This window comes from Miscanthus floridulus, chromosome 4 (genome assembly GCF_019320115.1).
Source record: "Miscanthus floridulus cultivar M001 chromosome 4, ASM1932011v1, whole genome shotgun sequence".
Lineage (NCBI taxonomy): Eukaryota > Viridiplantae > Streptophyta > Magnoliopsida > Poales > Poaceae > Miscanthus > Miscanthus floridulus.
Window position 1 is genome coordinate 7,887,172 of NC_089583.1, and position 52,143 is coordinate 7,939,314.

General features: G+C 44.1%; 1 protein-coding gene and 3 pseudogenes across 1 annotated transcript; 3 read left to right on the forward strand and 1 right to left on the reverse strand.

Annotated features, from left to right (window-relative positions):
• Positions 1-15,018: 15,018 nt before the first annotated feature.
• LOC136550884 (probable serine/threonine-protein kinase PBL23) lies at positions 15,019-17,017 on the forward strand (annotated as a pseudogene).
• Positions 17,018-19,260: 2,243 nt separating this feature from the next.
• Positions 19,261-21,902, forward strand: LOC136548012 (uncharacterized). The gene is made up of 4 exons (XM_066539674.1): positions 19,261-19,419; positions 19,522-20,308; positions 20,732-20,784; positions 21,126-21,902. The coding sequence occupies exons 1-4, from the start codon at positions 19,261-19,263 to the stop codon at positions 21,900-21,902; spliced, it is 1,776 nt and encodes a 591-aa protein (XP_066395771.1).
• Positions 21,903-22,174: 272 nt separating this feature from the next.
• LOC136550886 (glyoxylate/hydroxypyruvate reductase HPR3-like) lies at positions 22,175-40,250 on the reverse strand (annotated as a pseudogene).
• A 2,442-nt stretch (positions 40,251-42,692) lies between these two features.
• Positions 42,693-48,682, forward strand: LOC136550887 (GDSL esterase/lipase At3g14820-like; annotated as a pseudogene).
• Positions 48,683-52,143: the final 3,461 nt, after the last annotated feature.

Below are 52,143 nucleotides of genomic sequence, written 5' to 3' on the forward strand. Positions count from 1 at the left end.
GGTCAACTGAGGAACGGGAGTTCGAACAAGGTAATGACCACCCGGCCCCACGTGGCAGTGGAAAGGAGAGAGGGAGGGTTGCGGTTGGTTTGCTGGGCCGGGTAGTGGGCTGTGGCCCAGAACGAAAATAGAGGGGAGCCGCGTTGACCGTAGAACGTCGAATTTCTATTTTGGGTTGTGAATAGTTTTCATTAAAAAAATAATTGATCTTATGAATTTACTAAACTTTTCCAATATTTAGTTAGAGGTTTAGTATTTCAAAATGTGCAAAATGGGAACTTTAAATAAATTTAAAAATTTTAAATTGAGGGATGTTGCATTCATGCCTTTGCATAAATTTTTATTGTTGTGAAAATTGAATTTATAAAATTCAACGTAACTTCGAATCAAATTTTTGATGTATTTATAAAATAAATAGAGTTTTTAAAAGTTTATTTCAAAATCAAGTTCAAAGCTCTATTTCAAAACTCAAAAATGTTAGGAATATTTCAAAACCTGATTCATCAGAAGCCCTTTCCCTCGCTTGGGCCGAAGCCCAGCAGGCAGCAGCCCATCAGCAATAACGGGCCCAGCACCCTGTGCCCGCGCCCCTGTCGCTGACATGCGGGGCCCACATGTTAGCGGGTCCACACACAATGTCGCCTCCTTCGCTGGAGACGGACACAGAGCGGTTCTCCCCTACTCCCCTCTATTTTTCCTCTTGGCCAAAGCCCACTACCCCTCCCCTCCTTCGAACGTGCCCCGCCACGCCGCATCAACCGGGCGTAGCCACCGCCGCCCGATCCCCTCGAACGTGCCCCCCCCCAAGTTTCCCCGCCCCTGCCCCTTATAAAGAGTAGGCTCAGAGCTCCGCGCCGCCACTTTTCATCCCTAAAGGGACCGCCAGGAGACCTAGCCCTAGCCCACGCGCCGCCATAGCCGCTGCCAGGAGGTCGACCCGTCGCCGCCGCCGCTGATCTCCGCCTTCACCGCGTCGCCGGCCACGAGAACCCTTCCACGACCTTCATTGCGAGGTGAACAATCTGTTGATTGACATTCTTTCAATTTCATGTAATAGGATTGTCCAGAACATTGTGTTACATGTCCACTCACTTACTTGTGTTCATAGCGATTTTGATCCTGTGGTTTATTCAATCAATATGTCCAATTGTCCAGCAGTCCCATTTGGTTGTTCCTTATTTTGCTAAATTCACATATCAAATGGATCTCCCGTAGAAGATCCACTACAGCTATAAATGAATTTATTTGAATTTTTTAATAAATGTTTGCATAGTATATTGTACTATTGCAAGATTGGTTGCTCTCTGCAATTTGGTTTGCAGGTGTTGTATAAAGTTTGCCTAAAGCTGAAATGTTTATAATATCTCTATGGTGGAGCTTGTTTCTGTCACACCTTGGCTGGTTCCTAGTTCCTAAATGCATACAAACATAAGGTTGATGTTTTAGAACATGTGCTGATGTCCAGGTTAGCTAATAGGTAGGCTAGCCTATGCAGAACAGTAGAGCAATTGTGAGTCTGGGCTCACTAGCAAGCTTCCTTATGATTACTTGATCCCTCAAGCATCATTTGTCCTTTGATGTGGTTTTTTGCTTAACAAATACTGGTACCTTTTTTGCTTCCTAATGTCTGTTGAACAATCCATGAAATGTTTTGTTGAAATTTCCAGAAACATTTGATTTTGTTCAAATTTCAAACAAGCTACTAATGGGCAAACATGTTACACATCTCAGGAATTAATTTGGTAATTAAACTATTATTAGTTCATCATATATATTTTTGTTGCCCACTACCTTGTTCCGTAAAAACCTTAGGCACTGCCACAACAGTTTCAGGTCAGCTCATCTCCTTCAGTTCAGTCTTAGTGTAAATGTTGCTTGCTAATTGATGATCCCTATATGGTAGAGACACTTATGAACAGCTGCTTTTAGCTGTATATGCTACACACTGCAATTGATCTATTAATCAGCATGTCACTGTTCTACTTCTCAGGACATGCAGGAAAAGCGAAAAGATAAACTTTGGGAATTAAATCATATATGTTGTGCTTTTATGTTTCAAGTTTGCACCGAATACAATACTGATAAATATCTTCAATGATCTGTGGCTATAGCCAAAACTGTTAGAAGTAGCAGGTTGCAGGAAAAAAATAGTTGGACTATAAGGTGAAAGCTGCTGAAAGGATATGGTGGTGACAGTTAAGGTTGTCCGGCAGTACAGTATGAGAGTTAAACGGGAATGTACACAGGCTTTTGATTGCCAACATTCTTTTTCTCATTGTCGTTGACTGCTTGTAGAGTTAACAGTAAGAACTTCACCTGTACCTGTAGTATGTAGTGTGTCAAGGAAGGGCAGATATAGTCCAACTAGACTACTGTCTCCTTTACTACCTCTCATATATGGGATAATTTTATGAATTGCATTCTTGAGTGCTGTATTTTTCATGTGAAAATGATTTGATTGACTGGTTGCTCAGAACTTACTGCATTGTAAATGTGCAAGTGCAAAGATTGCTTGGATATCTGAAATTGTAAGATTCTAATTATATTTTATTCTCCAACTTACGGCATTTTGACTGGGTGTTACTTTATAAATTCGTAGGTGTCATGGAACAAGTTCGGAGGTCCCTGCAAGAGTTCGAGGAGAAGGCTACCGAACTTAAGAAGGTCCACAACAATGAGTATTTGAAGATCAAGCTTGACCGTACCAAAGCTGACATCAAGAAGATGAAACAGCAACATCAAACTAACACGGACATATCATTTGATCGTGACCAGCTAGACAAAGCGGAAGAGGAAGAGCTTGCTGCCTTTGCCAAAAGAATTGAAAAAGAACAGGTTGTCCAGCTGAAGAAAGCGCTAAATGATCAGCGTGATCTCTTTGCCCACATGATATCAAAAGAACGTGCTATTGCAGATGAAGTCTTACAAAAGACCCGTCAAGAATATGATGAGAACATGAAGACACAACAACAAACAATTGATTCCTTGAGTAATCAGGCAAGGTCACAATTGGAAGGGTTGCAGAATGACTACTCAAAGTTGAAGGTCTGACTGACAACTTGAATGTCGAGGTAACCACGGTACTCTTTTAATTTAAAATTTTTACTATATAGACAGTGATCTTAAACTCTCTATTGTTAGGACTTTAAGGTACTAGATGATATGATTTGTATGCCACGTTGGTACTTTCGACATGGCAGTGGACAACTACTGTGCACCGGTATATATAATTTTTGTACATTTTTTTGTGTAAGAACTCGTTGTGCTCAAATGATTCTTATTCGTGTAATCCCTACATGCAGTATTTGGCTATGAGATTTAAGGTTTTCAAATTGGAGGAGCTTTATTCTGATCTAGAGAAGTACGACATTCGAGGCAGATTTGAGAGGCTTTGCAATTAAAGGCAGATCTGTTAAGTTCCACAAATTCATGAGGGCTTTGACCTATAATGGGCACATATTCGACTCAGAGGTATACTACCTCAATCCTGCTCCTTGGAGTAAGCCATCAACTGACCTTGTAAAGATAGTCGGAGAAGATGACGTGAACCAAATGGTGCGTGCTCATGCTGAACAGGGGACTAAGATTTGTCTTTTGTACCTAGTGAGCAGATATGAAGACCAAGACCCTGGATGTGAGTATTGGTTCCTCTTGACAAATACTGCTCCTTGGAGTAAGCCATCAACTGACCTTGTAAAGTACTGATGCTCTAACATCTAATGGACTATAATGTAGGATGTGCCAATGGAATCAGTCTGATGAGTCCGATGATGAAGCTGACGGAACGTCTAATACGAACGTGGTACTAAATAGTACTAAGGGCATAAGGTGAGATATTCGATCTATTTTCAAAGATATACTAGTTAAAACTTTAGAATCAGTCGTGTCCATATAGCAGTATGCAAAGTACAGTAACCTTCCATGCAAGTTTTGACATAGCTATGTCCTATGTGTTGCCGCTCTGGTGCTGACATTTAAGAAAGCGATCTCTTAGCATAATCGGAAGACATTTAGTTACTTGTCATGTCGGATACTTGTCATTTATGTAAAGATTGCTTGAAACCAATGAATTAAGAATCCATTGATGATTCATCTTTAAGCTGCACTCAATGTGTGACAAGAAGCTGAAATTTTAATTTATGCAGACAATCTGGAGATGATGGACAGCTACCTGGAGCTGGAGACAACCCTTGAGGCAGACCTGAAGGTGAGCGCGACCTTCGTGAACGAGAGCACACTGCAGCCGGAGAGTCTCAGCAGCTGTATCTCTAGACAAAGAAAAGGATGCTGCTCCAGCTGCAGCTGACCAACAAGATGTTGCAGCTGAGGAAAAGGAAGCTCCTTTAGCAGCCTAACACGCAGACATGTACACACTCCGTAGGTGTCTTAGTTCTTGTGGTGACTGACGATCTTTTCTCTCCTGTTTACCAGTTTGGTTTGTTTAGTATTTTGCCCTCAATATTTGTTTGGTGCAATGTCTATTTTTTGTTCATCTTCTCTGCCGATTACCAGCTTCCTTGGCCGTGCAAATGATTTGATGTAGGTGGCCCTACATTTTGGATGTAACGATGTAGGCTACGGCAACTACCAGATGAATACTGCCTAGCCCCCACTATTTTTTCAGTGTGGTTTGTTCTTGAAAGGTGTTGTATTCAGCATGGGATATGTGATTGATTTTGTCTTGCTCCAGTCTAAACTATGGCCACCAAATGTATTTTGACCGCTTGTAACCTGGAATGCAATTGCAGCCATTTAATTTTGACCGCTTGTAACCTGGAATGCAATTGCAGCCATTTAATGTGGTAGTGTCATCTTGACTTCTGTAATTTTTCTTTTGCTATCAGGTCGGGGGTTTTTATGCTTGTGTCTGGACATGCCTGAAATCACAAAATTTACCAGGCACAAGTTTTCGGGCCCATGTTGTAAGCTCATTTCGTTTGTGACATTGCCTTGCCTGTACACCAAAACTATCCTTCATTATGTTCTTACATGGCAGTATGCAACCGGCAAGCCACTTAACTCGAGCAACTTCCTAGCTGTGCTCCACAGAAATGTAATTTACACCCAGGCATATGATCACCTCACCAAACAAATGTGAGATTGAGGGTGAGTTGGGATTGGATCTACCCATCTAGTAGTATACAACATCAGGATATACACTACTACTCAAAGTCGTCATATCACCATGGTACCCCACCGATTACAGTACAAAATTGAGTTGTTCTTCAGGCTTCACTTCTGGATACCAAACAACACCCATCCCATCTACAGGATGCATGACCTGGTTTCCACAATAGCGACACTTCAGGTCTTCTCATCGTACAAGCACATCTTGGGACTGTTGCTTCCATACATCACAAAGTTCCACCTCAACCTGCACAAGGCCACACATGTTATTAGATGCTTGACTTTTGCATGATTGTAATTCTAGTAACAACTAATCCACTCAACAGATATAAGACAACTGTGCTATCCTCTTTAGGGATTTTTTAAACACCATGCATAAGCAAGTCATGATTTTTGTGTTTTGAAGCATAGGAAAAATACTGAAAGTACAAAAAACAGCATTGCATTTAGATCTGGCTAGAACCACAACTTTTCTGAAGGCAAATTATGTAGTGTTCTCAAGTAGCAAATCGGGCAAGACACCTATCACTACTGGAGACGGCCTTTTTGCCGAGGGCCTAAGGCCCTCAGGCAAAGGCCCATTAACCCTCAGCAAAGGCTTTGCCGAGGGCGGCCCTCGGTAAAGAGCTCTCGGGGAATTTTGAGTCGGCGAAGAGGGTCTTTGCCGAGGGCCCTTTATCGGGCACTCGACAAAGCCTTTGCCGAGGGCTGGACCGGCACTCGGCAAAGAAAAGCAGCCATCACGGCGCCGGCGCCTGGGACGGAGTCTTTGCCGAGGGCCGTCTCCGAGGGCCCTCGGCAAAGAATTATTCTTTTTTTTTTGAAAAATCTTTGCCGAGGGCCTCCAACCATGGCCCTCGGCAAAGAAATGTTGCAGAATTTTCCTAAAAATCTTTGCTGAGGGCAATGGGGATGGCCCTCGGCAAAGAATTATTCTTTTTTTGAAAAATCTTTGCCGAGGGCTTCCCCGCAGGCCCTCGGCAACGAAATTTTAATTTTTTTTTACAAAAGTCTTTGCCGAGGGCCTCCAACCATGGCCCTCGGCAAAGAAATGTTCCAGAATTTTCCAATGAATCTTTGCCGAGGGCAATGGGACGGCCCTCGGCAAAGGACCCTTCTTTGCCGAGGGCCTTGGTCATTGCCCTCGGCAAAGAGGCAGAAATTTAAATTTCATTTTTTGTTTTTTGCATTCCATTGATACAAGCATTTCATATATATACATATATATATCAACCATCACATATATATATCACAGAGAACCCATTTTCTCACAATATATCACAACCATAATTGTGAACCACAAATCACAATATATTACAACGACAAGTCACATGTTCATCATCATTCACATGTTTATTACGACAAGTTCATGAAATCCAAGCACAAGTCAGAACCATAAACCACAAATATTACAATAAAGTCCAACCACATCACCTAGCACTAGTCCTCATCAAGGTAGCCTATGAGACGGTGGTGAAGGAAAGGCAGGATCACCCGGTGATGCACTACCAGGATGATTGGAACCCGTGGACGGAGGCTGCACAAAGTAGCAGAGATTGCATGTGTGAGTAATCTAGGGAAAACTAGTTTTGGAACTTAGAGATTGCATCTAGTAATCTAGGAATACAAAAAGATTAGACTCAATTGAAAATTTCGGCAGCACCTCCCATGCACGGGGAGGTTTCCAAAACCTGCAAGAAACAACGGCACGGACGCCGACATCCACAATGCACGAACGCCGACATCCACAACTGGCACAAAGGCCGACATACATGCAAAGCATAAGCGGAAAGTGAACTTTCATACTTATAGGAGTAGCTGCAGGAGTAGGAGGTGGAGGAGCTGAAAACTGCACAGGTACACCCGATGCTTGCCCAAGACTTTGCATGATCACCATCATCTCCGCTATCTGCTTCTGCGCGGCCTCGAACGCGACCTGCTGGGCCTACAGCTGTGCGGTCAGTTCCGCGTTCTGCTCTTGACTTTGCCTTTTTGTTTCTTGCAGCTCGACCTGCAATATTTCACTCCAATATATCAGTAATGCAATATTTCACTCCAATGCATCTGCGGGCTGTCCAAAAAACGTGGACAATCCGAAATAGATACGGTCGCAGATATGCAAAGATCTACATACCTACGACCGTATCTCTTTCGGATGGGAGACGCCTAACTGGGTTACGCGCGGGCTACGATAGACATGTGGAAAAAGAGGTTATTTATACCTAGGGTGTCGGTGAAGTCAGGCTAGCGAGGCAGTGGCGAGTCAACGCAGTGGCGAGGCAACGCAGTGCAGGCAGAACCGCGATGCCGACGAAGACGATCGGGGTCCTCCGGGTCCCCTCCGACGTGCTCTTCTCCTGCATAAAAAGGCAATAGGTTATTGTTTGTTCAAAATTTCGGTAGCACCTCCCCTGCACGGGGAGGTTTCCAAAACCTGCAAAAAAATGACAGGATGGCCGACATTCACAACGGCATGAAGGCCGACAACCACAACGGCATGAAGGCCCTCATATCAATTTATGGCACGAAGGCCCACACAACCACATATGACACGAAGGCCGACAACGAGAGTTTTACCTAGGGTTGCGGTGGAGTCGGGCGTCACGGTGCGGGGGTCACTTTCTTCTCCGGCGAGGTCGAGCGGTGTCGGAGTACTCCTCTCCCCCTCCTCCCTTCTCTCTTCTCCGCTTCTCCTCTTCCCTTCTTCTCTTTTCCTCCTCCTCTCTCTTCCTTCTTCTCCTTCTTCCTCCTTCTCTTCCCTTCCTCCTTCTCCTCTTCTCTCCTTCTATTCCCCTTCTCCTTCTCTCTTCTCCTTCTCTTCTCCTCCTACTTCACCCTCTGCCTCCTCCCCTCCAAAAGCAGTCGGCGACGGGGTGGCTTGGGGCTGGTGTCGGGGCGGGAGGCCAGCGCGGGGGGGGGCGGGAAGGCCGACACGGGGGGCCGCCAGAGGCCGGTCGGCGGCGGAAGGCCGGCGTGAGGAGGCTGGTGCGGGGGGCCGCCAGAGGGCCAGCCGGTGCGGGGGGGGGGGGCGGGAAGGCCGGCGCGGGGGCCGCCAGAGGGCCGGCCGGGGCGGCCGAGCTCCCCTTGCTCGATCGAGATGGGGAGGGGAGGCAGGGTGCGCCCCCGGGTGGCTCTGGGGCGGGGGGGCGGCATCGGCGGGGCCGCGCAGGGGCGGCACGGTGGTGGTGGCGGGGCCGCAGCGGTGGCGGGCGCGCGGGGCGGCGGCGGGGCGAGCAGCGGCGGCGGCGCGCAGCAGCGGCGTATGAAATATGGGCGGGGATTTTGGGCCAGGCCGCTGGCCGATTTAGGGTTGGGCCCTTTGCCGAGGGCCCTAATCCAGGGCCCTCAGCAAAGATTTTTTATTTTTTTTAAATTTTCTTTGCCGAAGGCCATTGGCCAGGCCCTCGGCAAAGATCCCCGTTGCCGAGGGCCAGGCTAGGCCCTCGGCAAAGATTTTTTTTGGGTTTTTTGAACCCAGTTTTTTGTGGTGCTATAATACATTATTGGAAACTCAATTGTAAAAGTTGGGCCAATTTTGACTTTTTTTGATATATTTCCCTAATTTATTTCTTTTCGTTGATTTTTTTCGAATATTTCAAATTTGAACTGCAGGTGGATGGAATAATGCAATTTAGTGATTCAAAAAATATTATTCATGGTATTTGGTGTATGTTGAGTCCCTATCCACGAACTCGCATCAAATTTCAGGGCATCTTCTTCATGTAACATGATAAGGAACTTGTCAGAAAAGTGTTTTTAAATTATATAAAATCCATATGAAGTCCGAAAATCACGAAACTTGTCGAGGTGTCATGTTATCGTATGTGTAGGATGTGGTAAAAAATTGAGAAGGTTTCGAGCTAGTTGTGACATCGGATGCCTAAAACCCAGACATCTCCACATGTATTTTCGGACTTCGTATGGATTTTATATAATTTAAAAACTGCTTTTCCGACAAGTTCCTCGTCATGTTACGTGAAGAAGATGCCCGAAATTTAATGCGAGTTTGTGGATAGGGACTCAACATACACCAAATACCATGAATAACATTTTTCGAATCACTAAATTTATTATTCCATCCACCTGCAGTTCAAATTTGAAATATTAAAAAAAATCAACGAAAAGAAATAAATTAGGGAAATATATCAAAAAAGTCAAAATTGGCCCAAATTTTAAAATTAAGTTTTAAATAATGTATTATAGCACCACAAAAAAACTGGGTTCAAAAAACCAAAAAAAATCTTTGCCGAGGGCCTAGCCTGGCCCTCGGCAAAGGGGATCTTTGCTGAGGGCCTGGCCAATGGCCCTCGGCAAAGAAAATTTAAAAAAAAATAAAAAATCTTTGCCGAGGGCCTAGCCTGACCCTCGGCAAAGGGGATCTTTGCCGAGGGCTTGGCCAGTGGCTCTCGGCAAAGAAAATTTTTTTAAAAAAAATAAAAAATATTTGCCGAGTGCCTGACGGCGGCCACTCGGCAAAGACTGACGCAGTGGCCGCCGTGACCCATCCGACCATATTTGCCGAGGGCTAGGCCCTCGGCAAAGATTTATTTTGCCGAGGGCCGTTTCTTTGCCGAGGGTCAGGCCCTCGGCAAAGGCTAGGGCTGGCCCTCGGCAAATAGAGGCTTTGCCGAGTGCCCGAGATCTAGTCCTCGGCAAACCCAGAAGCCCTCAGCAAAGGATGGGTTTCCAGTAGTGTATACGACTTGGTCGCAAGGGTTTAACACTGTGTAAAGTAACCAGGGGAGCAATACAATACCTTAAATGGTTTATCGATCCACTGGAAAACACACCCTCGTGCCTCGACATTTTTTATCATATGAGGCGTCATCATGGATTTGAATGCTTCATGAAGCTTCACTTTCGTCAAACAACCACAAACCATAAGAGTAGCTGTCACGCCATTCGGCGTTATACCCGCTAAATGGACGATGGTCATGTTCTGCAAGCCGGATATGCTAGAAAGGGACAGAAGTCCGATATCGGTGACTGAACAATACGACAAGTTTATCTGTGATGAGACATAGATGGTATTAGCACAATTGAGAACATACATGGTACCATCAAATTCTCGTTACAGTTACAGGAGAAAATGATAATACCTGACTGGAGGCTATGAGAGAACTTGGAAAGGTAAAGCATTCCCACATCATTAATCTCAAAGCATTTCTTAATATCAAGGTTGGAAAGTAGCCTGCACCCCATCGCTATTTCTGAGAGCCCAGTGGATGTAATCATGGGGCAGCCACTGAATCTCCAGAGTATTCAGCTTTGCGCATTTTGAAAGTGATATCAGTGAATCTGTCTGTTATTTCTGTACAGTAGGATAGATTGATACACTCTAGCATTAGACAACCCTGTGCAATTTGAACAATTCCATCATCACTAAGGCCTCCAAACCTGAAACAGAAAATATAAGTTAGTTTACTGACAAAGAACCAAATAAAGAAAACCATAAGGCATGTCTAATAATTACCTGTACAGATCAATGTCGTGGAGTTTTGGGCAAGACCTTCCAATGTGGGTAAGACCTTCATTCGCTAATCTTCAAGCAAATTCCAATTTTTAGACTTGAAAGTTTGCTGCATCTGGCAAGAGCTTTCAATCCTACACAATATATCTAGGGTCAACTTTATGTTCATCTGGCAAAGAATAATTCAGTAACCAGTTCAGTAAGTACATTCACCATCCAAATCACTGTTAGTAAGGTCCAACTCTTCCAAGTGAGAACAGTGCTTCCCGATCAGTTGGAGTGCTCCACTGGAAACACGGCTACAAGACTCCATCCTCAGAGAGACGAGGGAAGTGCATGAACTAGTTATGGCCGCTAGTGAAACATCAGTGATATTGCAGGCAACAAGTAATGTCCAGCTTTAGCAGGTTCTTTAGTCTTGACACCGCAAAAGAGAGTTCTGTATCCGTCACTCCAGAGCACTTGCTCAAGCTTAACTCCCTTAAAGAAACACAAGAGGTTCCAATAGCTTTTAGTCCATCAGCTATGAATTTGCAGCCTTCCAGCTTCAGGGTCCACAGTTTAGGAATCTTCTGTAAGCTTCTCACCATAGAGGAGTAACCTGATACACAAAGGATGTAAGTTAAGCTATGAGGGCTCAAGTTATGCCCTAGGTGATAGAATAATACGACTAGATGGTTGGCTACTTACAGGACAGTAGTATGAAAGATCTAGTTCCAATAGATTGGGTACCGACTTCAGTATGGCTGAAACTCCCACATCAGTGATATTCTGACACTGAGACAGATCAAGCACCTGCAACAGTGCAAGCATGCGAGTTCAGTCATAAGCGGAGCTACTATCAAACAATTTCTTTTGTGAATTATGAAAAATACATATTTTAGTCTATTGACTAGTTCATACAAGGTATCAGCAGAATTCAGAACCTAATAGTGACCAAGCAGATCAAAATACTACCAGTGTTTCAAATGAAGGTGATGTGTGTTTGCTAGTAACAAGTATAAATCAACAAAAACAGCAAGGGTATGGGTTTCACATGACAAGGAAAGCAAATGTGCTAAACAGTGTAGTGTTTACACAAGACTAGGCCATTTTAGTTACCTTTGGCAAATCATATATCCGGCACATCCTCAGGGAGCACTGTTTCCTACAAATGAAGAGGGAACATTACCCATAAGTACACATGCCTCACAGACAGCCAGTTTTCAGCTTTGATGAACATTACACTTAGCTTACCTCTTCTCTCTTGGAGCATGTTCACCGATTGTGACCCTCACCCTTACACAGGGTACATTTCTTCTTAGATTTGTCTGAAACTGACTTCAACTTTTTCTTCGGGGCCTCTCTGCCAGGCACATGTATGGGATCAAAGACATCTGCAGAATCAACATCCAGGGCTTACGGCAGCACAGGACCAAACCTCTTGCCTCCGTTCCCTCCTCCATTTGGAGGGATCATAGCAGCTTCCTCATGAAAAATGCGTTTCAGCCGCCCATATGCTTCAAGTGATTGAGATGCTATGAAGGATGCCGTTTGACTGATATTGTGTAGCTCATGGTACCTCTGTAGGCTATCGGAATAGTCATACATGGCGCTCTTCCTTATAGGAGGAAATCCACGCTTGGCCCCCCTCGTCCACCTTTCCAAAACATAGCAGTCTGGAAGCTTGTGTTCTCCTCGACGACCCAATACAAAGAAGATGTGTGAGCATGGGGTTCCAAGGGACTGTAACTTTAGACAAGAACAAGAAATTTCCTTCAGCTTGCGTTCAACAACGCATATCTCACATTTCACATAGTATTGCTTGTCTCCTTTATCAACCCTTCCAACAATATACTCAACAATATCATAGCCATCTACAGTCTCAATCCAATAACACTTGTCGGCTGCTTTTACGCTTGTACTGCACATCAGCAAAATAAACACTTGGCGTGAACAAATTCGCAGCCTCTTTCTCAATAGTTGAAGCATCTGGTTGTAAGCATGGCTTAGAACTTGCTTGAAAGTCCAGATACGCTTCATTACTGTGCAACTTTGAAAGACAGTGGTCAACGTGCTGTATCAGCTCTAACAGTGTCATTTTCCGATCTAGATTAAACTGAATCCTAGAGTGTAGGCTCTCACTACGCTGGTTGCTCCTCAGTCCTAAGTAGCACTTACCAGCATGATACGCCGCACACCAGATTTCCCTCATCTCATACATCTGGTACAGCCACGAGTCCTTATCTGTAACTTTCTCCTTTGCCAAGAATGCTATCCATTTCCTCTCAATCTTTTCTATGGAGCAACTGATCATAAAGAAAAACCCTAACCTTATCCTTCAGATCCTGGGTGTGAAGATTACGCGTAATGCACACCTCAATATGCCATACGCATAGCCTATGCGATGAATTCGGCCACACAATACTGATTGCTTTCTGCATAGCACGGTCTCCATCGGTGATCACAGAAACCGGATGCTTCTGAATCATGGCATCACAGAATGACCTAAGCAGCCACACATACGACTCAGTATCCTCATGAGAAAGAATTCCACAGGCAAAAAGAACAGTGCTTTTATGGTGATTCACCCCAACAAAAGGAACAAGGGTCAGTTGTATCGATTCAGTTTTGTACGTGCCATCAAACACGACGACATCACCAAACGCTCTATAATCCATCTGACATTGAAAGTCACACCAGAGCAGTCTCGTCAGGTGCCCTCTCCCATCAGTCTTGTACTGGAAAAAGAAATCAGGATCTCTATGTTTCGATTCTGTCATGTAACTGATGATTGTTCGAGCATCACCATCGAAAAGTGTCTCCGCCTTGTTGCGATGGTAGAAATTGTAAAGGTCCCTTGATGTAAATCCAACCTTATCATACCCACCGTACCGCCTAACCATAATATCCATTATCTGGTGTTTGCGGATCCCAGAAATCTGCAACTGCACAATCTCTGCTTTCTGATCATCGCTGATTCTTCTATGTGAACGCAGAAAGCAAGCAAGGTCTGGTTCCGTCATCGGATGGTTGTGCTCGTCGATGAAATCCTTCACATACCACTGCTCTGTGTTTGGATCCTAGTGCAATCACAAGTTGAGCACGGCATCCACAACGAGTGATATTCCGCGGCCTCCGCTTCTTGATCTCCCTCCTCACCTCCTTCTCTGCGCGGAAACCTTCACAGCTGCAAACAAACTTCCAAAGGGTCCTCTCATTGTGGCCGTTGTCCCACTCGCAGTATTCCTTTCTCACACTAAATCCTTTCTCATAAGCGTAGTTGTTATAAAACTCAAATCCGTCGTCCTCACTGTCAAACATCTTCATAACAATTTCACTGTACTCCAGCAAAGAATCATCATCCGACATTTCCTCCTGAAAAATGAAGCTTTCATTAGGATGCACAGGTTTTCATTATTGAAATTCACTATGCACTTGAAGTTTCAAATTTCAGCAGCCTGCCATGTTCTAAAACAGCAGCCTATGTTTATATGCATTTAGAAACTTGGAACCAGCCAAGGTGTAACAGAAACAAGCTCCACCAAGGTGTAACAAAAACCAGCCAAGGTGCATGAGCAGTGACCTATTATATCCAAAAATAATACAAGTCAACCCCGACAAGAGGGAAAGATAATCACATAACTAAAACATCGCAGCCAGACCCCAGAGTAGCGATCCCTATAGTAGGCAGCATAAGCCACGGAAGGGGTGCATCGGCTTTCCCCCTCTTGCTAGCTCCAAGTACCAGACAGCTCACGAGAGATCAAGGCACGGCAGCACATATCTGCAGTTGTGCACAAGCTGCCGGCAATGTGCTCGATCAAACCCCAGGCCTTCAGCATCTTCACCGCCAGGCTCTGGTCATTACTAGGCGCAATCAACTAGAAATTGAGTAGAGTAATAGTACTAGAGTGCATGGGCATGCATGCTGGTCTATGCAAGCCCTGGATAATAGAAGTGATATGCGACATTTACATGCAACTGAATTTCTAGAAATAATGAACCATGAAATGTTGTCACAGACAATAGCGATATCTACATGTTGCGTACTCCGAACGAATTTTCTATCCAACCATAGTTGAGAATGGTTTCATCCAACTCTTCTTCCTAACTGAAGCATAACGCCGATATGCACCTGTGCATGATTATAACCCTGAGCAGCTGAGCAAATCTCCAGCCAATGGGTGAAAACAGACTCCTATTTTGTCATGCGAAAGAACAGGGTGTGGTAAGGCAATTACTAAAACTAATAACGATTAACAAGAGGAAAAACGAGTGGACTAAAAATAGCTTCTTGGCCAGACAGCGTTCATCCAAGGAAAAAGAGAAGTTGTCTCATTCCCAAATTTTTACCATCCACAGAGAAAGGAGCGCGTGGCAAGAAACCAAGTGCGAGAAAAATTAAAGAGAGAAACGAGAAAGGGAATATTACCTTTGAGGCCTCTTGCTGTTCTTCGTTTGCATGCAGGGATCGGCACGAGGGTGCTCGCCCACTCTCGCGTCGATCCGGCAATTCCATGGGGCTGTTGAGCTCCGCTAACAGATGTTGTTGCAAGAACATCCTGAGCTGCAACCTACTCAGATGTGCGTGCTACTGCTCGTGGATCCGCTCTGTCTGCGGCAGGAGAACGAGCAAGGCCACGCAAGAGGCATCGGACACAAATAGGAAAACGAAGAGAAAGTGGGTCCGCGGCTTTAGTGGTGGGGCGGTGCGAGAAGCAGAGGAACCGTTAACAACAGAGGCAAAGAAGAGGAAGAATACGACGACTGATCCCCGAGCAAGAGAAGTGCAAGTGGACAAAGAAGATATAGAGGAAAAAGAAGAGGAAGAATGAACAAAACGGATTGGCAACCCTAGTCAAGGAAATTTCGCTCTCAAGTAAGAATCCAGCCTTTCTTTTTTTTTTCTCCCCTTGGAATTTCTGCTCTGCATGTCATATATAAAAGGTATAAGATGATAGTAAGCTGATAACTATAGTCTTTTAAACCATTTCTTGAAAACAGCAAAGTTGCAAAAAGACAAATCAATATTTTCCACCAATTATTGAAACACAAAAGTTGCAGAAGAAAAATCAATGCATGGTAACAACACTTAAGCATTGGGTTGGAAATTTTTGAGGAGTTACCGATATCATACAACAAAAGTTCCATCATGCATGTCACAATCATTGCTTAAAAGATTGGAAAATTTGTTCAGAAAAATATATAGATACCAATTAGCATGTCCATGAAAGTCTGTTTGCTCATTGCCTTATTCTTGAACTTAATTTCACCCTAAAATTTGTTATTATTCCCAGGATAAAAAATTGTGATTAGTATGATGAAAACAGATCAATAAGGCTATATTCGATGACAAAGGACATATTTCAGACTCTCAACAGCTTTTTTTACATGCAGACAGTCCCAAGCACAGGGCAGCAGCAGGGGAGATACTACGGATCGGCAACCATAACATTCCTAGTAGGGTGTTTACATTCCGTGAACTGGTCGATGCCACCGATTCTTTGAGCCCAGAAAACTTGCTGGGTGAAGGCGGCTTTGGAAGGGTGTACAAAGGATGCATTCCAGACACTACGAAAGTAAATAAGCATTTCTTATCCAAATTCACCGTTCTACATTCCATTAAACTAAGACATGAAGAAACACTTGTGAATATTACCATAACTTGTTTATGTTAAATATGCCCATGTCTAGGTCATAGCAGTTAAGCAGCTTGACAAAGAAGGGTTGCAAGGAAACCGTGAGTTCCTTGTCGAGGTACTGATGCTTAGCCTACTGCATCATCCAAACCTAGTTACCTTGGTTGGGTACAGCACCGATTGTGACCAGAGGATCCTAGTGTATGAGTACATGCCACTCGGTTCATTGCAAGATCATCTCCTCGGTAATACAAACTCTCAATCATATATTTTTATATAATATAAATGCATGTTCATGAATTGTAATTTGTACCTGTTTGTTCATTGAATTGTATAGATCTCACTCCAAATTCTCAGCCACTATCCTGGCACACACGGATGAAGATTGCAGTTGGTGCAGCTAGAGGCATTGAGTACTTGCATGAGGTAGCCAACCCGCCAGTGATCTACCGTGATCTCAAGGCATCCAACATTCTCTTGGATCGAAACTTCAATGCAAAGTTATCGGACTTTGGTCTGGCGAAGCTTGGTCCAAGCGGTGACAAAAGCCATGTCAGCACAAGGGTGATGGGCACATATGGCTATTGTGCTCCTGAGTATGCCATGACCGGCAAGCTAACAAAGACATCTGACATCTATAGCTTTGGCGTAGTTCTCTTAGAGCTCATCACTGGGAGGCGAGCAATCGACACCACAAAACCAACTCGCGAGCAGTGTTGATAGTAACTATTGAAGTCATGAAAAAGAAAGCAAAGAAAGAAGTAGCTAGGCTGAACAATTAATGAAGTAGGCTGGTGCACTGTATTACTGAACAAAGAATGCTCTAGCAGTACCAATTTTGAAGTAAATCATGAAAACTGCTAGAGCATTCTGTGCCTTCCAAACAGGACTGAAAACTGCTGAGTTTTAATTAGGCCAATGTGCCAAACCAACAGTTTGATCCATGACAAATTTGATCAGGTTAATAAAAAAATTATATAGATTGATCAACCAATCATTATTATTGGCACAAAAATGATGTGTAATATTTGAACAACATAGGCTCATGGGACTGACCATGAGACACAATTATCAGAGAAACAGGCCCATGGGACGACCAAGAAGTGTGGTAACCGAAATTCAGTGGACAAATGAAGATATGCAGCACATGACATTTCTTTTGTTTTCATCTCAAGCAATATATTATATTAAAATCATTAATGGAGAAACTCTTGATGCATACAAGAACGAACTACATATATAGCAAATCAGTTATGTACAATGATTATTATTTTAAAAAAACAAATATTTGACCTATTCATCCAATCCAATCACATACACCTAACAGTGAACTAGAAAAAGTAAGCCATTTCAGTTTTATTTTGTTTCAATTACATCTTGCTAGTTCTCACAACAGAGCTGGCCTGGCTAAAGAAGCAGTAGAAGCATTCTCTGCACATGCTTTGCCATAATCAAGCTAAATAAACAAGTGCTATTCTCTTGTTGCAGAATTGAACATACAACTCCATTCTGCATTAGCCTATACACAAAGGAAATATGCTCGATTTCTCCATATGAAAGAGTAGTGAATGGAATCAGAATGAACACAAACCAAATTGATTCGAGGTTTCATCATGTGATCGGATTATAGGGGTGTTGGTACCTCGAGGCTGGCCTCGGACTGGAGGGCGGCGAGGGCGCGCGGGAATCCGGCGGACTCGACGAAGGAGGCGACGGAGGCAACCACCGCGGCCCTCGCGCTGGGGGCGGGGCAGCGGCGCGGCTGGGCCGCCGTCGCGATGAGGCTCCAGCGGCGGCTAGAGGGAGGGAGAGAGTAGGGCAGCGGTCGCTAGGGTAAGAGCAGGGCAGTGCGGGCGATGGCAGGCCGGCGCAGCGCCGTGCGAGGGCGGCGGCGGCGGTGGCGGCTTTGGTGAACGCGACAGCGCGTGCAGGGTCGGGGCGTCGGGCGATGCCGAGTGCGAGGGTGAGTCGGGACGACGGCATCGGGCGCGGATCGGGGAGGGGGCGCGGCGAGTAGTGACAGGCATGTGAAATGACCAACATACCCTTTATGATGATAATTAATATTTTATGGAGGTAATGGGAGGCAACGCGAGGAAATTTCAAGTACCGTAAAAGGGCTATTATATATATATATATATATATATATATATATATATATATATATATATATATATATATATATATATATATATATATTGAATTACTGTATCTAGTAATATAAGTGGGGATGGGCCCCATGAAACAACAACGGGCATATTCACATGTCGGTACGTATGCATCCAATGCATAGAACTATTGCTTAAATTTAAATTTTAAAAGTAATAACAAAAGAAAAACTATAACTCTTTTCTATGCTGGATGCGTGCGTATGGACACACGTGTCATAAATCTTCACCATCTACAGCTGTTACGTGAGGACCGTCCCCATTGGAATCTTTTTCCCATGATTATTATATCCATCCAGTGGCGGACCTAGTGGGTGGTCAGGGTGGTCCACCGACCACCCTGTGGGCCACCCGTCGATCGAGACGCAATGAAGCTTCTTTTAATTTCAGCTGGTGCAAGTTGCAGTAGATATCGTGCAGCGTGTCGTCGTGCAATGCCAGTGTGTGAGCTGACTGCTGACGAGTGGTTGGTTGCATGGCGAGTGTGTGTCTGTGTGAGCTGACGAGTGCCAGTGTGTTGCCAGTGTTCCAGTGTGTGAGCTGACGAGTGCCAAGGTGCATGCACTGATGCACGGCGCGGAAGTAACCCGGTGACAGGCCGACAGGGTGGTCGGTAAACGTCGTCTCACGCCAGTCGCCATCAAACAACAACGCTCGGTCGTGGACTCGTGGCTCGCGGGGCAACCATACATCATGACGTCTGCTCGGTCACGGGGCCCATGGACTACGGCTCGGGCCACATCCGGCCCAAGCACGCGCTAGACCAGGCCTCGTCTACAACGTGACGGACGTGTCGTACTCGTACCAGGACTTCCAGGTTTCTTCGCGTGCGCTAGCGACGGCTCCCAGCTCGACCGCTCGGTGCCGTGCGCCCATGCCCAGAGCGCCCGCCGCCGCCCTACCAGCAGAGCAGATCATCGCCCGTTGCTTTGCCTGGCCTGGCCGCCCTGGACTGCCGCCATCGCCTGCAAGACTGATCACCAGTCCTTCCTCAGTTTCTCAGGTGATACTCCCCATTCTTCCTCAGTTCCAGGTTTCTTCCGATCGTTAGTTTTGATAATTGACGAGTGTTTTTTTCAGAACTCTTGAGTCTTGAATTATGAAAAGAAACGGAGACATTCGATCCCTTTTTCAGAAAGCAGCAAAGAAGGCGGCTGCTATTGACCCACCTCCGGATGAAAATATTGTGGAAGAGCAGAATCAAGAAGAAGATAGAGTACAAGTTGAAGAAATTGCAGATCATTTGCCCTCGCCCCCGCTAGCATCACCGCCACCGCTCGCATCAAAGCCGCCGGCGTATGACATCAATCGCCTACCATATGATCCAGGTGAAAGGCTGCCTATTGAAGATTATCCTGTTAATGATCAAGATGCAATCCGTAGAGCATATATTACTAAAGGTGCTTGCAAACCTTATATACATGATTTTCCATACCGAAACATTGGAGGCGTACCTCGTCGATTCAGTATACAATGGTTGTATAATTATGAGTGGCTTGAATATAGTGTCAAGAAGGATTCTGCATTTTGCTTCATATGCTACTTGTTCAAGAAGGGCAGTGGGTCAAAAACTTTTATTGTTGATGGATGGAATAATTGGAATATAGGAAACACAGCACTTCTCAAACATTCTGGTTCTAGGGCACATAAAGCAGCTCAAGAGAGGTACATTGGTTTTATGAATCCCAAGGTAGCAATTGATTATAACATTGACAAGTGGAGTGAGGAGGAGCTTCGTCTTTACAAGAAAAGATTGACATATTCACCTAGATGTATCAAGTTTCTTTTGCATCAAGGATTGGCATTCCGTGGACATGATGAAAGTGAAGAGTCTAGCAACAGAGGCAACTTCATTGAACTTTTAAAGTTTCTTGCAGGAAATAGTGAAGAAGTGAACAAGTATGTCTTGAACAATGCACCAGGTAATTGCACTTTGACTAGCCCAAAGATACAAAAGCAAATTATTCACTGTTGTGCCATAGAAACTAGAAAGAAAATAATTGAGGAACTTGGTGATGAGCCCTATGCAATTTTAGCTGATGAGTCTAGTGATATATCACATAAAGAACAACTAGCTCTTTGCTTGCGTTATGTTGATAAACTTGGAAGGCCATGTGAGCACTTTATTGGAGTTGTTCATGTAGATGATACTACCTTTTTGTCACTTAAGAAAGCAATTGAAGTTTTACTTGTTAGTAATGGATTGAGTATGCAGCAGATTAGAGGTCAAGGTTATGATGGGGCTAGCAATATGAAAGGAGATATTAAAGGGCTCAAAACTTTAATCATGCAAGAATCACCTTCCGCTTATTATATTCATTGCTTTGCACATCAACTCCAACTAGTTCTTGTTGCTGTTACCAAAGGAAATACTGACTGTAAGACTTTTTTTGATCAAGTATCTATCTTGTTGAACATTGTTGGGGTTTCTTGCAAGCGTCATGATATGCTTCGAAATGCTAGGCTTGAGAATGTCAAGAAAGCACTAGAGTGTGGTGACCTTGAATCAGGGAGTCGATTAAATCAAGAGATGGGTTTGCCTAGGCCTGGTGACACTCGGTGGGGCTCTCCTCAATTCATGACGTGCTCATTGAACTTGGTGCTGATAATGCATATAAGGAAGATTGGACAAAGATACATTTTGTGCTTGGAGCATTTGAAACCTTTGAGTTTGTTTTCTTTGTGCACTTAATGTATGTTATTCTTGGATATACAAATGAGTTATCCGAGTGCTTGCAGGGAAGGGATCAAGATATTCTTAATGCAATCTCACTTGTTAATGTGGCAAAGAGCAGAATGCAGGAGTTGAGGTCTAATGGTTGGGATAATTTTCTTCAGAAGGTCACTTCTTTTTGTGTGAAACATGGTGTTGAAGTTCCTGCTATGGATGGTGCTTATGTGCCTTATGGAAAATCAGCACGGTATGCTCGTGCCCGAAACCAAACAAATGATGACCATTTCCGAAGAGAAGTATACATTGGTGTCATTGATCAAATTAGTCAAGAGCTTGATAATCGGTTTGATGAGATCAATATGGAGCTACTCTCTTGTATGTCAGCCTTCAGTCCTTCCAACTCCTTTGCTTCTTTTGATGCACGGAAGGTACGTAGATTGGCTGAATTTTATCCTAAGGACTTCTCCAACAATGATTTGTTAAAACTGAAATTGCAACTTGATAATTATATTAATGACATGCGACAAGATGCTATCTTCCAAGGGCTAGACAACATTGTTGATCTCTTAGTTAAGCTTGTTGAAACAAAGAGGCACAAAGTGTATGATATGGTGTACTTGCTTCTCAAATTGATATTGCTTTTACCAGTGGCAACTGCGAGTGTTGAAAGGGTATTTTCTGCATTGGTTATAGTGAAAACAAAGTCAAGGAATAAGATAGGTGATACTGTTTTGGATGATTGTCTAGTCACATTTATTGAGCGGGATATTTTCTTCCAAGTTAATGAAGATGATATAATGGAGACATTCATGTCATTGAGAAAGCGGCGGATAAACAAGTAATATTGTAAGTCTCCTATTGTTATATTTCGAAGTATTTGAATTTCATTTGAACAATTTATATTAAGATTTGACATCGTTTTACCGAATTATAATATGGTTTTACCGAATTATAAATAGTTTACCGAATTGTATAAAATTTTTTTTTGCGGCGCATATCCTATGCAAAAATCCTGGGTCCGCCACTGTATCCATCCCACTCGGGTTGATGTTTGATCGATGGCACTCGGCAGTCGCGACGAGCTGAGGTATCCTCCATGCATGTGGTCCAGAGTTCACAGCGTCACGGGGCTGAACAGCGGCCTGCCGGCGAAGAAGGCCTCCAGGTTTCCCGCGACGACCTCCGCCACCCCGCGCATGGACTCCGCACAGTGAGCACGGCCCTGTGGCCCGACAGCACGACGTTGTCCATGGCGAGCAGCTCCGGCGGCAGTCCGGCTCGTCCTCGTACACGTCCAGCCCGGCGGCGCCACCGATGACGCCCTCACGCAGGCACCGCACCAGCTCCGGCTCGTCGACCAGGCCGCCGCGGCCGACGTTGACGAGCACGCCGCCCGCGCCCAGCGCCTCCATCACGCCCCAGTCCACCACGCGCCGCGTCTCCTCCGTCAGCGCGCACGACAGCACCAGCACGTCGCTGGCCGCGACGAGGGCGCGCGCCGTGGGGAAGAACTCGTAGGGGCACGACGGCTTCGGCGCGTGGGAGGTGTAGGCGATGCGGCACCCGAAGGCGGCGAGACGCCGCGCCACCGGCGTGCCGATGCTGCCCAGCCCCAGGATCCCCACGCGCTTGCCGCTCACCTGCAAATTAAATGAGTCGTATCAAATTTTGTTCTGTTACATTTTTTCTACACTTCTATCCGGTAAGCAACAATTGAGTGATTCAAGGACAACTATCTGATTTTTTGACCATAGATCTAAAATAAAAAAAAAACTCATATCAAATTTCCGTCTCTTCTTTTCCATCTTATTCCTCCACCCCGACACTGTCACACTACACGCCCCACACCCAGTGGTGGAGCCAGAATTTATAGAGCCGTTCAAGCCAATAACAATCACACATGATGAAATACATACACAGCCAAAGTATACATAACAACCAAATAAATGCTTTGTGTTATAAAAGAAAACCAAAAACTACAAAAAGAACACAAAATATTTTAGAAAAAAAGGAACAAAATTAATTACCCCTTGTGCTAGAAAAAAGAATCACCGAAAGACTAATCCCACATAACATAGGTGTTAATGGAGGTCAATTTAGAAGGAGAGTAAACAAGAAAGCACTAATTATATTTAACTAGCCAATTAGAGGGTTATTGTGTGAACAAAAGAGATGGAAAAAATAAAAGAAAGACTTATATAAAATGCTACAAATTAACATTATTAACTAGTTAATTAAAGTATCACATAGCGAATAAATATATATGGTAAGAATTTATATTATATATTTCTTAATATAAATATTGAGTAAAAAATATGTTTGTGTTGTTATTGGGGGGGGGGGGGGGGCATGGCCGTTGCCAGCCCCCTGGCTTCGCTCTTGTGCTGACCCTCGTTGTTTGTGCCTTCCTACCCGGCTCGATGCTGTCCACCATGGCTTGGCTCTAAAATCTATCGATGTGCATCCTTCCACTCAATCATCTCCATCTCCAGCCGAGCTCCCCAACCGCCACCACCTGTCGCCCGCCTTAGGCGGCATCTTGCCAGGTCCATCGCCTCCTACTATTGCCGTCATATTAATCTGGGGAGGTCACCGGGCTATCACTGTCACACACCGTCGTAGCCCAGGATTTTTTTTAATTTTAACACTTTTTGAAAACTAATTTTAAATCTAACACTGTCTGTTTTTTTTCAAAACTAACACTTTTGGCCGCGCCTATTTCCATGGCGCGGCCAAATGCCTGTGCCGCGCCATGCATGGTGGCGCGACAGGGGGCTGACGTGGCGACGACCGGAAAGGTTGACGGTTGACATGGCAGGACCTGCCGTGCCACCCATCTTGGCGCGACAGTGCCGCGCCACGGAGCATGTCGCGGCAGGGCCAGATAAATATCGCGAGCGAGCCCGCCCTCCCACTCGCCCACCGCTGCGCAGCGCCCCGCCGCCACAACACCCGCACGTGCCCCGCCGCCAGCGCGCCCAGACGGACCGCCCGCCCACGCCGCGCCGCGCCTGCCCACTCCCATCGCGCAGCGCCCGCGCCGGCCGCTCTCCGAACGCCGGAGCGTCGAGGCCGCCCGCTCCTACCAAGGTACCTCCCTCTCGATTTCATGCTATTTTGATTGTTATTGATTTAGGATAATTAGTGATTTAGGATAGTTAGTGATTTAGGATAGTTAGGGTTTTAGGATTGTTATTGATTTATGATAGTTAGTGATTTAGGATAGTTAGGTTACTGAATTTGTTTGTGATTTAGAGAGGTAGTTTTTAGGTTTGAGGTTGTGTGTTGTAGTATAGTTTGGATAGTTAGGTATTTATTATTTAGTTTATAGTTAGTTATTTAGTTTTTAGGTTTGAGGTTGTGTGTTGTAGTATGAAGTTTCATCAAATGCTTATATTCCTAGTGAAGTTGTTTAATATGTCTGTTAATGTTACTTTGAATATATACATGTGCTTTCATATTGTGTTCGTATTGCATAACAAGTAGTTCAAATTTTGTAATGCTATACAATGTTAATTTGAATTTTATTAATTTATATACTATAACCCTTTGTTTATCAATTTGTAACAGATGGCCCCTCCCACACAGCACCCGTTGTACCCCATTCTTGAGGTGGAGTACGACGACCAGCACTGAGCACACATCTTGAGTGACAACAATACAGTGGTGGCCGTGCCTCCTTTGAGGCCCCGCACGCACACTAGGGCGTACCAATGGAACGAGCGTTACGCGTCGTACATATGGCATGCCGGTTTCCTCGAGCTTGTCCGTGTTGACAACTACGATCTTCCGCTCCCTTGACCCAGCACTACTTACTGCAGCTGTAGACAGGAGCGAGTGCCTTATTTGTACATAAACATTCTTGTAACAAATCTGAGGCAACTAACAGTCGTTCTATTCTTATAACAGGTGGAGGCCTGAGACCCACTGTTTACACCAAAATTTGGAAAGTCACGGGGACCCAAAAAGCTCCCAGGATCATATCATGAAGGGATCAGTTATGGGCAGATCAGAAACAGCTGATTGCAGAAGTAAAAAACTGGGATCGGCTTTCTTCGAATAGTGCCAGCAGATGACGACAGAGGTTACATTCGATGCCAGGACGAAAACATGTTGGACTCTACAAAAAGGAAAAGATTAGAGTCCAAGTTATCTTAAATTAGGAATGTTTTCTTTTATACCTAAAGTTTGTAATGAATCATGATCAAGTAGGATTCATGTTTAGGCTCCAGGTATAAATACCAAACCCCGGCTATTATAAAGAACAATCAATCAAATACAAGTCAATTTACTTTTTTCAGCTCCGGCCACCCCTTAGGAGTAGGAGTAGAGTAGATCTCGATGAGTTCTTCAGCGAGTACGGCTGCATAGATCCGATCGACCTCCACTGCTTGTCTGTAAGTACCATCATGGTTTATACCTCTGTTCGTATGGCTGCATCGATCCGGTCGACCCCCACTACGACTCTAGTATAGGCTAGTTATTGACTCTTGCCTAGTTCAAGTATGGCCTGTGTGATTCTGTCTCACACCCCATTGCTTGAACTAGATCGAGGTCAAGTTATTGGCTCTACCTCTGAATGGCAGTCTTTGGTAGATTCATTAAGTTACCGATATTGCTTATTACTTTCATTGTTTATTTAATTACAGCAATATCACTCTGCCCGATTGATCTGGATCTGGATCAGCCTTATATCTTATTTAACCCATTGTTTATTAATCTAAAACTGATCTAATCTACATCTTAAACGATAAGTTATGTCTTTATCGGCTGTTTTATATCAATCTTAATCGTGCATAGTGTGCGGTTAAGGCATGTTCGATCCTGAGTAGATCTATTGGTTAGTGAGAACCGTTCCATGGCCCGTTGTCATGGCCTGTGGGATTCTGCCTCTCACCCCACTGTTAGCACCGTAGAGTGGGGATCGTTAGTTAGTAGATCTATTCTTGAGGAGGCATGACCTTAACTATGCGCTATGCCTGAATCGGCTGTTTAGCCGATATCGAGCGCTTTCACGAACAGTTCACATCACGAGACCATTGAAGTAGAGGTAAGTTGAAAGATATGTTAGCCCCATGATCTTATTATTGTATTACTGGCCTGCATAATTCTGCCTCATGCCCCATTGATATTAGTAATGAGTTAGGGTCATCGAGTCTATTATTGTTTCTACGGCGTGCATGATTCTGCCTCATGCCCCACTGGTCATGGTGATAGATGAGATCTAACATGTTCATTAGATTTATCTTTATTAAATGGTTAAGTGATGTTGAATTATTTCTTTATATAAAAGGAGTTCGGTTACTCATAATCATTGGCTTAGTATGAACTGATCATCATTGATATCTTATTACCATTGATTAATATTTGTTTAAATGATATTTATCATGAATGATAACCGATTCTTCTTATGCACCCCCATGAGCTCTAACTGACTCATTCTCATGAATATACTGGAATCGGCTATTTAGCCGATTTCCTTTCATATCGGCTCTTATAGTCGTACATTCGGGACTGTCTGATAACACCGGCAAGTTCCACCCTTAATTACTGATGAACTTTCTCTCCTTGTCAATTACAGGGTCAAATTGACTGGCACGCCTTGGGAGGATTGCCTAGGATCGACCACCCCTGTGCTGAAGCTAGGCGGATCTACTCCATCGAGCGGACCCTTCCGGCTTGTTGCATGTGTCCTCGGCACGGGACAAAATTCTATGTCGACACACGTTTCTGGCACGCCCTGGTGGGACCCCACAATCATCATGGCGGTTCACAACAACGACAACATCCTTATGCTACATTATGAAGATCTACCTATTGAAGATAAAGATGTCATCAGCAAAGCTATAGAAGAATTTCAGAACAAATGTTTGTTGTCCTACACCAAAACACGAACAACACCATTGTTCAGAAATTTCCACTACCAAGAGTTCTATTACACGGACAGACAGATATAGTTAAAGCTGAAGACAGACGTTTCTTTGCGGAAGCCATAGACAAATCTGTTCGTGATGCCTTATCAAGTCGCAATGAAGCTTTCGTTGACGCATTCCACAACGCCATGAAAGAGGCGATTCATGGAATTCCAGTTAGTCAGGTTGGATCGACTTGTTACAATATTCTAGATCCATTGACCCAAGGGACTAATCAAGTCAGCACCAGCCATTAAGAAGCAGCACCAGCTAGTAATGGTGAAGTCCAAGCACTTTAAGGTTCATCTAAACAAACTCCAAGTACTACTGTGAATCAGACACAGTACAATCTAGCACCGTCAATACAGCATGTGCAACAGCCGATGGGGAAAAGTCAGAACCAGATGATTAATTTTGGCACATCAGGCCACATACCATCATTGGCTCAGAAGATAGCACCATCTGTTCAGATGATCCGTAGAGATATAGATCCTTATGTCTTTAATCAGAGACTTCAAGCAGCAAGCCAACAAAGGACCCAACAGATTGAGATTCGATAAGGCTATCATTATGGCACAGGATTATAACACCCTCCATATGATACCAAATCTAGGATATCAAGGCACGCAGGATTTCAATCCATAGATGGTCAGCAAGTACCGAGAAATCCAAATCCGCAGGCTGACGAGTTGCTGCTGAAGGTGACCGAGATGATGAAGAATCAATTCGGTCTGAAGCCAAAAGGGCTGACCTTTTCGTACAAACGTCCATATCCAGAGTGGTATGATTTGGTCGCTCTTCCTACAAATTACAAGCTCCCAAAATTCGCCAAGTTCACTAGTCAAGACGGTACAAGCATAATAGAACATATCAGTCGGTATCTTATACAATTGGGCGAAGCATCAGTTGAGGATGCCCATCGAGTTCGTTTCTTCTCCTTATCCCTGTCAGGGCCGGCCTTCACTTGGTTCTCGTCACTACTAGTCAACTCCATTGCCAATTGGGCTGACCTGGAGAAGAAGTTTCATACATATTTCTACACTAGGACTAGAGAGAAGAAAATAACCAATTTGACAACCATGAGACAGAGGACTAATGAATCGGGCACTGAGTTTCTTTAGAGATTCCGAGAGGCTAAGAATCTATGTTTCTCATTAAGCTTGGCCGATGATCAGTTAGCTGCTTTAGCCGTCCAAGGAATGCTGTTGATGTGGAAAGAGAAACTACTGGGACAGGAATTTGACAACTTGGGTTAATTGGCTCAACGAGTGGCCGCACTTAATAGCCTAATTCCAGAGCATACGCAGGGATATCCGATTCCAGAACAGTACCTTAGTGGCCAAAGTTTATGATCCATATTCAGTCGATGACGGCGATGAAGATGAAGAAGAAGAGGTTGCTACAGCTAAATGGAATTAGGGCAAGAAGATAGTGATGGTACCAAATCCTTGGGGAAGAGGAGTTGAGGAGAGTTATGACTTTGATGTTACCAAATCGAACAAGCTCTTCAATTTCTTGCTTGAGAAGGGGCAGATCAAGTTGCCCGATGGTCATGTCATGTTGCCCCCTGATCAGTTGAAGAACAAGAAATTCTGCAAATTCCATAACGCTACTTCTCATTCCACTAATGAATGCATAATCTTCAGGCAACATATACAGAGAGCTATTCAGCAAGGGAGGCTCAAATTCGATACACCTCGAAAGATGAAAATCGATGATAATCCTTTCCTAGGAGATCAGAACATGGTTGATGCTGGGATGTTCAAAGGAAAAACTAAGGTTCTAACATCGGCAAAATCAAGAGAAGCTGAAACAGTTGATCCCAAGATACAAATATCGGCCGATGAGTATAGAGAGATTAGAAAAATGTCGTGCCGAACAAAAGAGCCGAACGAGCAGGGGAAGACGTCGAAAGCAGAGACGACAAAGCCGCTGGTCACATCTTGGATTTTGTTGAATAAATGGCAGCGGCAGAAGGAAAAGGATTATCAGCGTTGGTTAAAGGATCAAGCATACTAGCATCAATTAGAAGAAGAGAGGTATGAAAGGGAACAAGCTGAATTACATTGGAATTGTCTCTTCTTTAGACATTGCTGGAATGAAGGTTTGAAGATGCCTACCAGACACGACTGCCCAGAATGCAGCAATCAATATCGGGAGTATAGGCAATCTCGAACCAACCGCCGGTCTATCCATGCCCAGGATGTATATCATCATAATAACATGGATCGGCGCTTAAAAAATAAAAGTATTCATGATCGGCTAAGAAAAAGAATTATTGACCAAGACTGAGTTGATCATGAAGAAGGAAGCAACCAAAGGGAGCATGCCTGGCAGGAAGACCAATGGTGCCCCGGAGGATTAACAAGAAGCCAAAAGAGAAGGGTGCAGTGCCTAAGGAACAAAGAGACAGAACATGCTCAAGCACCTAGTAAAAATCGAGTGTGGCATACCAAGCAAATAGCCGATAGAGAGCAACCATTGGCTAATATCCAAATGGTTTTTCTGTTGCCATCAGAGTTTAGAGCTCCAGCAAATCAAGAAGTTTATTTGGATTTCGATGAATCGAAGTATGAAGAAATGGTTGCCAAGTTAACGGTTGTGCAGCAAGCAATATTTCATAAGCCAATCAAGCATTGGCACTTAAAGGCTTTATACATGAAAGGTTTTGTTGATGGGAAGCCGATGAACAAGATGTTGGTGGACGGAGGTGCTTCTGTCAATCTTATGCCAAACACCACTTTCCGTAAGCTTGGTAAGAGACCAGGAGATTTGCTTGAGACCGACATGATGCTTAGAGACTTCGGAGGAAATACATCCAAGACCCCGGGGGCAATAAATGTCGAACTGACAATTGGGAGTAAAGCTCTGCTCACCATGTTCTTTGTCATTGATGGGATAGGATCATACAGTTTACTCCTAGGTCATGACTGGATTCATGCAAACTGTTGCGTGCCATCAACCATGCACCAGTGTGTGATTTAATGGCATGGAGATGACGTCGAGGTGGTTCGCGCTGATGAATTTGTGAGTATTGCAACAGCCAATCTAGTGTTTTGGGAGCTAGGAGACTTCGAATGCCTTCTGGCAAAACATCAAAACATGGGAAGGAGGCTTCATCAGGATCAATAATGAAGGCCAACAGCCGGTTCAAGTAATCAGCTCTGAGAGTTTGTTTTAATCAATAGTCATGGCGTTGCGTCAGTCATTGAGTAAAAGAAAAATAAGCATTGAAGTCTTGGAGATGGATTTAGACCGATGTATGTGAATGTTGAGTTAAAATATAAGTGCGATTCAGAATTAATAGATTTCTTAAGAGAAGTTATGTTTTGCTTAATAGGATGCTTGATTTGGATTGATTGATAGTTTGATCTTTGGAATGAAAAATGCATGAAGAGATGTTATCCTAACGTCTGGATCTGATCAACACTTGGTAGCCGATTCATTCTCAGCTCTAATAGCCGGATACCAGGAAGGTATCGCCTCTAGTTCAAAAAGTGAACATCTTTAAAGACAGTAATAGCCAATACGATATGTATCGCCTATAGAGCAAAAAACAAAAAGCAAAAACAATTATACACAAGAGCATCGCACTAAGGCATGTTCATAAAAGAGAGGTCTTTGTTCATTGGTTCCCCTAAGTACTATCTAGTCAAAGACTTTATTCACCACATCTTGAGAGGATGTGACATCTACGATGGCCTCCGCAGCTGCGGTGAAGTCTTCTATCAAATCTTCATGTCCCTCAGGGCCATCGTCAATCGAGAAGCCAACCTCCATGGCGTGGAAATCATGCCCGGTTTGGACCTATGCCACAGTTAGCGCCACCGACGCGCCGTGACAAACGCCGTGAAGAGCAATCTCCTAGACATGGGTCGAGATGTCTTGGAGACGAGCATCAATAAGGGAACCCCTTGCATTGACGACGTCCACGGCTGCGTTCGCCGCCAATTGAAGAGACTCCAATTGCACCGTTTGGGCTGGCGATTGCAGAAGAATATCAAGACAAAGGCGATGGAGACCAGAATAGAAATGTTCATGGACCTTGTCTTACCTGCTACCACGGCGTCAGACTCAGCCAGTCGCACCCGAACGGCGCTAGCCTCCTCCTCGGCTGCATTAAGGGTGGCCTGAGCAACCCCAAGGCGAATCTCCAATTGGCTGTTCTCCCAAGTCGCCTCGAAATAACGATTCTAGGGCATCCTCCACTCATGAAGGTAGCACCGGGCGTCGTCTCCATTATAAGAGTCGGAAGAATCCGACGACAAGGTCGGGACGGAAGATGCGGCGTCAGAAGGCCCACCGGACCTCGGGAGGGGATGAAGGCTATCATTCACAACAAACCTACAGGCGAGTCAGAACTATTCATCATCATGAACAAGAAATATCGATCTCACCTCATGCGTCGGAGATGCTGGTTCATCGGCATATTCTCCTCCAGGATTTCCTCCGCTGCGCGCTTACCTCGGTTATCTTCACCGGCCATGGAGGACAATTGGGTTTACGAAAAGGAGAAAGAGAACCGCTATAGGATTTCGACAGGTGGAGAAGAGCGGAGAAATAGTTGTGAGTAAAGATGTATTCGAAGCCGAAACCACCAGCCGGTATTTGAAGACCTGAAGCGAAAAGACGGATGCCTCGGGACATGTAAAAGGCAGTAGCAATTAATGGGAGGCGACGCGTCACTTCACTAATGCCAATGGGAATACGGCGCTGAGCAACTGAAAGGCAAGAAATCGAAGGGTTCTCTTAATAAAAGCCGTGTTTTCAGACTTGATTAAACTAAGGGCCTGGATCGGCTGTATCAAATCGGCTCTTTAGCCGAAGAAGGAAGCATGAGTAAACAACAGAGAATATGATCGGTTCTACACAAGATCCGCGATAACATGCAGATTTCAAGTCTGGGACATCATGGGTCGCCCTCGGTATTTCTAGTATCAGATCCCACAGGCTATTAACTTCTCCAGCTGATCTAGAAATGCTCTCGAAGATACACTTATGACGAACAAAAGGCAAGACAGCCAATATGGTCGCCTAATCAGGGGAAACCTTATCGGCTCAGGTATTACGCGCTTGGTACATTTTGGAGACGATGAGAAGAGAAGAAGGATTCGGCAGAGCAATCGAATGAGGAATATTTAAAGGAATATTACCCAAATGTTTGGATTTGTACTTGGAAACCAATTTGCTCGGCTAGCCGATACCAGAAGGATATCGCTTCTGGTGCAAAAATAAACCCAGAAGAGTAAAAGCCAGGACAGTGCGTATCGCCCGTAGGGGCAGAGCAAGCATAGACAAAGTGATGCGCATAGTGCCGAGACAGAAAGATTATCTGCTAAATGTCACCTATTACAAACTACAGGCCGAGGAAAACCTTGCTTACTATATCATCGGCCAGGGTATTGAAGGCTATAGAATTGGCGACACTCATAAAATCCTCAACCAAGCGCTCCTGCTCCCCAGGGTATGCTACATCTAGAAAACCATGAGGGAGGAATCGAAGATCATGGCCCAAACAGGCTTGGGCGGCAGCTAACGCCGTGGCAGCGCCATGACAAATGCCATGAAGGGCGACCTCCCTAACACGACTAGGGATGTCATGCAAGCGAACCACCAGAACGGCGCCCTCTGGCATTGACAAATCCCGCCACATGATCCGCAGCTGATCGAAGGCTCTCCAGTTGGGCGGATAAATCTAAAAGATTCAAAGGGAAAGTGATCAGAGTCTTGAAGACAAAAATTGAAAAGAAGCAAAGGTTATGATGTCTCACCTGCGATTCTGGCCTCAGCTTTAGCCAATTTATCCTCCACAGAATCAGCCGTAGGAGGTGATCGGCATCGAACCATGGCTAGGGCTGATTCTACGAGGGAGAGACACTCAGCGAGACTCTGACCATGTCGATCAATGGAGGCAAGCAGATCATCATTATCAGTCTGCCTCCTTTGATGATAAGGGGGCTGGCGGCAAGCCGTCGACGAGGAAGGCCCTAAAGGCCGAACGGAGTCAGCCCTATTCCCCAAGGCAGCAGAGGCATCACAAGATATACCCTCCTGACGATGAAGGTGCTGACGTGGTGGTGCAGATCTAATGAAGACCTCCTTAGCAGACCTCTTGCTGTTCTCCATGATCTCTGACCTATGGAAAAGCAGGGACTATGCTAAGGGCGCAGAGGGTTTGAGGCAAAGCGAGTTATCGTTGAATCCACTACCGAGGCCTGTTTATATAGCCTAGGAAGGCGAAAAGGATAGATTTCGCCAGGGGTGTGAGTTTGGAATTAGAAACAGAAGCGGAACGGCACTCTGGAAGTTCAGGAGGCGGGTAACGAAAAGATAACAGATTCGGATTTATTGCTTCCTAAAATTACAAAATATCTAAACAGATTTGAAGATTTTACCAAAGACCAGCCTATCTAGATTATTTGGATTGAAGGGAGTCCGAGCCCCTACAAGGCCAAAGTCCATCGCGAGACGAGTTGACATTGGCCCATTGCTAACATTGTGCCCAAGAAGAGAAAAAGTCGCCTGCCTAAACATAAATCCAGCCGATTTCTCAATAATTTGGAAAACTATGGGGAAGAAGCCTGTGGCTTTCCCAGTGGGCATTCAGTGGAGCAAACAAGGGGAAGGTGTCCACACATTTTAGCCCTTGCAAACACCAGGACAGCTTTGCGAGCATGGAGAGAAGACTCAGGTGATATCACAAGAATTCTTCTAACCGCAATAGCTGATCCTCTTGCTCGGCAAGGCGCTAGAATGAGCGATACAATCACCCTATGCACAAGAGTTCTTCTAACCGCTCAAGATCTGCATAACAAAAGGATAAACCATGGAGGATCCAGCGGGGTCAGGAACACCCGAGGTGGCAGATAGAAGTGAGGCATGGCTGAATTATTGAAGTTTGCTCTCACCGGGGTCGGGCAGCCATTTTTATAGTCGGCCTGGAAAGATGAATCCAAACGCCCGTGAAGCAATAATGCTCTGAAAAAGTTTTGAAGCATGGGTTCATAAGTTGATATGGATGATGACAAATAGTAGACCCCAGATCAAGATTCCTTACCCATGACTACAGACCTATCGGGAGCGCAGGCATGGTAATTTTGGAATAAAATTTCTTTTATCCCAAAATTGGGGGGCATGTGTTTACACCAAAATTTGGAAGGAAAGTCACAGGGACCCAAAAAGCTCCTAGGATCGTATCATCAAGGGATCAGTTGCGGGCAGATTAGAAACAGCTGATTCAGACACAAAAAACTGGGATCGGCTTTCTTCGGACAGCGCCAACAGATGACGACAGAGGTTACGTTCGACGCCAGGATGGAAACATGTTGGACTCTACAAAAAGGGAAAGATTAGAGTCCAAGTTATCTTAAATTAGGAATGTTTTCTTTTATACCTAAAGTTTGTAATGAATCGTGATCAAGTAGGATTCATGTTTAGGCTTTGGGTATAAATACCAAACCCTGGCTATTGTAAAGAACAATCAATCAAATACAAGTCAATTTACTTTTTTCGGCTCTGGCCACCCCTTAGGAGTAGGAGTAGAGTAGATCTCGGTGAGTTCTTCAGCGAGTACGGCTGCATCGATCCGGTCAACCTCCACTGCTTGTCTATAAGTACCGTCATGGTTTATACCTCTGTTCATATGGCTGCATCGATCCGGTCGACCCCCACTGCGACTCTGGTATAGGCTAGTTATCGACTCTTGCCTAGTTCAAGTATGACCTATGTGATTCTGCCTCACACCCCACTGCTTGAACTAGATGGAGGTCAAGTTATCGGCTCTACCTTTGAATGACAGTCTTTGGTAGATTCATTAAGTTACCGATATTGCTTATTGCTTTCATTGTTTATTTAATTACAGCAATATCACTCTGCCCGATTAGAGTTGATCTGGATCGGTCTTCTATCTTATTTAACCCATCATTTACTAATCTAAAACTGATCTAATCTACATCTTAAACGATGAGTTATGTCTTTATCGATTGTTTTATATCAATCTTAATCATGCATAATGTGCGGTTAAGGCATGTTCGATCCTGAGTAGATCTATTTTTTAGCGAGAACCGTTCCATGGCCTGTTATCATGGCCTGTGGGATTCTTCCTCTCACCCCACTGTTAGCACCGTGGAGTGGGGATCGTTAGTTAGTAGATCTATTCTTGAGAAGGCATGACCTTAACTGTGCGCTATGCCTGAATCGGCTGTTTAGCAGATATCGAGCGCTTTCATGAACAGTTCACATCACGAGACCATTGAAGTAGAGGTAAGTTGAAAGATATGTTAGCCCTATGATCTTATTATTGTATTATGGCCTACAAAATTCTGCCTCATGCCCCATTGATATTAGTAATGAGTTAGGGTTATTGAGTATATTGTTGTTTCTACGGCCTGTATGATTCTGCCTCATGCTCCACTGGTCATGGTGATAGATGAGATCTAACATGTTCATTAGATTTATCTTTATTAAATGGTTAAGTGGTGTTGAATTGTTTCTTTATATAAAAGGAGTTCGGTTACTCATAATCATTGGCTTAGTATGAACTGATCATCATTGATATCTTATTGCCATTGATTAATATTTGTTTAAATGATATTTATTATGAATGATAACCGATTCTTCTTATGCACCCCCATGAGCTCTAACTGACTCATTCTCATGAATATACTGGAATCGGCTATTTAGCCGATTTCCTTACATATCGGCTCTCATAGCCGTACATTCGGGACTGTCTGATAACACCTGCAAGTCCCACCCTTAATTACTGATGAACTTTCTCTCCTTGTCAATTATAGGATCAAATTGACTGGCATGCCTTGGGAGGATTGCGCAGGATCAACCACCCATGCGCTGAAGCTAGGCGGATCTGCTCCATCGAGCGGACCCTTCTGGCTTGCTGCGTGTGTCCTCGGCACAGGACAAAATTCTATGTCGACACCCACATGTTCCACCTACCTTGCGGCGAGATGACCTTGACCATGCAGGACGTCAAGGCTATTTTTGGCCTTCGGTTGGGGGGACTTCCAGTGACAGTGATAGTTGACAACAATCACTGAGGGAGTTGGTGGCTCAGTTTACTGGCTTTCTTCCATTGGACGACGAGGCTTCCAAAAAAATAAGTGAGAAATTTAAGGCTATTTAATACTTGCATTGCTTTCCTACAGCCATCATGTCTCATTTTATTTGGTCAATTCCAGGGAAAGTTCCAGGTGTTTCGTCGTCCTAGATCACAGAGCGCTTTGATTACTTAGACCCACAGGCTGAGGATGCTCAGATCGATAGGTTCGCTCGAGTGTGGCTCTGACACTTTCTTAGTGCTTTCGTCTTCCTAGACGCCTCGGGCAACACCATCAGCTAGATCTTCCTTGACATACTACGCCAACCATGGGAGAACATAGCGACGTACAGCTAGGGCAGCGTAGTCCTTGGCATGGACATATCGATAGCTATGCGTTGCCTGCCGTCGCACCTCAGGGTATGCGAACCTTGGGGGTTGCTCGTACCTACTCTAGGTTTGGTGTTGGGAACGATGGCCCGTTGGGAGGCCCTTTAATACTGGTTTACCGGTAAGTACTTTCGGTTCATTATATTCTTCGATATGGTTACATATGATGAGTTTATTAATGACTAATTCATTATTGTGTTCAATACAGCAATGGAACAGGCAGGATACACTCCCTACAGCTCTGTATATTTGGACGGAATCAGAGTTAGTTAGAGGGAATACGAGGCACAAGTACAGGGAGTACATGGACGATCTCGACGTCCTGACACAGCACCAGGTTACGCTCTCTTTACTATCATACATATGTTTTGTTCGATGTACACTATATCACAGCCTAACTCAATTACGAAATGTTCAGGTGCATTGGTGTCCTTGGGATGCTCCGGATCTCCAGTACTATCTTAGTCCTGTCACTAGAGATGAGTCAGAGGAGTATCGCTGTAATGTCCCTCTTATTTTCTTCCACGTGGTCGAGATTCACTTGCCCATCTGGGTCTGCAGATAGTTTGGATGAATGACAGGCTGCCCACCACCGCTTTACTCCACCAACCAAGGATTGCACGGGTGCGTTATCGATTAATAACAAAGCTATAATTCAGAGGTGTGTGTGGTACAACTAACATCGTTTTGTTGCAGGTATGATCGCAGGAAGAGGTACAAGACCAAGGATTAGCGCGTGACACACAATGCGCACATCCACTTGTGGGAGACCAGGGAACGGCAGCCGACCCATGCGGGTCCTCCACACGACCAGCACACCTTCGACGAGTACCTGCGGTGGCTTCACAGGTCTACGAGGACACATATCAAGCCCCCTTACACTGAGGAGGCGATTGACAAGGACTCAGAGGAAGATGTGATCGAAGATGTGTATGACGTTGCCACTAGAGAGGACACACAGCTACTGAGAGCCCCGCTACAAAGATACGTGGTAAGATACTAATGGTATAATTTGTTATCCATTTGGTAATATGTATGTATACTAAAACTGTTCAAATGTGTTTCTGTATCCAGGCGACACAATTGTCGAGGCTGTCCAACGAAGCAGCGTTTTGGCTTCATGAGTCTAGAGGGCAGGGGCCAGGCATTCTCGAGGTTTTTGTGGAGGTAAACATAAACTTGTCCGTTCTAAAAATGTTTCTTTAGTGTATATGCGTTTGGGAAATGCACTAACTTCAACGTCTATTTATGCAGAAGGTGAAGAAGAGCTGCAGGAAGCTAGCTCAAAAGCTGAGCTACATGGACACTCCTTATGAGGAACCGTCACTCCTAGCGTGATCAGGTGGCACGTCTTCAGCCTCTTTAAGGACACCAACCGGCTCTTCTCAGCCGGTGACAGGTGCCACTTCCGCGGTGCGTACACCACCACATCATAGCGCTGGGAAGGACCCTGCAACCAAGGACGACGAGGACGACGATGACGACGACGATGACCCCTCGGGCTTCCGTAGACAGCACGACCAGTGGGACGATTGGCCGCAGGACGAGATCGACATGTCTTAGCTAGGTGGTGCCTCGCTTGGTACCCAAGGAGCCTCACAGGTACTAACAAAGGTAGTTTCTTTAAATACGTAGGTTACATGAACTAACGATCAAAAAGAATTCTAAGCAATCGTGCATATCATATACTTGCAGGGTACGAGCCGTATGCACCGGCGACGCGACCACGCCGACGTTAGCTACACTTCCAATGTGTTGCCAACAAATCCAAAGTGACAGAGGCGTCCGATGGATCCTTACACTCCTAGGTCTTAGTTTGTTAGGTCGAATCAATATTGGTGTTCGAAACTTACAGGCTTAGTTGGTTATGTTATGTCAGACTTATGTCAAACCAATGAATATGTTATGTGGCAGCCTGTCAACTTGCGCACGGACTTCATTTATTTGCTTTATATTCGTTTCAATGCGTCACGGCAGCACTGCCGGCAAGATTAAGTAGCAACTAGTTCGGGAAGCGGCAGTTCTGGGGTATCTCGACGCCGAGGTCCATGGTCGCGTTGCTGCCGATCCTACAATATGGGGCCAAAAAACCAAAAAATAAGTTCCCTTAAAAATATTCGTTTTAATCCAATCCAATTTTTCATAATCGATTAGTTAACATGGTGGTTAACCGTATTATGAAAGACGGAAAAAAAATCATTGGCTTATCAAATTCTCTATTCGGACGTGAAAAAGATTCAACAAAAGACAGAAACAAATCTACTATTGGTTTTACGTCAAGCAATACCTAGACTAACTCCCACTATCGGCGCGGAAAGTTTCGATTAATACCATGCTCCGTGGCGCGGCATTGCCGCGCCAAGATGGGTGGCGCGGCAGGCCCAGCCACGTCAACCGTCAACCTTTCCGGTCGTCGCCACATCAGTTCCCTGCCGCGCCACCATGCATGGCGCGGCACAGGCTTTTGGCCACGCCATGGCAATAGGCGCAGCCAAAAGTGTTAGTTTAAAAAAACAGACAATGCTAGATTTAAAATTAGTTTTCAAAAAGTGTTAAAATTAAAAAAAAATCTAGCCCAGCCCCCAACCACCTTCCCCCACTGCCCTACCGACTATGCCACCGCCACCTCACCCCACACCCGCCACCATTATCGGGCTGGCCTTCTCCCACGACGATCCTTCTAAAATTGCCATCATATTAACCTCGAATCCTAACCCTAGCCTTGCCAAAGTTGCAAAAGAAGACTACGTGGCATCTTTAGAGTGAGCAGAAAAATTCAAGTGAGTGAAGGCCTTGAATCATTTGAGTAAAATTTAGCTTTAATGTTATTTTCAGGCCCTTATTTTGGTTTGAGAGTCAGACCGGCTAAATACGTGTACAACTATATCAAATCTGAGAAGGTGTACTTGTTATTATAACAAATAAAATAGTGTTTATCGTGTGTGACTTAACTAAATATATAATGAAATATTTTTTTGAGGTAAATATAATGAAATATTTGTTAGACAAACTATGAACAATAAGGTTTTTTTGAGGGGAACTATCAACAATAAGGTGAAACATACGTTAGTGCACTATTGGGCCTTTTAGATGATGGAGCTATGACAAAGTACTTCTTAAGCCTTAGTTGGGCCGACAATAGTGGACATAAGTGTAGGCAAGTTCAAAAAAAAATGAATTAAACCTGAAAAGACCAATATTGCGCACTTGAACTTTAAGTTTACGACATGTTTTTAATTTTAGGTTAACGTATGAATTTTATATCCATCAAGAAAGCAGCACTCATGCAGAGTGGGCATGGTTTGACAAGTCAAACTAACCTTGGTGGCGAGCGGGTACCTGCCCTCCGACGCGGCGACGCCCACGCGCCGCGCCGGACGTGCGCCTCGGAGGCGGCGACCCTGCGCAGCACGGCGACGACGAGGCCGACTGCGTAGTCGGCGGTGTCGACGGAAAGGCGGCGCCGGCGCTGGTGACGGCGAGCCCGCGGCGGCGGCAGGCGCCGAGGTCCACGTGATCCAGCCCCACGGAGGTCGCCGCGACGAGCTCCAGCGCCGGGAACCTGTCGACCAGCTCGGCGGGCACGGCCACGAGCCCCGGCAAGAGCAGGGCTCGCGCCTCCGCCACCGTGTCCTCGTCGGCGTCCGCCGCCAGGACGAGGCGGTACCGGCCCTCCAGCGCCGCCGCCAAGTTCGGGAACAGCGGCTGCGCCAGCAGCACTAGCGGCTTGTCGGCGTCCGCGCCGTGCGCCGGCGGCGGCGGCATCCTCTTCGATCCGGTAGGAGGACCGAGGACGGCACGGCAGGATTTGGTGGGCAGAGGGGAGGAGCGACAATGAGAATCAGCAAAACAAAAACAGTTGTTTCGGTGAGGTGGGTGGGCTGTTGATGATTCACTGATAACCAATGCAGATTATTTATTTGTTTATTTGGGGGACTTGTTCTTGGTAACTTTGTTAATTAGAATATCGCAGGAATCAGATCAGTAACAATCACACAAAGAATTCAAATATGGAAGAAGCATCATTCAAGTACTGCAAATCATGTCATGTCATGTTGATTGATCAGCTCAGCTGCAAGATCTTCTTCTCCTGGACCGCTGGACGCCGTTACTAACGTCCGGGCCTCTTCCATAGCTAACTGGTCAAACAGATGCACCACGACTCCACGAGTCAGCTCTATCTTGCTGCAACAGGTCGCTACCAGTGGCGAACTTCAGTGCAGACTGCAGAGCAGTGCAGTACCGTCCTGCTTGCTGTCTTAATTCCATAACGCCACCCATTTATTAGGACTAAATAAATTTAAAGGTTTACCTTAGATTATGTTTTTATGATGCTATATAGATAGTAATTTAGGTGAAAAATTTGCGAGTTAATTCATGTTATTTTTCATAATATAATGATAAAGATCGACATGGATTCTTTGACGTCCTGAAGCAAAGCCACACAGCCTTCCGGATGCTACCCATTTCTTATCCAACACGTTCTACCTCTCAAGGCATAGTTCGAGAGTGAAATGAGCCCAACTTGAGGACGTGGGTGAGCAAAACACAGAAACAGACGCTTTTGATTTAGTACATAAACAAATACAAACACTATCTAAGCACAGATTTAAAACCATTTTACGTACGTCAGCATTTTGGATAGTTTTCTGCTCCAAACAGACAAAATAATCTCCAGCAAAATCCAGTACAACATATATCAATACATACGAGTTTAACCAAAATAATTTCCACAAGTGTTCACCACATTCATCCCAAAAGAAGAAAATAGCCTTTCCACGTGGCAGCACCTACCAAAAATTTGGGCTTTAAAAGGAAATCTTAAACATGCGTATCATCGATTTCACTAGGACTCTCTAAAAACTAGTCCTACAAAGTTGAAAAAGAGCAATATTAAAACTACCACCAAGAAATTGGTGAAACTAGTGAAGACATTGCTACTCTTGTATGAGCATTATCTATTGATGCTTAATGTTTCTACACCACCTCCACTCTGTTCATACCACATAAACCATGCAACTTGTTATTTAGCGTATAGTACGTAGTGAGTATGAACACTATGATGCAAGAGTTTTTTTTTAGCAACGCACATTAGATTTATTTGTCACTTTGTTTTGAACTTTCATGTCTTGTCTAAGTCGACTTCTATGTTGCTTTACATTTTTTGGTTGACCCTCCATTTTCATTAGGCGTGCAACACTAATTAAGGGTCTGAATGGTTACTCGCCCAGGACTTGCATTGCATTAAGATTTATACAGCAGCATATAGGCTACGCCTGCACAAGTTAATGCAATTTGCTGTTGTTTGGTTAGTCTGTATTGTCTTATTTTATTTTTTGTGTCTCGATCCGTTTGGTTGGATGCGACGTGATTTTATTTTATCAGCATTCAACACAGTGCTCCTGCTGCGCCTGATCTGTTTGGTTCGGTGCTTATTAATGTGGGCCTCCCGGTATATAGTTACACTCGTACAGCAATAATCTAACACACTTTAGGTGACCACAACCCATCATTATATTCTTCATTATACACACGATATATATTCCTGCATGCATGCAGCTAGGTCTACGACTACATTTTGTTGCCTGATGGTGGGTTCCCGCCAGACGCCTCCATTTTGGTGGCAATTCATTGTTAACAGAGGCCGCGCACTAGCTAATAGTAGCCGGTTATTAAGACTAATTAAACCATATACTAGATAAACCTAAGAAACAGGCGACGTGATCGATTTATTTGCATGCATGTGTAGCTGCTAATTATAGTAGTACCAGCGGATGGACAATTCGGGTGCAACAGCCGTCCAGGGCTACTACATGCCGGACGTACTTACCAAAGATTTACTACACATAATGCTATATATCTCTATCTCCTTTACTACATTCCCACCGTGTGATTAGTTGGTAGTATTCCCTTTGTACCAGGACACATAAGGCACGATTTGACTTGGTGCGTTTTTTTAAGAATATATTTGGATCTATAGCTTCTCTTATAATTTATAGGAACAAAAATTTGATCCATAGCTTCTCTTTTTGTTAGCGGCCTGCCCTTTTCATAGTCACAGTGCTCTGCTCCCACATGCAGTATTAATAGCTGCGGCGTGGCAGATGCAACGCGCAACCACCGAATCATCATGCAGAGATAGCAGCCGCCCGTCGATCGCGATCGCGTCGTCACAGCACAGTCGGTGCACGCGCGCCCACCTGATCTGATCGAGTTCCCTGGCTGGCTGGCTCCACGTACGTCTACTCTCTACATACTCTCCCTCATGCGCGCTATAAATGGAACTCGTGGGGCGCCAGGCGAGAGAGAGTGTCCCGGCCCGGCCAGCAGCAGCTGGAGAAGCGACGACGACGACGACGACTTGGCATTTGGCAATAATGGCGTCGTCTCAGTCTCTGTACGACGCCCTGTCTCAGGGGGCGTGCCCATGCGCCGTGCTGCCGATTCGTCCGCCGGGCACTGCTCGTGGCGGCGGCGGCGCTGGTCGTCGTCGTCGTCGCCCATGGAGACGGAGCTACCGCTACGACGACGGCGGCGGCAGCTGGTGGCGCCGGCGCCGGCGCCGCTACCGCGGACGACCGGCAGCCGAAGTTCCCGGCCATCTTCATGTTCGGCGACTCCATCGTCGACCCCGGCAACAACAACAACCGGTTCACGGAGGCGAAGGCCAACTTCCCGCCGTACGGGCAGGACTTCCCCGGCGGCGTCGCCACCGGGAGGTTCTCCAATGGCTTGGTCCCTGGGGACCTCTTAGGTACGTGCGTGGAGTACTCCTATAATGTTGCCGACATGCTACCCTGTTTAGATACTACTATATATAAATATATACTCCTAATAATAAGAAAGTATAGTAAAGATCTGGAGGTGGGTTCAATGCTAGTGTGTGGAGGAGAGAAAGAGGAGTACGTGAGTTCATAGCTCACTTAGATAGAATTTTTTTTGACAGACAAGTGGGTCGTATATGTCAGCCAATTATTATTCCGGTGAGCTGATGGATAAGCTGTAAACGTCTATAAAATCAGTAGAGGTCTATATTATCAACTTTTTTTTCTCTCCTCTCACATAGCCGGTGAAGCTAGTTTTTTTTTTAGCTACACTGGTTCCGGCTCCTCTGACGCTATAGTAGCTGAACAGTGATATAACTGAGCCGGTCCAAACCATACCAAAGGGGCACACACACACACACACACACACACACACACACACACACACATATATATATATATATATATATATATATGTATGTATGTATGTATGTATGTATGTATGTATGTATGTATGTATGTATGTATATGTATAGGGAGAGTATATTGAGTAGCTAGCTACAAAATAAGTTATTCTGTAGCCACCTCTATTTACGATAAATTTATATACTAATTTACGATAATGTTAATACATATTTACGATAGTTGGGTTACTATAACACATGAAGATCTTTATCATAACGTTATAGTAAACTACTTAGCAATGAGTTACTATAATATCGTAAATTAACATAGTAATTATCATAACTACTATCCTGTTAATTTACGAGATTATAGTAACTCCTAGGTGGTTTACTATAACGTTATGGTAAATATCCACATGTGTTATAGTAACTCAACTATCGTAAATATGTATTAACATTATCGTAAATTAGTATATAAAATTATCGTAAATAAAGATGGCTATAGGATAGCTTATTTTATAGCTGGCTACTGAATATACTCTCCATATATATACACACACAACACGCGAATGAAACTGTGCTGCATTCACGTACATTTATTTATGGCACAAGCACGCACGTCGGTACATTCAAATTAATTTGTGTACTTGTACTACTCCCTCTCTCTTCATTTTTATGATACATAGTTTTCTTACTTTGTCTCAGTTCCAGTTTTGAAAAATAATTAGTTCCATAACACTCGAGATATTCCATTCCTTTCAAATTATAGTCGTCGTTCACTATGAATTTAATCTGTTCTAGCTTAAAATACTTCCTTTTACTATGTTTTTTGAAAAATATATATCAACGTACGCCTACATGCATATTCAAAGAAAAGCTCTATAAAAGGTTATTTTATAAAGAATAACGAACTAATCTAATATTCTAGATGTTTGTGCATATTTATATAAACCTAGGTAAAGTTACAAAGATTTGACTTAGAAGTTAGAACAAAGTCAAAGTAAACTATAACTTGAAACAGGGAGTACAATTAGGGATTTAGAAACATGTTTACAAAGTTCGTGTGCCAAAATACCACCTTAACAAGTTTAGAAACAGCAATCAATTTATTTAAAACTAAAGTACATGAGTGACATATAAGGAAAATTGGATAAAGATCCTTGTTCTTTAATAGTGCTATACTCATCACCAGTAGTAGTACTGCAACGTTGGGCGAAACATCTAATGCATGCAATTGTTTCTGAACAGCTTCCAAGTTGGGTATTAAGGAGCTGCTGCCTCCTTTCCTTAGGTTCTGATCTAGAACTGAAGGACCTACTCACTGGTGTGGTGTTTGCCTGTGGTGGCAGTGGCTATGATCCGCTCACATCCAAGCTCGCGGTAATTTATTTATATATATGTTTATATTTTTGTTTTTATTTCCGAATCAAGAAGCTATATCAATATTGAAGTTGTTATATATCTTTATTGTTTCTAAGAATAAAATTAATTGTTACGTAAGCTGAGACCTGCAAATTAATGCAGACAACCTTGTCGAGTGACGATCAACTCGAACTATTTCAAGACTACAAGCAGAAGCTAACGACTTTGGTTGGAGAGAAGGAAATGACACGAGTTATCTCACAAGGCGTCTTCTTTACAGTCATGGGGTCAAATGACATTGTAAATAATTATTTCACTCTACCTATAAGACGCCACGAATATGATCTTCCTTCGTACGTGGACTTTCTTGTCTCCTTCGGCGATTAACTTCACAAAGGTAATTATTGCTAATTCTAACCTTTCTGATCATTTCTCTATATTTTCTATCACCTTTTTTATATTCACAAAAGTCTTGCTCTCATTCCTAAATTCTCTACAATAATTTAAATACATTTTGTTGCTCCCTAAATTATGCAAATATATTTTCTATCTTTTGTTAAGATGTTGAGACAGATTCAACTAAAGCAAACAAGATGTATTTTTTCTTCTAGAGTTAAATGCGCTAGAAATTTATTACTTATGTGGTGGTTTCAGTTAGGTCTGTCAACTAATTTTTGGGTCCATCAATAAACCTTTTAAGTTGTGTCACCTAGGTTCATACTAATGTTGAAGTGGCATACTAGTCCTGATGAATTGGGGCCATCGCTACCCTGGTGATGTTCAGACCTTGATATGATGTCAATGTCACACTCGTCCATCGCGCCGCCTTTCACATTGTGCCACCACTGTGAGATCTTGGATGCAACGAGCACCATGCTAGCATCACATGGGCGTGGTCCTCACCCTCCTTGACATCTTCTCCCTCTTGACGGCATCAAGCATGGCGACACCCTTGTGACATGCTACTCACATCTTCTCTCTCTTCATCCTTTTCTCCATAATCTTGTTTCTAGTTGTAATGGAGACAAGTCAGTAGGGGGGGCTGGAGCACGCACGACCCCCTGGATCCACCACTACATCATCATTGTTTAGGATCCTCCCGAAGTCTGTTGACCGCTCATCTTTGTGATCACAAAGGTTCTTGAGCGGCAGCCGGTGGCTTCGATGGGTCAGCCCACAACCTACTTTGATGAAATGCCACATCATCATGAGAAGCCCATATAGTGGAGGTATGGATATGTACCTAGGTCACACAAGTTCAAAAGATTATTGACCCAAAAATCAATTTTAAGAGTTGATGGTCTAATTGGAACCCTCACACAAATTAATAGAGCTTCGGGGGATTTAACACTTCTCGATGATAGTTTTATGGTAATAGATGTGACATCGTATTGTTTTCTCCTTGTGGGGTGAAACTTTCCTTGTGTGTAGCAAAGGGTTGTTATGGTTACTAATTTAGCTAGTTTGCTTGGGCCGGGCAGCACCATCTATCGCCAAGGTCTCTATAGAAATCATAAGTCCCATGACATTGCCTACTTGACCTAGGCAACCTTGCACGCTATCATCAACCAAATAGGCCTTGTATAAAGAGTATTGGAAAGGCATCATGTTTAATTGCTCTCTTCTTTTGTATAGACTCTGAATGATATGGGAGCTAAGAACATTGCATTTCTTGGTGTCCCACCATTGGGATGTTGTCCTTCACAAATAACACTTGGAGGAAGCCCATCACGCCAATGCGAACCATCAAGGAATCAAGCGTCACAGTTATATAATTCTAGAGTTTCAAAGGAAATAGAGCGATTGAATGCAGAACGAAGTGCTTCTGGATCAAAGATTGTTTATTTTGACATATACTACAACTTACTTGATCTTATTCAGAATCCAGCTTCATACGGTAAGTCTTATATTTTCTTTGCTACTACAACCCAATAATATTGATGCGTTGATATTGTAAGCTTACTAAACCAACCTTCATATCAGCATAGGCCACATCTACTTGCAAGATATGAAAACTAATTTAATTCTATGTAGTATTCGGTATTCTATACATCTTCTTTCTCAAGAGGTTTTAGTTATTGTTGGGATAACCACACTAACATAGCTTGTTAGTTAGCAGAAGCACTAATTTCACCACAATATGAAATCAGCCTAAGATCAACACCTATTCACTAAATAAAATATGTGCATCACACGTATAAATGGGGGAAATGGAAGTAGTCACAACAGATTCCAACTAGTTATTATTACATCAACCTCAGTTGCAATTGGTTGCAAGTGGTCACAATCAGCACCAACAGCAATCAAAACTAGTTGCACCAGGTCACTCCAACAGCAATTGCAACTAGTTGCAGCCACACCTCATCTCAATAGCGAGATTTAACATAGAAAACCTCCAAATCGGGATAAAAAACATGGGACCAAGCCAGCCAAATTTTCTTCCACTATCTGCTTGTGGGATTACAACAAATTCATCTCTAGATAGCACTAGAGGCAACCATATATACATCAAGATTTACATATATTGACAACAATAATAAGATTTGAGGCTGCTGTTAAGGTGAAGAAAGAGCTCACAAAATAATGGCGGAATGCAGACTAGAGGTACCAAGGATGTGGATCTTCAGCTTCACAACCTTGAAGACGAACCCTTCTTGGTCTATTGCTAGATCTCTCTAATCTCCCTCTTTTTCTTCTTTCTTGGAGGCTCTCTAGTGCTTGAAGGAGCTGAACTGAACAACTGTTTTCTCATCCCTTCTATTGCAAGCCAAGTTACAAATACTAGATGCACGTAAGATTGGTTCACTTTCTTGCACTACACCGATGATGTGTGACCCTGCTCAATAGAAGCAATTACTCCCCTCAATGCCCACTCATGACGAGGATTTTCCAACATTTAGTTGGCATGTTGTTGTCAGATCAAGTACAATAATAGTCTTATAGCCAAGTTAGTCAACATTTTTACATATGTGAAGGAGAGAAGAAAGGAGAGAGAAGAGAGCTCGGCTCTCATGCAAGCAGCAAGATAAGCACACGAGCCTATACAGTGGTAGGCCTAGATATCAAGTGAATGTGAAGAGGATTATGAAAGAGAAGATGTGACATTGATAAAAGCAACAATAAAAAAAGTTTTTATAGACAAATAGAGAAAACTATTGTATAGCTTGACTGTTATAACTTGACTTACACTCAAATACTTGGCTCTATTTCTGAGCTTGCTCTTACTATCATTTCTACACTACTAAAGAATGAGCCACATTTTTACAGGTTTCAAGGATGTCAGCGAAGGTTGCTGTGGTAGCACAGTGTTAAATGCCGCCATATTCATTGCATATCACAGTGCATGTCCAAATGCAGTCGATTATGTTTTCTGGGACGGCTTCCATCCTACTGAGAAGGCCTACAACATTGTAGTGGATAAGCTCATTCAGCAAGGTTCGAAGTACCTGATGATGTGAAGAAATTGTTGTTGCACACTCTATAATAGTTTTAATGCTCCCATACAACAACCTGACCAGTGACCATGGATTCCACATTGCAATGTAATTTGCCAAATGTACGAAACATATATATACTGTGTGTTAATTTGTATTTTTAGCTCAAAATCCTTAATTACAACGGTGATGTACAGTAATCACCACATATCTGTAACTAGATGTCAATTATAATAAGAACGCCTTTATATTTATAGAACCGTCCGTGGGGGAGTACCTAATATAAAAAGTTGTACCATTACCATTTGTGTGCCAGCAGAAATTTCATTGTTGATCGAACACCGCGATAATTTAATGTACTAAATCCGTTCCAAATTATAGTTCATTTAACTTTTCTACCCCTAGTTTAACCACTCGTCTTATTAAAAAAATTGTGCTAAATATGACTTCTTTTATTGTGGCTTGCTTTATTAACAAAAGCTCTTCAAAAATTACTTAAATTTGACTATGTTTGCACAAATTTTTTGAATTAGACGAGCGGTCAAACTTATGGTATAAAAAGTCAAACGAATTATAATTTGGAACGGAGGGAGTACATCCTTTGCTACCCTGTTGGTAAAAACGTGAGAAATCAACCTTCGTTGGGCCCTGTTTGGAAATCATCCTTCGTTAGACCCTGTTTGGATTCATCTTATCTTACACCTAATAAGTTCCCAAGGTAATCGTCCACCTCCCTCCCTACGGCAGAATGACACTTCGGACTGCAGACCAGATCGAAAAAAAAACTAACACCATCCGGACATATATAATATGGCATTGACATAGTTGTGTTAATAAAATAGACCATCCGGACATATATACACTTCGTTGGGCCGGCCCTCCTGACAACGCTCGTTCCAGTTCCATGCTCTGCGTTACTTTGTAGGTTGAAGGAGGAAAAGGAATTAGAAACTTTTGCCAGGGTTCCTGATGCAAAATTCCGGCAGAACTTCCAAAATGCATAGAAAATCACCGAAAAATCATAAAATAGAAAATCAAGTTGTGTTGAACTCCTCTTGAGTATTTATATGCAGTTCATATATAATATGGCATTGACATAGTTTAATATGGCATTGACATAGTTCAATTGATTTAATTTAGATTTCCAGTGTATTTAAATCTATGATTTTCAGTGTTTAATTCATAATTGCAGTTTGTGCAGTCCAAATGCTACAAATTTTTGGTGGAAAGCTACCCACTGCATGGTTGATTCTGTAGTAAAAATTTCAAGTTCTTTGGATGCAGTATGACTAAGTTCTTCATTAAACTTAGTTTATCATTGAGTTGTAAGACATTGAAGGTCTCTATAAATTATTTTTTACAAATGGTTACTGGTGATGGGAGTCTGCGGAGTGCGCGTGCCATGCGTTTGCCGGGATGAAGAAAGTGGCTGCCGCAACTGCAAGGACTACTCAACTGCTGATGCTTGTCGTGGTCAAATCTGTCGCCCTAAGCATGTACAAATAACACATGACCCCATTGCAAGGACTTTGTCGTAATCAAATCTGTCGCCGTAGACGTGTAAAAAAATAATGACCCCGGTGCAACGCACGTGCATTTATCTAGTATTGGAAATAGATAGCAACTATATATAAAAATTAGAAAGATTGACTTCAAACAGGCTTTTTACTAAGTCCCTCTTTAAAACATATAGGACTATTAAAATTCAAAAATAGGAAAAACATAGGATTGAAATGCCTATACAATTGGAATTCTATAAGAATCAAGTTTAACATTTCATCATCTGGTAAGAGCCGCTCGATAATGAATGGTACGCCTCGTACAGAGCCGCCGCCACCACGTAGGTAGAGCCGTCGCCACCCCTCCTCGCTCCGCCGTCGCCGTACATAGGGGCCCCTCTCCTTCCTCTCCGGTGCGTCTGCCAGGGACAAGAAGGAGAGGGGACCCATCCTTTTTCCCGCAATTTTTCTATCTAGTTGATTAGGGTTTAGTCCAATAAATCTTTCAGCGAAATCAGATGATTTTTGGTCGGGATCGTATGTCCTACGATGACTTCAGTGATTGTGATGACAAGATCACCATTGCAGGCATTGATTTCATTTGCAAGCGGTCAATTTGTGGCCTTTATTTGTAAGGGGAGGGGTGCTTCTGGGAGCCCCCTATGAGGACAACGACTCCAGGTCATCGATCTCATCGTCGATGGTCACGGAGAGGAATTCAAGGTCTCCAGGTGATGATTCTATAGCCTATGTCGTAACCGACGATACAACTGTCGATATTCTTTCAACAATTTAGATGTGTCGGTGCAGAAAGTGACCAACACGTAAATATTTGTAGTCTTGCCGTATGTTGTGATCGGAGGTGGCCTAGCACTCAATGACACAGGGTTTATACTGGTTCAGGCAACGTGCCCTATGTCTAGTTTGAGTCGGTCGGTGACTTTATTCCTGAGCCTAGGTGCTTAAAGTTTGCAGTGGGGTTACAAACGAGAAGGAGAAAGATAGGGGTACAAGAGGTCCAGCTAGACTCTGGTCTGAAGGGCCGAGAGTGGCGGGAGCCCCACTATGTGCTAAGTGTTTGAGCGTGTGCTCTGTATAACTTTAGAGTGTCTAAAGTTACAAAGGGTGAATCAATGTAAGAGAACTGATCGATCTGAATGAATCTATTTATTGGGAGAGAGCGCATCCCCTTTTATAAATAAAGGGGATGGCCTTACAAGTAAGGGGGAGAGAGTACGTATGCTACTAAGTCTTATTGCCCATGCCATCGGGTTCAAGATGATGGTAGGCGCCATAATACTATTTAATGTCAGATACACGTGGGAGGCTACGTCGTCTTCTTCTGGTATGGCAGACGTCGGTGCTCGCCATACTGTTGATGCCCAGAGACATGCAAGGGGTTTTACCATACTCATTCGGTATGGCAGATGTTGTGGGTGCCCACAACACTGTAGGTCAAATGTCGGCACCTACAACACTATTCTGGCATGCCTAGAAGTCTATAGGGCAATCCTCTGACATATCCTATCGGTACTATCCTATAGGTGTATAGGGTATGGCCCCTAGTCTTATGGTTGACTTGAGTGCCCTACCTTACCTTCTCCGTCCATTTCCTGGTCCTTACCGTGCGGGCATCCCTGGTCGGTTGGTCCTAGTCGGCTCTGATTGCGTCAGTCAGAGAGGAGTTGTAAGCAAGGGTTCGGTGCATTCCTGGTCGGAGAAGCGGGTCAGAGCTGAAAGTGATGTTTGGCCAGGCCTTCCGTTCGGAGAGCCCATACGGAGGTAGGCCAGAGTCAAAAGCGAGGCCTTCCGGTCGAAGAGGCGGGCCGAAGTCGGAAGCGGACACCGTTCCTCCTCGGCTAGGCCTTTCGGTTGAAGATTAGATCATCCTTCCATCCTATTTGTTAGGTTTTTGGGCCGGCCCAGGAGTTACGCGTTGTTCGCAACATTGTCCACTGGGTCGAGCCTTTGCTGGAAAGCTGGTCCATGAAGGACCTGGGTTTATGAACCCGACAGGAGCCCCCGAGCCCCCAGGCGATTCGGGTAGAATCGTCTGGGTGGTTTTTCGTGTTGCTAGCGGGGGAAGTTTTTGTTTTGTCAGCGGGTGCACGCGAGCGCACCCGCGGGTGTAGCCCACGAGCCCCCGGGTGATTCGGGCAGGATCGCCTAGGGGTTTTTGTCAGTGGGCGTGTGTGCGTGTGTTTTTTAGTCAAGATAGTTAGTTTAGGGATTGGGTGAGATGGAGCTCGCGGATCCTGGCATCGGT

Excerpts from the sequence above, each read along its gene's own strand:
- LOC136548012 (XM_066539674.1), top strand. The coding sequence starts at position 19,261 with ATGCCCAGAGCGCCCGCCGCCGCCCTACCAGCAGAGCAGATCATCGCC. Across the intron at positions 20,309-20,731 it reads TGTCTTGAACAATGCACCAG|TTCTTGTTGCTGTTACCAAA; the intron begins GTAATTGCACTT and ends AACTCCAACTAG. Across the intron at positions 20,785-21,125 it reads GTAAGACTTTTTTTGATCAA|GGAAGGGATCAAGATATTCT; the intron begins GTATCTATCTTG and ends GAGTGCTTGCAG.